At 47.8% G+C, this 61,760-nt stretch overlaps 3 protein-coding genes across 5 annotated transcripts; 2 read left to right on the plus strand and 1 right to left on the minus strand.

Moving 5' to 3' along the window:
* The first annotated feature begins 10,697 nt into the window (after nt 1-10,697).
* On the plus strand, nt 10,698-16,909 carry SMIM34A (small integral membrane protein 34A). Its single transcript, XM_041734765.1, has 2 exons — nt 10,698-11,664; nt 13,105-16,909. The coding sequence occupies exons 1-2, from the start codon at nt 11,658-11,660 to the stop codon at nt 13,515-13,517; spliced, it is 420 nt and encodes a 139-aa protein (XP_041590699.1). The 5' UTR covers nt 10,698-11,657; the 3' UTR covers nt 13,518-16,909.
* Nucleotides 16,910-32,348: 15,439 nt separating this feature from the next.
* On the plus strand, nt 32,349-33,107 carry FAM243A (family with sequence similarity 243 member A). The gene has a single exon (XM_041734843.1). The coding sequence runs from the start codon at nt 32,349-32,351 to the stop codon at nt 33,105-33,107; it is 759 nt and encodes a 252-aa protein (XP_041590777.1).
* Nucleotides 33,108-44,785: 11,678 nt separating this feature from the next.
* SMIM11A (small integral membrane protein 11A) lies at nt 44,786-59,864 on the minus strand. Of its 3 annotated transcripts, XM_041735272.1 has the most exons (5): nt 59,793-59,864; nt 56,586-56,669; nt 55,844-55,946; nt 50,189-50,366; nt 44,786-44,968 (listed from the first exon to the last, which is right to left on the minus strand). In XM_041735272.1, the coding sequence occupies exons 3-4, from the start codon at nt 55,853-55,855 to the stop codon at nt 50,202-50,204; spliced, it is 177 nt and encodes a 58-aa protein (XP_041591206.1). In that variant the 5' UTR covers nt 55,856-55,946; nt 56,586-56,669; nt 59,793-59,864; the 3' UTR covers nt 44,786-44,968; nt 50,189-50,201. The 3 variants fall into 3 exon arrangements, with proteins under 3 accessions (XP_041591206.1, XP_041591207.1, XP_041591208.1); XM_041735273.1 differs by lacking the exon at nt 56,586-56,669 and having other exon boundaries at nt 59,793-59,863; XM_041735274.1 differs by lacking the exon at nt 56,586-56,669 and having other exon boundaries at nt 55,844-55,941; nt 59,793-59,815.
* Nucleotides 59,865-61,760: the final 1,896 nt, after the last annotated feature.

Genomic DNA, 61,760 nt, shown 5'->3' on the forward strand with positions numbered 1-61,760 from the left:
TGACTTCTGTGTCATGCTTGGAAAGTCTGCCACAATCTGAGATTATAAAAATAAATCCCCCATGTTTGTGCTAGCACTTTTATGGCTGTATTTTTTTTTAAATGATAACTTAGCTCCATCTGGAATTTATTCTGGTGTAAGTATTAAAGCAGAGATCCAATTTTACTCTTTCCCAGATGTCTACGCAATTGTCCCATGCCTTCATGAGATAACCCATCTTTTCTACACTAATTTGAAACATCCTTTTTATTTCATATTATTTTCCTCAATGTCTTTCAGTCTATTTTAGGACCCCATTCTGTTCCATTGATCCGTCTCCTTGTTTGTATGTTAATCTCTGTGGCTTCACAATACATTTTGACATCTTGCAGGGATATTTCATTACCTTCCTCCCCTCTGCCCCCCCACCCTCCCCACCCTGATTTTTCTTAGCTATTCCTGCATGTTCCAATTCCCATGTTACTTCTCAACTCAGCTCGTTCTATGTTAATTTGAATGAGGCCAGGCTCTCAAAGCCTTTGTTTAAATAAGAAATCTAACAGATTTGTTTACCTCCTGCCTCCTGTGAGGGAGGTGAGAAGCCAAAGAAAGTTCACAGATGCTAATACCTTTGAAAAAACAGAGGCATCTCTCTAAATATTTGTCAGAGCCAACTCCATTAAGTCAGTGACCAGTTGACATTTTAGCCTTTGGGAGAAGTTAGTTACCTTTCTCTGGGCAGAGCAGCAACCTTGATCAACCAGGTGACTTGCTTATTCCTTTGTTGAGATAATGTCTTTAAGGATGGATGTTTAGGATGCAGGAGGCTGTCTCCTCTCCTCTGCAGCTGTGGGGGGTGGGAAGGGGTAGGGTGGGGGGGTGGGTAGAGGGCATGCTTGCTCCCTTCAATTTTGCTGCAGCGTGGCTGTGATTTTTCAAGCCTAAAAGCTGGAATTCTGTTCATTGGTACTGAAAGGAAAAGGGACAGATCAGAAAAGCATAAAATACAATACTGGAAAGGGAAAGAGAAGAGTAAGACCATTAGCGAATGGATTGTGGGCTCGGATCCTTTGAGGTTCGCTGTAGTTCTGAAATACAAAGCAAAACCAGAATGACAATAAAAACCGAAGAAAAATCTCTGTCGAGGTTTTCTTTGGGATTATACTAAATCTACAGATTTATTTGGGAAGAATCTGTCATCTTTACACAAGTGAGTCTTTCTATCAAAGTGTAGGAAATCATTGCATTTAGTCAAATATTTTTTCTCTCTCTTTTAGAATTTTTCCTTTTTTCTTAAGATTTTATGTATTTATTTAACAGAGAGAAAGAGCAGGCAAGCACAAGCAGGGGGAGAGGCAGAGAGAGAGGGAAAAGCTGACACTCCGCTTGAGCAGGGAGCCCTACAGGGGGCTCAATTCCAGGACCCCAAGATCATGACCTGAGCCCAAGGCAGATGCCTACCTGGCTGAGCCACCCACGTGCCCCTCTTTTAGATTTTCTTTGTGTATGAATATTATAAATTCATTGTACTCTTGGGTGTTTTATCTTTTTGGTTCTTATGGTTTTGTTTTTAAAGATTTTACTTATTTATTAGAGAGAGAAAGCATGAGCAAGGGGAGGGACAGAGGGAGAGGGAGAGAGAGCATCTCAAGCAGCCTCCCTGCTGGGCACAGAGCCCAGTGTGGGGCTCGATCACACAACCCTGAGATCATGATCTGAGCCAAAACCAAGAGTTGGATGCTTAACTGCCTGAGCCCCCCGACACCCCATTTTTGGTTCTTACCAGAATCTTTAATTATATTTACAAAGTGCTGTTAATACAGATCCATGAATATTGGTTTTTTTTTTTTTTTACTCTTTATTTTGTACCCACTCAGCTTTACTGAATTGTTCTACAGTTGCTAATCGTTTTGCAATTGATTCTCTTCAGTTTTTCAACCATACAGGCAATAATAATTTTTGCTTCCTCCTTTCTGGTTTTTGTGCCTCCTGTCTGAGTTGGACAATCCTCCAGTAAAATGTGCAGTGGTGGTAACAGGTGATTGTGTCTTGTTTCCCAGCACGCTGGAATGCTTCTCGTGTCTCCCTGTTAAGCATAATGTCGTTTCTGACTTGAGATACATTTAATTTGGCATTTTTAGAGCATTAGCTATTTTCTTGTTCATCAAGATTTAAAAAATCAGGATGAGATTGGAATTTAACAAATACCTATCATCTGTGAAGATGAACACATTTTCTTTGGACTTATTCATGTGGTAAATCACATTCATAGATCTCCTAATATTGGACGACTCATCCATAACTGGCACAACTGCATTTGTTTGGGGCATTTATTCTTTTAATGCACTGTTGGATTGGTCGACTAATACTGTATTTAGAATACTTACATCTGTATCCATATGTGAAGTTGGTTTGTGGTTTCCTTTTATTATGGTGGTTTTGTTGGGTTAAGTTATCATCCGTCTGCTAGCTTCATCAGAAAAACTTGGAAGCTCTCTTCTTTCTCCAGGCTCTACAGCAGTTTAAAAACCACATTCTCTAATCCATAAAAGTTTAGTAGGATTCATTTGTAAAATGGTCTGAACTAGATGCTTCTCTGGGTGGATGACTCTTTTTTTTTTTTTTTTTAGAGGGAGAAAGAGCACATGCACAGGTGGGGGTGGGGTCAGGGAGTGGACAAAGGGAGATGGAGAGAGAGAGAATCTCAAGCAAACTCCAAGTCCAGCACAGAGCTCATCTCTGGGCTCCGTCTCATGACCCTAAGATCATGACGTGAGTCAAAATCAAGAGTCAGATGCTTAAATAAATGAGCCACCCAGGCATACCTGGGTGGATGACTCTTCAGCAAGTTTTTCAACATCTTTTCTATGGTAACTGATTTTAAAAATCTCTTTTGGGGTCAGTTTTGATCATTTATCTTTTCCTAGCAAGTCATTTGTTTGGTCAAGGCTTTCAGACTGAATTGCACAGAGTTGAACAGAAGGGCATCATTTCTTTGATATCCTATACCTATGGCTATTCCACTCATGATTCTAATTTGGTGTGTTTGTGCTTTCTCCTTTATTTCTTTTTTTAAAGATTTTTAAATTTATATTTTCATGATAGAGAGAGAGAGAGGCAGAGACACAGGCAGAGGGAGAAGCAGGCTCCGTGCCAGGAGCCCTACGCACGTCTTGATCCCAGGACTCCAAGATCATGCCCTGGGCCAAAGGCAGGCGCTAAACCGCTGAGCCACCCAGGGATCCCATCCTTTATTTCTTTATTAGGGTCAATAATGATGTCTCCGTTTTATTTATTTATCCGTTCCTCAAGGAACCAACTCTTAGATGCATTATGAGCATTATTGTGTCTCTGGTTTCTGAATTCTGCTCTTACCTTTTAAAATCTTTTTTTGCCATGCTTTCTTGAGGCTCATTTTGTGATTCTTACCCACACATCTGGAATTAGGTACTTAATTTAAAATTTAAAGCAGCTTTATTGAGAAGATATAATTTACATGCTGTAAAACCTGCCCACTCTAAAAGGGTAATAGCTTGATGATTTTTAATAAGTTTCCACAATGGTGAACCATGACCACAATGCAGTTTTAAAGCATTTCCATCAGCTTCCAAATTTCCCCTCTCCTGTTTATGTCAGTTCCTGCTCTCACCTCTGGCCTCAGGCATCCACTGATCTGCTTCTTGCTTTCTTTTTGTCTTACCCAGATATTTCACATAAATAAAATCATACAATATGTAGCTTTTTCTGTTTGGCTTCTTTCACTCAGCATAATGCTTCCTAAGTTCATGCACATTTACTGCTGTGTAATATTCCAATGCAAAAGTATAGCACTTTTTGGTTCTACTCACCAGTTGATGGACATTTGGACTACTTCCAATTTGGGGCTATTATGAATGGTATTTTTTTTATTTTTTTTATTTTTTAATTTTTTTTAAAGATTTTATTTATTTATTCATAGAGACAGAGAGAGAGAGAGAGAGGCAGAGACACAGGCAGAGGGAGAAGCAGGCATCATACAGAGAGCCTGACGTGGGACTCGATCCAGGGTCTCCAGGATCATGCCCTGGGCTGCAGGCGGTGCTAAACCACTGCGCCACCAGGGCTGCCCGAATGGTATTTTTTTTTTAAAGATTTATTTATTTATGATAGACATAGAGAGGCAGAGACACAGGAGGAGGGAGAAGCAGGCTCCATGCGAGGAGCCTGATGCGGGACTCGATCCAGGGACTCCAGGATTGCTCCCTGGGCCAAAGGCAGGTGCCAAACCGCTGAATCCTTATTATGAATGGTATTGATATGAATATTTATGTACAAGTTTTTCTGTGGGCATATATTTTTTTCAGTAGATACCCAGGAGTAAATTTGCTAGATTATATGGTTTGTATAAGTTTAGTTTTGAAAGAAATTACTAAACTTTTTTCAGAATGCTATCACCATTCCAACCAGCAGCGTATGAGGGTTTCTGTTTCTACACATCCCCGTCGAAAGTCAATATCCTTGCTGTTTTTTAAATTATAGCCATCTTAGTGGATGTGTGCTCATGTATTATTGTGGTTTTGATTTGTATTTCTTTGATAATTAATGATGTTGAGCATCTTTTCATGTCCCTACCAGCCATTTGTGTATTATCTTTGGTGAAATGTCTGTTCAAATCCTTCTTCTACTTCTAATTGAGTTGTTCATCCTCTTATTATTAAATTATGAGACTTTTTCATCTATTCTAGATGCAAGGCCTTTATCAGATATCTGATTTGCAAGTAAGTATTCACTCCTAGTCTGTGTGACTTGTCTTTTCATTTTCTTCATAGTGTCTTTTGAAGATCAAAGATCCTCGCATTTTGATAAAGATCACATTTTGATGAAGACCAATTTACTAGGTTTTTTTCTCTTATGAATTGTGGTTTTGATGTTTTATCTAAGAAATCTTTTCTTAATCCAATGTCATGATTTTCTTTTGTGTGTATCTAGAAGTTTTATAGTTTTAGCTTTTACATTGAGGTTGAGCCCAATGATCCATTTTGAGTTGATGTTTGTATATGGCATGAGGTAAGGGTCTCAGTTTGTCTCTTTGTTTAGTTTTTCAAGGAAACATCCAGTTGTCCAGTGCCATTTGTTGAAAGGATTGTCTTTGCCTTCTTAGTACATCCATTTTTATTATTTTTTTCTTGCCTGTTAAAATTAGCTTTGTCACTTCGGTTTAGATATGTGCTATTTGGGATCCCTGGGTGGCGCAGCTGTTTGGCGCCTGCCTTTGGCCCAGGGTGTGATCCTGGAGACCCGGGATCGAACCCCACGTCGGGCTCCTGGTGCATGGAGCCTGCTTCTGCCTCTGCCTATGTCTCTGCCTCTCTCTCTCCCTCTGTGTGTGACTATCATAAATAAATAAAAATTTTTAAAAAAAGGATATGTGCTATTTATAATTTATTTTCTAAATAACATTTTACTTTCAATTCTGATTTTCTTTTTGACCCAAGAATTTTTTTAGGCTTTGATTTCCAGATAACAAGCTTTATGTTTTTCAATTTTAGAACTTAATGTATCTTTTAATAATTGGTAACAGAGAATATTTCTTCTTTTAAAATGTTCTAAATTGCCTTTTACAGCCATATATATGATATTTTATGCATGTGAAAATTCCATGCATCTTGAAAAAAAGTTGTATTCTGTGTTTTCAGGATATGGAGGAAGCCCCTCTACTGCGGGAGGAAATGAGGCCAAGGGGCAGAGAGGTAGAAGTAGAAGACAGCAATGGACCTCCTCTTGGATCTAGCCCTTTAGACCAGCTCTATCCTGCTTCCTTCTTTCTTACTTGAACCTATAACGTCTCTCTCTCACGAACTCTTACTTAGCTTTGGCTCTGCACCCCATAGCATCCTGATGGTAGTGCATCATCAAAGTAGAGTTAAGACTCATTTGATGCAATAATTGCACTTTATTTGTGCTCCCACCATTTCTTTAATTTTGTTCTCTGCGCTCTACACAATATGGGGTTTGATCTTTCCCTAATCCCATTGTCATGTTAAGTTGAGGGAAATGGTCTTCATTCAGTAATTAAGAGGTGCAGTCTCATGTCATAATCGAATTTCAAGGGGCACCACCAGGCTGGCTTACTCGGTAGAGCATGCAACTCTTGATCGTGGGGTTGTAAGTTTGAGCCCCACGATGGGTGTAGAGGTTACTTAAGAATAAAATCCTTTTTAGAAGATTTTATTTAGGGACGCCTGGGTGGCTCATCAGTTGGGCGCCTGCCTTCAGCTCAGGTCACAAGGCCCACATCGGGCTCCCTGTGAGGAGCCTGCTTCTCCCTCTGCCTATGTCTCTGCCTCTCTCTCTCTCTCAGTCTGTGTGTCTCGTGAATAAATAAATAAATCTTTAAATCTTTTTTTTTTAAAGATTTATTTATTTATTTGAGAGAGAATGAACGGAGTGGAGGTGGGGGGTAGAGGGAGATAGAGAGAGGCAGAGAAGCAGATTCCTTGCTGAGCAGGGAGACCAATGCAGGGCTCCATCCCAGGACCCTGGAATCATGACCTGAACTGAAGACAGGCATTTAACCAATTAAGCCACCCAAGCACCCCAAAAATAAAATCTTAAAAAAATTCCGAGCTCAATCTTTAAGGCTAAGGATCCTCTGCTCTTCCTGGTCAGGTCTGCAAGAGGGCAGAACTGCAGTGGGCAATGGCAGCTGGGCTGGCTTTCTCTGTTCAGCCCTGCTCCTCTACTTCCACTTTAGAAACCTGTTCACTGTGCTGTTTCACTTTGCCAGGGGAAGGAACAAGAGAGAGCTAAGGGAGCAGATGGTCCTATTGGTCTGTTGTGCGGTGTGAATGAGCAACAGGCAAGTGTCTAGAGCTAAGACTTTGTCTCCTGGGCACACACTTGACGCCTTTGAAGACTTTGCACCAAGCCAGTGTTCAACAGTGGCCCCGCGTAGCACCTGGAGGCAACAGCAGTGAAGGATTACTCTTCGCTGGTCCTGGACGCTGGGCAACCCTCCCTACCCACTCTAGACCAAGTCCCAGTGAGTCCTGGTCAACCTTGAGGCCTTAAGAAGAAGATAAATATAGGATTTCCTGCTAACCAGGCTCCCAATTTAGACATCTTCTAAGCTGACTGGTTCTTTAGTAGAGAAAAGAAGGAAAGAAAAGAAAAGAAGAGAAAAGAAAAAAGAAAAGAAAAGAAAAGAAAGAAAAGAAAGAAAAAGGGAGGGAGGGAGGAGGGAAGGAAGGAAGGAAGGAAGGAAGGAAGGAAGGAAGGAAGGAAGGAAGGAAGGAAGGAAGGAAGGAAAAAACAAGCCATGGCCCTCTGGGAGAGTTTGGTCTCTAATGACAAAGGAGACAGAGGGTATTAGGGTCCCTTTCCCCCAGAACTGTAGCTCAGACAAATATTTACCAGGTGAATAGCTTTGCTTGATTGCACTTTGTCTAGACTGAACCAGAACGTCTAAAGAGACATACACAAATAGGAAGAAAATTCTTGGCCCTTGTTGTGGTACAAACTGTTCCCTTCCACTGTTATGTAAGCATTTGGGAATGACAAATAGCATCATCCACACCGCAAAATAAGGCAGGCAGCTGCCCAGTCCCTGTGACCATGATCTCGACCACCCGCCCCCCAAATCCAGGCAGGGCACTTTCCATCAGATGGTACCATGTGGCCACAGCCATAACATAGAATTCTTTTTTAAAATAGCATTTGTAGGGGCACCTGGGTGGCTCAGTGGTTGAGAGTCTGCCTTTGGCTCAGGTCGTGATCCCGGGGTCCTGGGATCGAGTCCCACATGGGCTCCCTGCATGGAGCCTGCTTCTCCCTCTGCCTGTGTCTCTGCCTCTCTCTCTGTGTCTCTCATGAATAAATAAATAAAACCTTAAAAAAATAGCACCTGTATTTTCTACATAAGCCTTACATTTTATTTTCCCATTGTCTGTCAGGTCTTTCCATGTTAAAGAAACCGGGTGAGGCTTACCTTGAAGTGAAACATGCATCCAGAAGAGTGAATGAGCAGATACATGAACAATTTTATGAAGAGCCCCAAACTGATCAAACCCATGAGACAGAGTATGGCCAGCACCCTAGAGTCCTCCTCCTGCCACCTTTAGTGACTTACCTTCAGCTGAAGGGCATCCATGATCCTGACTTTTAACATCATATGTTCATTTTGGCCAACAGGAAGGGTTTCAGGGTCACAGATAAGCCTCAACAAGGAGGGGATCCCTGGGTGGCTCAGCGGTTGGGCACCTGCCCTTGGCCCGGGGCGTGATCCTGGAGACCCAGGATCGAGTCCCATGTCGGGCTCCCTGCATGGGGCCTGCTTCTCCCTCTGCCTGTGTCTCTGCCTCTCTCTGTGTCTCTCATGAATAAATAAATAAAATCTTTAAAAAAAAAAAAAAAACCTCAGCAAGGAGAGTCTGCAATTCAACCTGAGGGCAAGCGATTATTGGGAGGATTTCTGAGACCCTGGGTCCAGCTTGCAGGTGACATTCAGGGTGAAGAAGAATGGGCTACCTTCAGTTTCAGACATCCCACCTCTGGTACCTGTGAGCTGTATGACACTGGGCAAAGTCACTTTTCTGAGCCTGAAAGGGTGTCCCCTCTCTCTAAGGGGGAATAACACCTCTGCCTCTCAGGATTAGGGAGGCAGAAGCCAGGCAGAGAGCACCTGGCATAGAACTATGCCCTCACCTGCGTGCCCTTGTACAGCGTAGGTGAGACCAGAGACCAAAGGCCGCCTTTCTTGGTCTCCCCCATTTTTCTGGAGCTTATTGCTCCCTACATCCCATGCCTTCGTCCTGCTGAGCTAAATGCTGAAAACTTCTGACCTCACAGATGACACACTTCATGAAGCCTCCACTTCCTGGCGCCAGCTGCCTCCCTGCCCTGAGGCCGCCGGGCATTGGCAGTCCTCCCCTTCAGACACCTCCACGGGGGCGGCTCCTCCCCAGGCCTCCCCAGGCTTCCTTCCCACCTTCCTGGGACCAGCTGCTATCAGATCCTGCAGCTCCTCCACCATACAGGAGAGGAAACTGGCTCATGGTAGAGAGGGACTTGCCCCAGGGTTCCAGGGCAAAGGCACAGCTGCGACCAGAGTCCTGACCACTGACCCTGTTCTTCCCTTTGCCCTTTTTCATCCGGGGTCCTCCTTTCTGCCCCTTCTTACCTTAGCTGGTCCCTGTGACAAATCCTTGTCTGTGTCCATTCCCCTACAGAGAGACAGAAGGAGCCTAAATAAGATTTACATGCAATTAGTGGATGTTTTCATTATTGACTAGGGAACACACAGACATGGTTAAACTTCTTTCGATTCATAAAGGATATACAGTGAAAATTCTCCCCCGACTCCTGCCCACGTCCATCCAGTGAATTTTCTTCTTCTCCAGGTAACTCCTGTTCTACTTTCTTGGGCATCCTTAAATGTCTATACAAACAAATCAGATCTATATTATTTCCACCCTACTTTTTTTTTTTTTTTAAGATTTTATTTATTTTAGAGAGAAAGAGAGAGAGCAAGGGGAAAGAGCAGAGGGAGAGGCAAAGAGAGAATCTCAAGTTGACTCCACACGGAGCACAGAGCCCGATGTGGGCCTCAGTCCCAGGACCCTGAGATCAGGACCTGAGCCAAAATAAAGAGTTGGATGCTTAATCAACTGAGTTGCCCAGGAGCCCCTCCCCTCCTACTCTTTTGCATGGAGGATAACACGTTCTCTTTGCTATTTTCATTGAACACACACAGGAGAGCTCTACGCATCAGTACACAAAGAGCTTCTGCATTTCTTAGTCACAGCTCCATAAGATTCCTTTGTACACCTAGGTTATATTATTGAAACAGAATTCATATCCCATAAAGTTCATTCTTTTGGTTTATTCGCAGAAGACTTGTGGAACCAGCACCATAATGAGTTGTTGAACCTTCTATCATCCCTAGAAGAAACCCTGTACCCCTTAGTTATCACCTCGCAAGCTCCACCCCAGCCCTAGGCAACTGCTAATCTACTGTCTTTTTTTTTTTTTTTTGAGATTTTATTTACTTATTCATGAGAGACACAGAGAGGCAGAGACACAGGCAGAGGGAGAAGCAGGCTCCATGCAGGGAGCCCGATGTAGGACTCGATCCCGGGACCTCAGGATCATCACACCCTGGGCCAAAGGCAGGCGCTAAACCACTGAGCTACCTAGGGATCCCTACTGTCTGTCTTTAGAGTTTTTTCTATTCTGGACTTTTCATATACATGGACCCCTACAATATACTGTCCTCTGTGACTGCCTTCTTTCACTTGGCTTAATGTTTTCAAGGTCCATCCATGTTGTAGTGCGTGTCAGAACACCATTTCTTTTTACTGTCAAATAATAGTCCATTATAGGGATCAACTGCATCTTATTTCCCCCTTCACCAGTCAGTGGACGTGTGGTCTATTTCCACTTTTTAGCTATTACAAATAATGCTACTGTGAATGAATATCCATATGCAAGCTTTTGTCCAGGCGTCTGTGGCCATTTCTCCTAGATATATGCCTAGGAGTGGAATGGCTGGATCATATGGCAAATTTGATAATTTACTTATCTAGTCCCCTATTGGTGGAAATTTGATCAAATGACTTCTCAAAAGATTTTATTTATTTGAGAGAGAGTGTTGAGTGCAAGCAAAGGGAGGAAGGGGGGGGCGGGAGGTGGGGCAGACAAGCAGACTCCACACTGAGCTCAGGCTCACGGGGCTTGATCTCACAGCCCCAAGATCATGACTTGAGCCGAAATCAAGAGTTGGACACTCAACCGATTGCGCCACCCAGGCACCCCTTAAATCACTTCTTAAAAGCCAAAAAACCTTATAAGTTTGGCAGGTGCTGGTCTTCTTGGTGAGGATTCAGGAGCGGGGCTGGGAACAATGGGTGCACAGAACCTGCCAAAGCTCCCTGCTTTTCTTTTCTCCCAGACTCTTATTCTTCTAGCACTTTCTGGTTAAATATGCTTAGATTGCAGTGTGGGCTGTGACTCAGGAGTGTGGGAAAAGGAAGCATCACTCTGCACAGCCTGGCCTACCGGCCCACTGCCTACTGATCCCTGAGGGGGAGCCCAGGCCCCTCAGCTATGTCCGTGCCTGTGCCTTCCTGTCTGGGTTTCCTCATCCAGGAGACAGTCCAAGAGGAAGCCAGTGACTCCTGACCATGGAGTTTCCTGACCCTGTAACAACAGGCCTCTGCCACACCTGACCATCTCCCACTCCTACGACAGGTGCCCAACAGGGGAATTCAGGAACCATCCAGGCTATAAGCTCGTGAGCAGCCTCACAGGGAGCCTCTCACCACTGCAGGCCTGGATGGGACCAGGGGCAGTTGGAGACTCCTTGGTACCAGCATGTTTTTTAACCTTCTTTTGCTTTAGGCCTCCTCAACAAGCTTCAGCCAGGAGGTGCTTTGTATTCTGAGCCAACAGTAGACAGGTCGATTTCGATCCCCTGATTAAGGAGAGAAAAATCGTCCAAACTCTTCTCTGCTGTTTCTTTTTGGTACAGCCCTAAAATTCTCTGGGTATCGTGTTACTCCCTGCTCTGCTCACAAACCTCAGGGCAGCCCCACGTCAGTAGGACTGTGATCACTTGCGGGGAAGACTTCTCATTCCATCTTCTCTGGCCACGGCAGCTGCTTAAACTTGCCTCCCTCAAGAGTCGAGGAAGAGACCGCCTCATGGAACGTGAGTACTCTTCTTCAATACAAGGACGAGTTGTTCTAGAATGACTGCTGTATTTCACATCAGTAAATTATAAGTGCAAAATGGCACAGATGAAAAGGTGTCTCTTTCTGCAAGATGTGTTTGTCCATTAAGATACGACCAACCTATTTTTTTAGAAAAAGAAAAGTGAAGAACAATGTGCTGCAATAATTAATATAGTGAATTTCTTTCCTGTGGATATGGACTATTTTAAAACTTATTTAATGTCTTGTAGTTCTTGGTTGGGCATATTTTATATGTATTTGAGCATATCACATCATTCTATAACAACTCACAGAAAAGTTCAGAGTTCTCAGTGTGTTCTCTTGCTGTAATTGAGACTTCTGACTTTCTTATTGGGTTGACTTTTAAAAAGAAAGCAATGATGACAATTTTCCCTTTTCTATACTTTAAGTTCTCAAACCCTTCCACCAACAGTGGTTTAAAATTCCTCGTTGTTGTATCATTTGTTATGAGTGACCAATTTTGTATAATTAAATCTGTTCATTTGGGCTTTGTCACATGTGGTTTGTAGATTTATTTTTAAACCCTTCATCTAAAAGTAATAAGATCATTCACTTATTCTGACAATTAACTATAACAAAAGATACCAGCCTCTCTGAATCTTGCCATTAGCAAAATGAATTAGCAACAAACAAATATCAAATAGATGGCATTTGGGGAGCAGCTTTGGTCTACCCGGCAGGCTGTGGGATATATTCTATGACACATCTGAAAACATCTGTGCTCACACAGGGCAAGAATTGGGGATTTGAGCCAGTAAAGTTCAATTGGAAAAATGTCTCACAGTTTTATGTACTACTTCTGTGCCTTTCATTTCATGGCCACTGGCTCTCCTAGGAGAGAAAACAGTTTTGAATTAAACAGCAATTAAGATTTTAATCTTCTGGTCTTGGAAGGGCACACAGTGTCATTCCCCAGGGGCACTTCACCAAGGAGGCCAGAAAAGTGCCCACTTGTACCCTTTCCTTTTTTAGATTAACTCCTTTTTGAAGGTAACTATACATGGTACAAAATGTACAAAAGGGGACTGGTGAAAAGTACATCTCATCCCTCAATTCTCTTCCCCAAGGGCAATTTCTTGTGTATTCTCTCAGAGATACTTTATACATATATGAGCTTCAAGCAAATGCCATATCCTCCCTCCTTTTAGGCATCTGATTGCATATTATATCATGGTTAGTCTTAGTTTTTCATGTACTAATATTTAGTATGCCCCCCAAACCCCTTTTTATGTATATGTTGTTAGACTCCTGACCATTCAACAGAGAGAGCCCCCTTTAAGCAGTCCCACATTTCCCCCACATTTCCCACTGATATGAGGACCACACTGTCATTGGCTTGGCCAGGCAGCCCTCAGCCCAGGATGCTGGGTCTCATCTGGATCTCTCTGTTTCTCAGTGATCAAGTGGACTCCTCAGGGAGCCCCCAACCAGACCCAGGCCAGCACTGGCCTAGGCTACCTGCTGAGGGACCACATGGAAGGGAGGAGCGGCACCAACTCCACCAGGGCCCTGAAACTTCCAGATGGGACCAGCGCTGCCTGGTACATCCTCACCATCATTGGCATCTACGGAGTGATTTTCCTCTTCCGGTTAGCCAGCAACATCCTCAGAAAGAATGATAAATCCCTGGAAGATATTTACTATTCAAATTTGACCTCTGAACTCAAAAAGAAAGGTCTCCAAAGCAAAGTGTCCAAATGCTCTGCGCTGACGTTTAGCAACAGACCTGTCCTGCAGCCCAACCAGGCCAGCCTGGGGCCAACATTTAAAAACAGTGAATGCCAAACTGAAATCCAAGGGATCCCTTGAAAGTTCAAGGCAAGCCGACCTCTACAGAAGAGGCCCAACCTTCATACAAGGCGAAGCAGCTTTGAGTTTACCTGGAACCTTGAGAGAAGAGTCAGATCCTTGAGTGGGCTGGAAGAGCATCACTGGGCACTTAGGCCAATGGGAGTGTGACTGAAGGCCAGCATCCCATCCTGTTTCCTTCTCAGGCTTTGTGGCACTTTGAGACAGGACAGCAGGGGCAGCAGCTTCCAGTCATATCCTTCACTGGAAAAGGTTATGTTCCAGGGAAGGACATGGAGCATTGAGTGTTCTCAGAGAATCTAGGAGATTCTGGAGGGGTATACACGAAAGTAGCCTCTTGTCATGGAAAGAAGACTGAATTTGGAGTCAAGCGCCCCGGATTAAAGTTCAACTTCCAGAGGATGACATCAACTTTGAGTGACTTGTGGCTCTCACCTGGAATGCATGGCAGGGGGATATATGGCTTCAAAGAGCTATTCATTCTAGAGGTTCTCACTTAGAGCCAAGGTTGTTAACAGCAGAAGTCAGTCAGAAGTTCTTCATTTTTATTGAAGGTATGGGGTCCATTGAAAAAAAGTATTAATTTAGGAGTCAGAGGAATTCAACTCTAGTCAAGGACACTTAGGTATCCTTGAACTCAACACCTCACCTCTCTGGACCTTAGTTTCCACACAGATAAAATGAGAATGATGATGTCTGGTCTGCCAAACTACAAAGTAGATAATAGCTAATAAGATCATACATATGAAGATATTTTTCAAAGTAGAGTAAAAATGTAAAATATAAACCCTGTGCTCATAGTGGTGTGGTGGTTGATGCTATGGGGGTATTGGTGTTAGTGATGATGGTAGTGATGTCATTGGTAATAGCTGATGTTGATGATGGTGTTGGTGGTAGTATTGATGGTGGGGTTGATGGTTGATGTTGATGATGGTCATGTTGGTGGTGGTTGATATTAAGGGTGATGGTGGTGGTAGTGGTGGTTGATATTGATGATAGTGGTGGTGGTTGATGGCTGATGTTTACTCAAATGTTTTATAAATATCTGTTACTTATATATTTGTCTCTGCCTAAAAAGAACTAAGACCTTGCCTAGATGAATAATTAATTTAGAGACATGGTGATTAGCTGAACTTCTGCAGGCTTTCAGCAGGCAAAGTGATAAATTATTTGTTGTACCAACTTCTATGAAGTTTATTCAGGTCCGTTTTTGGAGACATTCCTTGGATCACAAATGAAAAAAAGTGTTTTTTTTTTCCCCTGTCTCCAGATAGTGGTCTGCAACCAGCCCCACATTTCATAAAAGTCAGAATTAAACCTCAAGCTTTTGTTTTTAGAGGGTGAGGTCAACTTCCAAGTATTCTTCTTTTTTTTTCTTTTTTAAAAAAATATTTTCCACAGATGTTAGAAATGTTGGCTTGTTTCTATAGTTAGGGCTAGGCATCATCCATATGTTTGAGATGCTTATAAGGCAGGATAAAAGAGAAGGAAATATAGACAAATGTAATCCACAGCAAATAGGAACATGGAGTGTATTACAATGGGAGTGAAAGGTCAGAACTTAAGTGAATTTGAAGATTCAGTCGTCTCCTGTTAGCTGCTTCCCCAGCATGCATTTCCCTCTTCCTTAACCCAACCACCCCTAATTTGCATTTGGAGATCCATATGGCACTAAGGAAGCTGAAACTACTCCCAGTTCAAGGGCTGAAATAAGAGAGCCACATCAATCTAATCAGCACAATCCATTTCCTGGCTTCACTGATTGGGTCCAAGAAGGACTCATGACCTAAGTGAGCTGATCTTCAGAATGATTGGAAAGATTTTAAAGGGAGATTCTGGGGCATAAAAGTTCTGTCTTGTGCAGGATTGTGTTAAATGCAGATCTGAGCCTATAATTGCTGGAGCCCTTTTGCCAACGTTAGAAAAGCCAGTTTGAGGGCAAAATCCAGCCTGGAGAGGAGAAATGAGAATATCACAGAGACTAGAGTCCCAATCAAACTGTGCTTGAAGGGAAACCTGGGTGGCTCAGTGGTTGAGCTTCTGCCTTGAGCTCAGGTCATGATCCTAGGGTCCTGGGATCAAATCCCACATCAGGCTCCCCATAGGGAACCTGCTTCTCCCTCTGCCTCTGTCTCTGGGTCTCTCATGATTAAATAAAATCTTAAAAAAAAAAAAAAAAACTGTGCCTGAAGCCTTAATTTGCTACAGGACTGTTTAGTTTGTGAGCCAATAAATCTCCTTTATTAAACTTTCTGACCCCCCTCAACCAAAAATATCCTGTATGATACTGCTGGATAAATAATTTCCTGAAGGAAGTGAGCCTTGAAGTAGAATTTGAAAAGAGGAGCAATGTGATGTGGTAAATTAGGATCCTTTCCTTCATCAAGGTTTTTTCTATTTCTAGGATTTTGGGGTTTCAGGGAAAAGATAGATTTGGTATGTTTCTAATGCCAGTTCAATGATCACTTGTATAATTTCACATTGCTTGGCCTCTCAAGGAGCATTCAATGAGATCCTGTTCCATTTAATCCCCAACCCTTGACTCTGTTAGTAAACCACCATGGAAATCCCAAGAAGGGCTTGCCATGTTAGACACGTGGTCAGGGACAGGCTTTTACAGTATTTCCTAAGGAACAAAGCCACCATCTTCCCATTGACACTCAGATGCAGTTAGTTACATGAGATCCAAGGATATTTTTCCCAGGCCACCTGTTTCTTGATACAAATTCACCTGTTTTCTGGGGAGCTGGTCTAAGAGTTTGCATGGAAGATGTGTTCCTGGATGGAGACTACATTCTCCATTTTAAGCAAGACTGGTGAGACACAAGTACTATGAATATTTTATGCAAAATCCTTTAAATCTAAAATGCTCAGGCTCAGAATAATCCACTACTATCTTGGCAAACCCCACATAGCTGGACCAGTGGGAAAGGTACCAGCACCACAGTGTGGGTGTTTAGTTCAGCACTGTGGGTGTTCAGTTCAGCAAGTGAGCTTTGCGCATTCCACCAACCCTGGTGGAAGCAGGAACAGAGAAAGCTGATTCTCAACATTTCAGACACTTTTTCTTTTTTTGTCCCTATAGTAAGTTACCCCCAAGATTAGAGGATCAGGTCAATTAAAGGCCTACCTCTGCCATTGAGATTCTTTAAAATCAATGCAGAATGGATCTGGTTAACAGTTTCCAGGAATGGCTTCTCTGGGGATTTGTGGCTGAAGGTACCATGATTTCTACCAAATCAAATCCAAGTTACCAGAGTTTTCCTGGGTGTTTGGAACACTTCTATTCTAAATAAAATTCTAATCAGCTCAGCTGCATTTTCATTTGTCTGGTGTGATGTATTATCAGAACATTTTATTTTATTTTGTTTATTTTCTTAAGGATTTTTATTTATTTATTCATGAGAGACACACAGAAAGAGGCAGAGACATAGGCAGAGGGAGAAGCAGGCCCCCTGTGGGATGTGGGACTCGATCCCAAGACCCCAGGATCACTACCTGAGCCAAAGATAGACGTTCAACCACTGAGCCACCCAGTGCCCCTATTTTGTTTATTTTTTAAAGATTGATTGATTGATTTGAGAGAGAGAGTAGGGGGTGGGGCAGAGGAAGAGGGGAAAAAGAATCCCAAGCAGATTCCACCCTGAGTGCAGAGCCCGACTCCAAGCTCAATCCCAAGACACAGAGATCATGACCTGAGGTGAAACCAAGAGTAAGATGCTTAACTGATACACCACCCAGGTGCCCCATCACAACATTCTAAAAAATGATTTAAAAAAATTAAAGACTAAACATTTGTTAGTATTTACCCAGCTCTTCCTAGAGTGGCCGGTGGCTCTGACTCTCACAACTGATTCTGATTGTCAAGATTTCCACTGGAGCAGAAGAATGTCAACTCAGTCTTCAATTAAAGTTCAAGTTCTTCTCTTGGCAATGATGGAAACCGACTCTAGGTAACTCATGACCCCCTACCCCCCAAAAAGAAGATTTCTGGGAAGGCAACTGTGGTAGCTCCCAGAATCAAAAGAACAGCAGCTTATCCAGGGCTTGGGAAGGAGAGACGCTAGTTGGCCCAAAGCCTTCACACAGAGGCCCCAACTGGAGAACCATATGTCTAGGGTCCTCCCGGATGATGGCTCACCTTCCATGCTGCCTCTCTGTGCCTCTGCTCAAATATCAAATGTCAGAAGACAGTATTGCTTTGGATCAGGTACAACAGGTGCCTACCCCTTGGACTAGTCGCTGAGGGTGGGCCCAAGGAATAGAGAACTCTGATTGGCTGAGGCTGAGTCATGTGCTCCCTTCTGTGGCGCAGAAGTCTATAGAGAAAATGTCAATAAGAAGACTGTTGCCAGGTATTACCTTCTGTGAAGCCTTCTTGACCCCTAAGGCAGAATTAGTGGTCCTCCAGGGTGGCTGTAACACTTTGTAAATGCTTGGATGAATTGAAGAGGAAATTTTTATTTAACAAAATCTCTCCAAGGATGGGAACTGGACTTATTGGCCAAGTGTTTGGTACAGGAAGTGAGACCCCATGAGATCATAAGCATGGGTAGAACCATTCTGTAGGAGACCAAGAGAAGAATTTGCCTCTCAGGGGAAAGGAAAAAGAAAAAGAGGGAAGAGTAGGTTAGGGACCTAGCAGGACAGCAGAACACATTAAGAAATGTCTTTGCAATGACTTGCCCACCACCCAAGAAGGGCAATGATAATAATATGGACAGGAATAATTTTGACATTACCAATTCCTTGCAAAACACACAATAAATATTTGCTGAATGAACGAAGGATGCCTACACTAGTGTGTCAGTTGAGTTACTTACAATGAGAGCTATTTCATGGGGAACAATGGGTCCTAACAGTTTTCACTGGGCACTTCTGGGGGAAATGTCCAGTCTCCAGACAAAATATAATGAGCACGGAATTTGAACAAGGAGATTCATTGTTCTTAAGGAAGTAATTCCAACAAGCAAAGGTAATTGGGTTATTATTGTTTACAATCTCTCTGTGTGTTTACAAAGTACATTTATCTTTCTATCTTACCTGGGTCCTTATGGCAGCCGTGGGAGCTGGGCAGGCTTCCAGCCTTGGCCTAGATGGCTGCCTTTCTGCCCATCCGCCCCGTTCATTTGTCTGTCTTCAAACTAGCTCAGATAGCATTTCTTCCAGAAAGCCTTCTCCCCTTGCCAACCCTCTTACAGATGTGCTTTAAAAAATAATGATGCTCATGTAAAAATAATAAAAGTTAAAATAAAAGGACTCAGTATGGACCAGGCACTAAGTGTTGTTGTACATGGGTTATTTCTTTTGTCCATTGCCCATCTTCTGTATCCCCACATGCTGTGCTGCCTCCATGGTAACACCCACAAACAATAAACCTGGAGACAAACCATATGGTCATGTGAACAGAGGAAGTTTCTTCTTTTTTTTTTTTTCAAAGATTTTATTTATTTATTCATGAGAGACAGAGAGAGAGAGAGAGAGACAGACACAGGCAGAGGGAGAAGCAGGCTCCATGCAGGGAGCCCGACGTGGGACTTGATCCCGGGTCTCCAGGATCACGCCCTGGGCTGAGGGCAGGTGCTAAACCACTGAGCCACCGGGCTGCCCCAGAGGAAGTTTCATATAGAGAACTATCCAATTATGATAAGAAACTATACAAATATAAAAATAACTCTAAATCACACCCTATGGCTGACGGAGAGTGCTCTGAAAAAGACAAACTTGGAAGGGAGTCCCATCCCCAAGGCAGGGGTTCAGACCCCATTGGTGAAGTTCTGGTTGCAGCCACTGGAGGTGGAAAAGTTTGTGGGGTTGCCTGGACCTGGGCTGGGCCACAGTCTCTGGGCAGCAGGGAACAATTTCCCAGGGCACAAGGGAGCCAACGCTGACGGGCAGATGCACAGGGAGAATTGGGGTGTAGGGAGCCCACTCACTGGCAGGAGGGCATCTAGTCACCCATGATGGTATGCAGCTGCCCAAGATGCCCAAGATGGTAGCAGCTGCCCAAGACAGAGGCCAGCAGAAGATAGTGGACAGCACATAAGGAAGTCAAGGGATTGATAGTGTTCTATAGACTGAATATGTCCCCCCAAATGTGTACATTGAAGCCCTACTCCCCATTGTAATAGTATTTAAAGATTTATTTATTTATTTATTTTAGAGAGAGTGAGAGTCGTGCACATGCAGGGTTAGGTCCAGAGGAAGAGGGAGAGAGAGGATCCTGAAGCCGACTCCACACTGAGTGCAGAGCCTACTGTGGGTTTCTATCTCATGACCCTGAGATCATGACTTGAGCTGAAACTAAGAGGTGGGCCCTTCACCGACTGCACCACCCAGATGCCCCCTCCCTATTGTAATGGTATTTAGAGGTGAGATCTTGGGGGGGGGGTGTTAGGTTTAGATGAGGTTATAAGGGTGGAGCCCCATGATGGGATTAGTGTCCTTCTCTGAAGAAAGACGGCAGAGCTCTCTCTCCTCCGTGTGAGGCAATAAGGTGGCAAACCAGGAAGAGTCCTCACCAGACACGGAACCTGCCAGCACCTTGGTGTGGGACTCCTAGCCTCCAGAACTGGGAGAGATAAATGTCTATTGTCTAAGCTCCCAGGCTATGATATTTTGTTATGAAGTCCGAGCTGACAAGGCATAGGGTCAAAGACAAAACAGCACTGGGCATCGTGCTTAGTAAAGGCAGCAAGACAGACTGTATTCAGATGACTGCGGAAGAGGAAGGAGATGCCAGTGTAGACTGAGCTTCACTCCAGCTGAGACAAAGGTGAGAACAGATAAGGAACAAAAAGGGATTGGAGCTCTGTGGACATGGAAGATTCCGGAAGGAGGTAGGTGGAGGGCTACTGAAAATGTTTTCGCAAGGTGGGTTGTACGCAAGATGCACGTTGTGGGACGACGTGCATTTTGTGGTTTGGCAGCATTGTGTTTTCTTGAGCGAAGACTCTGCATGGGGCTGGGCTCATCTTGATGCACATGGCCCAGTGCGGGTGGAAGCCAAGTTTGGTCAAGTCTCTTAGCACAATATGTGGGTGAGTCCATTGGGCAGGATAGAGTTTAGAGTTCACGGGAGCCCACTCACTGGCAAGTGGAGCCTGGCCTGGACTGTGGGGAGCATGGTATCCATATCGCAAGGGCCTTGGGAAACAACCCTTCAGGCCTCACCTGGATGGCGGCGCCCGGCTCCCCTGCACCTACCTGCCCACCAGCCTCCGCTCTCCTGCACCAGGGGAATCGTTTCCTGCTGCTCGGGGACATGGCCCAGCTCCAGTCCAGGCAACCTGGCAAGCTCCTCCTCTACCCAGTGGCCACAATCCTCCAAGGTCTGAACCTCAGCTTTGGGAAGGGGACCCCTCTTCCAAGCTTGTCCTTCCCTCGGCACTCTTCTTCAGCCTTGGAGCACCGTTAGAGTCCTCCTTACATCTTTTTTTTTTTTTTTTAAGATTTCATTTATTTATTCATGAGAGACACAGAGAGAGATAGGCAGAGACACAGGCAGAGGGAGAAGCAGGCTCCCTGCAAGGAGCCTGATGTGGGATTTGATCCCAGAACTCCGGGATCATGCCCCGAGCCGAAGGCAGACGCTCAACCGCTGAGCCACCCAGGTGTCCCTCCTCTTTACATCTTTAGGACTTCTTCCCTGTTTCAGTTTAGTAATTCTGTGCATTAAACGTCCACAGCTGATCGTGTGGCTTCTGTCTCCCGATTGCACCCAGAATGAGACAAGGTCTGAGTTAAAGAATGCAAGTTCACAGCCAAGCAGGCCTGGGTGGTGGTAGACAGAATGAAGGCCAGCGGGTTTCCAGAACCTGAGGTTGCAGGAAGCTGTTAATATAATCTGCAGTGTTACCTGACAACAGGCCACTTTTTTCATTGAGCACGGAGAGGGACTAAGGCTCAGTTTGGGATGTGATCCACTATAACGAAACACTAGTCGTAGAGAACAAGAGACAGAGCCCACATGATCGTGAGCCTTTCACTTGTGCTGTGTGTACTCTAACTCCAGTTAAATCAACCAATAAGCCAGTATAGACTCAACACCTGCATCGTGCACAAACAGCACTTTGCTGCGTAAGGCCTAAGACGGCTTCGGTTTAGGTAGCTTACGGCCTGGAGGATGTGACACAAGGTTTACTTGACTCCAATACAAATGTGAAGCAAAAGGTGCCATTCGGGGGGCCCTGGGTGGCTTAGTCAGTTGATCGTCTGCCTTTGGCTCAGGTCCCCATCCCAGAGCCCCTGGTTGAGATCCCTGCTCAGCAGGGACTCTGCTTCTCCTTCTATCCCTCCCCCTCTCCCTCCCCCTGCTGCTGCTCTCTCTGTCTCTTGCTCACTCTCTCTCTCAAATAAGTAAATGAAATCTTTTTTTTTTTTTTAAAAAAAGGTGCCATATGACAGGACATAATGAACAAACTATAAGATGGGTGATGGCAAGTGCTCAGAGGTCAGGAGAGGACAAACCGCATATTTATTTACATTGAGGATGCTCCCAGATAAGGATTTATACCCCAGGTTTTCATTCCCTCCCTCTTTTCTGCTCTCAACCTCATCTTTCTGAGGCAGCCCTACCGAAGTAGTGCTTGACACCAGTGCAGTGCAGTGCACGTAATTTTGGTCTGAGGTCATGTGATTCCCTAGATGCATGGCAAGGGCCCTGAGCTATTTTTTGCTCATTTGTAACGCTAAGTGTGTGGGATTTCTGTACACCAGCAACCAGTTCTCCAGACCCCAGATGAGTGTCCTATATAATTCAACTCTGTTCTGACGCTAACTGCCCAGGGCTAGTACTGATCCCACAGGCTGAAAGCCCAGTCCCACAGGACAGCACCCGCTCCAGATGCCAGTCTCAAGTTCCCGATTGCCAGCAGCGTGTCCAACTGGCTCTACAATCAGGGGTTCCCACAACCCCTTCCTCAGGCTCAGTAATTTGCTTGAACAGCCCTCGGCTTGAACAGAACTCAAGGAAACACGTATTAGATTGTCAGTTTACAATCAAGGACACAACTCAGGGACAGCCAGATGGAAGAGCTTATGGGGTGAGGTATGGGGGAAGAGGTACAGAGTTTCCAGGCTCTCTGAGGGACACCATTCTCCCAGCACCTCTCTGAGCTCACCAACTCAAAAGCTTTCTGCATCCCATTTTTAGGGGGTTTTATGCATTTTTTATTCATTATGTGGGCACAGTTAATTAAATCAGTGGCCACTGGTGATTTAACTCAATCTCCAGCCCCCTCTCCCCTCCCTGGAGGTTCCAACCCTCTAATCACACAAGTGGTTCCTATGGCAACCAGCATCCAATCTGCAACCTCAGGGCCCACCGGGGTCACCTTATTAGCATAAATTCAGGTAGAGTGGAAAGGGGCTTGTTACAAATAATAAAAGATATTCTTCTCGTTCGGGATATTCTGAGGGTTTTAGAAGCTCTGTGCTAGAGGAGCACCCAGGTGGCTCCGTCAGTTGGGTGTCAGACTCTTGGTTTGGGCACAGGTCAGGATCTCAGGGTCATGGGACGAGCCTCTGTACTCAGCGTGGAGTCTGCTTGAGATTCTTACCCTCTCCTTCCCCCCGTACCTCCCTGCTCTCCCCCCTCTCCTTGCCCCTGCTCTCTCTCTCATAAATAAATAAATAAATAAATAAATAAATAAATAAATAAAACTTTAAAATGAAGAAAAGAAGCTCTGTACCAGGAACCGAGGCAAAGAGCAAATACACATTTCTTATATGGACAGGGATGCAAGGCCCAGGCACCGTGCAAGGACCAGCGAGACAGACAAACACTGTCTGTCGGAGAAAGCGGAGTGTCAAGGGACCACACAGGACAACATAATAAAAGAAAGCTGGAGGTGAGCCAGGATCTTTGGGAGCAGGGAAGGGGCAGGTAGCCCGGGTCAGAAATAGTGTGTTTTGGGGGGTGGGGATGATGTAAGCGAGGTGGGGGGGGTTGCTTCACGAGAAGTGTTGCCCATCAGGATCCTGGGACAGCTTCCGTGCAGGTCACTTTCAGAAGGCGTCATGGTCTCTCTTAGGCTCTGCGTGGCTTAGGGACCTCCCCCAAGCTAGGGTCCTCCCCCCAGACCTGGCCAGATGACCAGGTCAGTGTGTGACAGAAGGCAAATCTTCCACAGGCTGGGAACCCTTTGTAAGAAAAACCCTTCGGTGATTCGGGACCCTCGGGTACAGCACAACTGAGAAATCGATCAATAAACCCGCAGTCAGGGCAGAAAAAAGAGAGATTTCGGTCATCCACCATCGGCACTAGCCGTATAATTTGACACACTGGAAAATTTAATGAAGTGAAGCCAACAAGCAGGATCATGTTGATTAGTCTTCAATGAAAGTAGTAACTGTTAAATGAAGCCACATCATTTCCGTGACGTGGGTTGCTTTCCCCTGCGCACAAATGCGAGAAAGTTCTTTGGAGAGTATTATTATTATTGTAATTAGTATTTGCCAGGGACAAGCTGAACTGTCTGCCCTCAAGTCATGGTCTTCCTGGTTGTTTGAAACCCTGATTAGCTTCAGCCTTAGGTCCCAAGCTGTCACCAAGGCCCAGACAAGCACTTTCACGCGCATCTCTATTAGCCCGAGGTGTGGGGGACGCTGCCTCCTTGCGAGGCCAGGAGGGGCTCCTTTTCCCGCACCCCCTGCCTTGCAAACCTGCTTGGTTCTGTTAGATTAGGAAGTTTAATTAGCAGAAGACAAGTGAGAGTCCCAGCTGGAGCCCAGGCTGCGTCCCCCGCTGGGGTCAGATGTGTCTGAACAAGTGTCGGCGAGGCTTTCTGCACAGAGGACAGATCTGGTCTTCGGGAAAAAGAGATGATGCAGGGAAGCAAGGTTAGCCCCCTCTTGGAGCATGAGGGCCCAAGTCCAAGCAAGAATCTTGAGATTTATTGGGTGGGGGGGCTGCTTCAGTCACTGCACACCCCGAAACCATGTGAAGGGTGGGGAGCGGAGTATGCGGATTGGCTCAAGTCTGGAGCGGGATTTGGCCTGTCTTCCTCCAGAAGAATCTGAGCTTCATGAGAGATGCATGAATACCTGAACCAAACTCATGGTACCGTCAGGAAGGGTGGTGGGGAAGATGCAAGCAGAGATTTTAACCCTGTACCCGCTAAAGTTTCAATAGAAGAGAAGAAAACTAACACCGATCCCCCGATCAACTCCATAGGTGAGTACTGTTAGGGAACTGAGGCTCAGAGAGGTTCAGAAACCTGTCTATCGTCACCCAGCAGGCAGGAGGTTCCAAGCTGGGTCTATCAGATTCAGAAGTCCGTGTGATGTTTCTACGAAGTCTTTGTCCAAAATGCACTTTTGTTTTCATTCATGGTAAGGAGCGGGGAAGGCCAGTAGTTTGGTTGAGGCGTATTTCTCTCATGCCACGGGTGCCCTGCAGGTCAGCTGGGACTCTGCTCCATGCTATTATTGCCCCTCCTCTGAGGCCCAGGTTTCTGGAACAGCCCCTCTCTGCAACACTGCTGGTCTCAGCGCTGAAGGGTCTGGAGGGTCTCACCTGGACCATTAAATGCCCCAGGCTGAAGGGCCACCCACCACTTCCACCCACCACCCGCTGCTGGAATTAACCCATGGCTGTTCTCAACCACAAGGGGAGGGAGAGGTGGGGAAGTGCCTGCCTGCCTACCACGTGTCTGGAGGGCCACAAGCCAAAGTCCAGGGAAGGGCACTAATGATACCACGGAACTGAACCAGATACGGAGTTCTTAGGACTCAACGTTCGTGCCCTCCAAAGATTCGTGTTGAAATCCTAACCCCCCTGAGGTGGTGTTAGGTATTAGAAGGCGGAGGCTTGGGTAATTGGGTCATGAGGATGGAGGCTGCATGATGGGATTAGTGCCCTTCATAAGAAGAGATGGAAGAGCTTGCTTCTCTCTCCTCTCCCCCACGTGGGGAAACAATGAGGTCAAGGTGGTCAGCAAACCAGGGGATGGGCCTTCACCAGACACGGGATCTACTGGGGCTCTGATCTCAGGCTTTCAGCCTCCAGAGCTGTGAGAGATAAATGTTTGCTGTTGAGTCACAACCCCTCTCGGGCTGTGGTAACTTGTCACAGCAGCTGGTACAGACTCAGACACCACGTTCCATGGAGTTCCTTAGGCCACCATAGGGAGCAAGGAGTAGCCCAAACCTATCCTCTACTTTCTCTCTTCTGCATTTATAAAAAAAATATTCTATATTAACAAATCATTAAAAATGGTTCTGTTGCATTCAAAATTAACCCTGCCAGCTCTAACATTCTGCACCCCACAGGCCCCCCACTAGGCCCAATTAAAACTTGTCCTAAGACAGGGGTTCTCACCTTGGCTTCACTTTAGAATCATGTAGACATTTGTTAAAAAAAATTTTTTTTTAGATTTTTATTTATTTGAGAGAGAGAGTGTGAGTGTGAGCAGGGGGGAGGGGCAGAGGGAGAGAGAGAATCTCAAGCAGACTCCTCACTGAGCGTGGAAACCAACACAGGGCTCGATCTCACGACCCGTGAGATCTTGACCTGAACTGAAATCAAGAGTCACAAGCTTAACCCATGAGCCACCGAGGCGCCCCACTTGTAAAAATCCTGATGATGCCCAGGCCTCCTCCTAGACCGAATATGTGGGAAGAGGGCAGTGGGAGGAGTGCAGAGAGGGAAGGGCTGTCACTCGGGGCCAGGCCTGAGGAAGCCGACCTCTGTGAGTGGGTCCCTCAGCTGCAGAGAGAACAGGAAGCACTTCCGGAGGTGGGCGTCTGCCAACAGGTCCCAGGTGGTTAAAATCCACATTCGGGGGTATACACACACACACAACACAGGCCATACACACAGACACACATGCACACACACATGCACACACCCCTTACAAACACACACACTCACACAATACCCCCCCACACACATAGCCATTCATGAATCTGCGTGCACACACACACTACCCCCCCCACACACAGAGCCATTCATGAATCTGCGTGCACACACACATGCTCACACATGTAAACACACGCCCCAGACACACACACATCCTTCCACACACATATACACACTAGACACACACACACACACACACACTTTCATCTACACTCACACACCTCTTGCTCATTCCACAAGTAAAAGACCAAATTTTAGGCCAAATGAAACTCAGCCTTTGCCTGGTCCAGGTGTCTCATTTTACTGATGAGGAAAAGAAGGTCCAGAGAGGGTCAAGGACTATGAGAAGCCCCTGTGGTCCCTCCCTGTCAACTCTCCTAACTAACTAACTAGCTAACTAGCTAACTCCCAAAAGTACATCAGGGTTCTTTGTTTTGTTTTTTTTTTGTTTTTTATTTTTTATTTTCCCCCCTCCTCTCCCCTTTGTTTTTTTTTTTGTTTTTTTTTTTTTTGTTTTTTCTTTGTGGTTTTTTTGTTTTGTTTTGTTTTGTTTTTTGTAGAGGGGCCCCTGGTGGCTCAGTTGGTAAAGCATCTGCTTCAACTCAAGTCATGATCTCAGGGTCCCGGGATTGAGCCTGACATCAGGCAACCTGCTCGGTGGGGAGCCTGCTTCTCCCTCTCCCTCTGCCCGCCTCTCCACCTGCTTGTGCTCTCTCTCTCAAATAAATGAATAAAATCTATAAAAAACATTTTGTAGAAAAAGAGGCAACTGAGGATTCTTCTCTTGGTTGGCAAGGCAAGGAGAAGGGGGGCCCCTTTACCCTCTCTTCCTAAACAACTTGTCCTGAAAATGGAGCAATAATCCTTCCAACTCCGTGGGCTGCAGAGAGGGTAAAGGTGCTTTGTGTAGGGGGCCCAGGCTATTCCCAACAGTGGGTGATCCCAAACATGACCATTACCCCCAGTCACTGACCCAGCAGGGGCCTTGCCACCTCACGTGACAGACACATTTCACTGGGAGTTTTTTCCTGATAGCAAGTTTGGGGAGGACGTTAAAAGTCTGACTCACACAGACAGAGGGGCAGGCTCATTTGTGAGTTGTAAAGGTGGCTTCATCCTCAGGACTTTTTCCTTCCTGCTCTGCCTACAGGAGGGGGGCCAGGCTCTGGGCCTCAGGAGGTGCATGGTGCCAGGCCAAAAACCCAAGGGCAGACTCACTCCCTGTGTGTGGTGACACTGAGATACTGGTCCTGTGGAGGGAGGGAAAGGGAGAGGACAGGGCCATGGACCGTGAAGCTGGTGAGAGATGGGGCAAAGCTATCCTCAAGCCCAGCTTTGGACAGAGGCTCTTAGGTTGGGGTTCTAGGGGTCTTCAACTTCCTCATTCTTGGTCCCCCTAAATGTGACTGGGCCTCCCAGGCAGTAGCTTTGGGGCACACCTAGAGGTTGCCTAGAGGTTCTCAGCCCTAGCAAGACACCCGTACCCAGTTGATGGAACCACAAGAATTGAATCTGAGCCCCTCCTGGGGTGCCTCTAGTGAGCAGGCAGCGTGGAAGGGTGACCTCAGTGCCCTGCTGGTCCTCTGGCCTTGGGAGTAGGGTCAGGAGCCCCAACAATGCCTCAGTCCAGTGTCATTGATTAAGTAAATAAACATAACGTTTCCTGTGCTTATGGGATAAGAGTCAAACTAGCACACACATACATATCTCTTCTTATGCAGGGCAACTGTTTTAGTTTTTGATTTGGGGTTTTTTTTGATACAACCGGTTTCCAAACGTTTCCTTCCATCACTTTTTTGTCTTTGAATCAAACAAACTTGATTTTCCAATTATATGAAATTAATTTAAACAAATTAAATACACTACAGTGTTCTACCTTAGAATATCAGTTACCCAGGCACTAGAGAAGAAAGAAGAACAGAAGAATTTTCTAGAAAAGCAGAGGGTAGGTACTCGTAGGACTGAGGGAGGAGGCTGTGATTGGGAAGGGGCATGAGGATGCTTCGGGGTGCTTCTAGGGCTGGCAAGTTTCTACCTCCATTCCTGGGAGGGGATTATGGTGCTGCTTAGAAGTCATCATGGACACAGGTCCAGACTGCCCCCTGGTGGTGCTTCCATCACCCTCCAAGATCTCCAAAGTGGGAGCTGACTCTTGAGTTGCCAAGTTCTCTCTCCCGGGCCCTTGGGTGCTCCCAGTGGAACCTACAGCCAAGAAGGAGAAGCAGAGGAGATGCAGAATCAAGGGAAGGAGGAAAAATGAAAGGTTCTCTGAGTTTCTCTGACTGTGTGTGGTAGTTCCTCTTGGCTGCCAGGCAAGAGGCTGGTGAGGTCTCCTTCTAGGCTAGTGATGGTGGCATCCAGAAGGAGTCTCTGCAACGGCTGCTGTGGCATGGCATTGCATCCCTCTGTTGACCACTATGACTCTAGAATCCCCCCCAGTCACCTCCAAGGCCTGGTGGGCAGCCCATGGGGAGCCCACCTGAGCCCAGTCTCTCAGGGTTCCATGACTCCTCCTCTGGCTGGTTTCCTCCAAACCCATGGCCCCTATGCTCTCTCTAAAAATAACCCCCAAGGGCATCTAAATCTGTGCCTTTTATACCTAATTCCTCTTGACATTATTTTCAAATCCTACTGCCAGATTTACTTATAATTAATGACGTTAAAACAGTGAAGTACCATTTTTGCCTATCAGATTGGCAAAGATTAAAGATCACAAACATCAAGTGGTGGTAACAATCCAAGAAGTACAAGTTGGTATAAACTTTTCAGTGGACGATTTGGCAATATCTTCCAACATTTAAATTACGCACGGCTTTTGAACCCTCCTTTCCCCTGCCATATATGGATGTGTCTATCTACATTATACCTTTATTAGGAGGAGATACTCAGCATAGCATTATTTGAAACAGCAAAAACCCTGAAACCATCTAAATAACTACAAAAATAGGACATCTGTTAAATAGTGTGGGTCACATCCAAACAATGGAGTACATTGTTAAAAAGAATGAGGCTTTCCAGTGTTAATGACATGGAAAGGTGTCCGTGATTTATTGTGAAATTTACAAAAGCAAGTCACAGAATAGTGTAATGAATTTTTTAAAAAATCAAACATATAAAAAATAGTGAAAGGGAGTAAAGGGGAAAGGAGAAAAAATGAGTGGGAACTATCAGAAAGGGAGACAGAACATGAGAGACTCCTAACTCTGGGAAACGAACTAGGGGTGGTAGAAAGGGAGGTGGGCAGGGGGTTGGAGTAACTGGGTGACGGGCACTGAGAGAGGTACTTGATGGGATGAGCACTGGGTGTTATTCTATTTGTTGGCAAATTGAACACCAATAAAAAATAAATTAAAATAAATAAATAAATAATCAAGCATCATGGATATGTATCTATCCTCCTAAATCCAAGTAGAATAGCATCTGGATGACGCCAGATGATTCCAACAGCATTCCCTCTGGTGAGCGGAACAGGTAGGGATGCAGTAAGAACAAATGACTTCCGTAAGACTGGAAATTATCTACAACACCTATGCATTGTGTTTATAACTTAAAAGGTAATGAAGACATTTATTTTTTTTAAGTAGGCTCCACGCCCAATATAGAGCCCAAAGTGGGGCTCGACCTCACAACCCTGAGATCAAGATCTGAGCTGAGATCAAGAGCCAGACCTTCAACCGAGCTACCCAGGTGCTCCAACAATTTTTAAATTTCAATTCTGACAGTTAACAGATCCTCCCCTTCCCCATTGCCCACCCCCTTCCCAGCCCTCCAGAGCTTCCCACTTCCTGAAATATAAGGAAGTTCTCTCACCTCCCAGGTAGGGGTAAAGATTTAATTAACAGACTACTCAGCAAGCAGGAAGTGCACTGACAAGATGTAAACAAAGGGTGTGCCTCCGAAATAGCCATTGGTCCCTCTTCCCCTCCCCTGCTTTGCATTCACAACTTTGTGTCTCTCTTCAGCCCAACCATTCCCCTCAATGGAGAAATCTTTGAATTTGGTGGCTACAGTTCCCTCTACACCCACCATCGGCTGCACATTCTCTGGGCTCTGTGTAGCTCACCCCTTCCTCAGCAATTCTGTGACACTTCCCATGTGTCAGGAGCCTCTTGAAGATTAATTTCACCTGAAATACAAGCTCTTCACCACAGCCACCCCATCCCTGGGTTTCCACACTTGGCCTGCTCCATCGCCTCCTTGGAAGACGTCCCTCTCGTGGGGCCCCATTTCTAGAGCTTCCCTTCCCTGTCAAGGTCCATCTCCTTTTCCTGAGACTCATTGTTGACTCTTCTCTCCCACAAGATGGTGCTTTCCTTGGGGAGACTTCAAGGAACTCTAGTGTTTCCAAGATTTACACAGCCTGGAACCTGGAAGCATTCAAGATTTATTGATGAAGTTGAGAGAGAAAAAGAGAGAAAGGAAGGAAGGAAGAAGGAAGGAAGGAAGGAAGGAAGGAAGGAAGGAAGGAAGGAAGGAAGGAAGGAAATGAATGAGTTAGGGAAGGAAATAGGAAAGGAACACTTTCCATTTTTGCCATGGCGTGGACAACTTATTTCATTTCAAGGTGGTCCTCAGTCTTGATTTTTCTTTTTTGACTTTTCCTTTCTTTTCTCATCCTTTGCCCCTCCCTCCAAGACTTTTTGTTTTCTCATCGGTCCCTGCCAAGCTCTCTTAGGGTCTATCTTTCCAGCCAGTCTGTCTCAATGATAACAGCAGCCACTTATTAAGTTCTGTGCCAGTGAATACTGTTTACTACCTCATAGGTCCTTGCCTGAATACCTTGCCATAGGTATTCTCCCCATTTTACAGAGAGAGAAGTTGAGGCTACTGAGGTGGTGCTGGGATTTGACCCTTAGGTTTATCTGGTACCAGAGCTCTGCCCACAACTCCAGTGCTCAGATGTACTGTACGTCCCTACACAGCCCAGTGGGGCCACATTCATACCCATCACTGTGGCCTGACACCTGCTTGGACTTGTCCCAAGTCCTGGCATTTCCCAGGAATTTGAGAATTTGGTGGCTGCAGTCCCTCCCACAACCACCACCTCAAGCATGCAGGCTGACTTTCTTATACTATTTGCCATACCTTCCTCTGACACCTGTGAACTCCATGCATATGCAGACGTAAACCACACACCTGTGCAGGTCTCATTGCACATGTCATGGCTGTACCACTGGCGCCTGGCACAATGCCTAGTGCTTAGTAGGTGCTCAGTAAATATATTTGGAATGGATGAATGGATGTAAATATTCCTCTTGATCTTCCTGAACCAAAAGGAGAGAGGTCATAAATTTGGCTCTTCACCGTTAAAAGATTGTTGTTGTAGGTAGGATTGTGACTCCCTCACCCAAATTATATGTTGAAGCCCTAACCCCCACCCCAGTACCTCAGAATGTGGCTCTATTTGGAAAGATGTCCTTTAAAGAGGTGATTAAAGTAAAATGAAATCATATGGTGGGCTCTAATCCAACAGGGCTAGTGAATAAGAAGAGATTAGGCCAGAGACATGCATGCACATAGAAGAAAGGCCATATGAGGCCACAGTAAGAAAGTGGCCATCAACAAGCCCAGGAGAGAGACCTCAGAAGAAGAAGCCACACCTGCCAAAACTTTGATCTTGGACTTCCGCATCCAAAAGCATGAGAAAAGAAATTTGTTGTTTAAGCCACCCAGTCTGCAGTGTTTTGTTTTGGCAGCCCTAGCAAACTAATACAACTGCCAATCTCTGTCCCAAACCATGGCAGAAGCGATGTCAAAGAAACATTTTTTTTTATGGTTAGCATTTCCCATTCATATAAGCCAGAAAAAAAATTGTACTGAGTATGCATTTCATGGTGCTTCAAAATTCAAAGTGTATCTATGTGACAGGCCTAGCTGTAAGAAAGCCCTTTGTGAGGTCATCATGCCACTCTTGCCAGATCTGCACAGATGGAGACATGCAGGCTTTTAAAATCACTTGAGGAGACACCATGCCTCACTTTACAAGTCCTCTTTTAAGAAACATCATTAGCAGAAATCCATTTGATAGCATCAGGAGGAAGCAATGTCTCCAATATTTGAAAAGCCTGAGATCACTGCAATATGATGGATTTAAGACCATATATTTTGGAGAAACTGATATTTCTGAAAGTCTTGTAACTGGAGAAGAAGATCTTAGTGATGGGTACTTCATGCACACTCCAACTTGGTGTATTGTGCATGCTAGTAGTAGTCAAGGATGGGTGCCTTGGAAGTATCGGATGTTCCTAAGAGATGAGTTATGCATCAAACGGGAAGAGAGCCTCTTCTTTGAGTTTTGCAATGTGGTGAAGAAGGCCTACGGCAAGTGTGCCATTGTGGTCAAAGAGAGAAGGCAGCAGGACAAGATGAAGCCAAAAGAAGACACAGAGCTGGAGGCCCAGGTCCGTGTCCCATCAGTCATTAACTTAATGAGCATTGTGTGTTGCCCTGAGGTAGCCAAGTCCTGTGGCCATGAACTACTCTCTTTGCCTTCCCCTTACAATTACCTAAACCCTCTAGACTCAGCCTGGTCTTCTCTGAAATGGTTTATCATCAATAACAGAAAGGAGTTTTGTTTGCAGTACATTGACCATGTCTATTCTTACCAGTATATACTTCTCAGCGATTTAATTAGCAAGGGGATTGGAAGGATAAACCCAAGCAAATGGAAAATATTAACCAACAAAGTACGTAGATGGGAAAACTACTATCTTGGCAAATTTTCTTAAGGGTGACTCCTCTAACAAGCAGTTGGGACCATGCTATGGGCATAGTCTTTACCAACTCTGCTGGGCTCGACTCTGGACCATGGCGGCCAAAGATACTCCAACAGCGGCCTCACGGGGATGCTGTGAGGACCAAGGTTTCTAAGGCTGTTGGCAAAGTTCTGGAAAAATGCTCTATGTTTACTGAGGGTTCCATTAAAGCTTGTTGGTAAATTAGGGATCTCGACTCCCATCTTGTTGAGGCCACCTTGAGAGCTCTGCTAATGGGAGGATGACTAGTCCAGCCCAAAGGAGCTCGATGATGAGCAGGGGTGAGCAGAGCTAAAGGTTGTGTCATCAAAATTTAGGTCAGAAAGAAAAAGAGCCAAGTGTGTAGTCACCAAAGAGTTGGAAATGGCGTGCCAACTAGTTTTAGCCAACCAAAATAATCCACAGGGAGCCAGTTTGCCATGAGCAAGATAAGTGGTCCAGACAGCAGCTGAGCAGGCTCTTTGCTTCCCATTGCTTGGAGAAAACAGTGTCAAAGTTTGAATGAGAGACATCGGAGGTGAAATCCCATCCAGATGCTCCAAGACAAGTTGGTGGTCCCACTAAGGCACCTGGAGAGCTGTAGTAGTTGATTGATTCACCTGGGACTTGGTGGGTGAACAGGCGAAGTGAGCGGGGTCCGTGGAGCCCACTTATCCAATCTTTCAGCCCCACACACGAGTCCTACCAGGAGTTCGTTAGACTTTGCCACGGAGTTGCCTCTTGGGGCCCCGAGAGCCAAGACACCTGTGGCTGGCGCAGCACACCTAACTCAGGTTTAAAGCTGCTACCAATGTGGGCTGTAAGGATTTGCGGGTGGTATTTTTTTTTTAACTTTTATAGAAAAAGTTATATCATATCAGAAATATCAGAAATTAAACATATCAGAAATTTCACTCCCACTTACATATGTTGAGGCAGTAATTTTACAACAGACATAACTAATCCAGAGGGTGTCAAAAACAACGCATGAAAATTTCTGCCTAACCCCTAACAGAATTGCCCATAGATAAGATTGTGAGGCCAGGTTCCTGATAGCCAGTTGCAGAAAGCCTCAGATGATTTGCTTGTCTTCCTGTCCTGTTTTCCTCCAGAGCCTCCCTGGATTCTTTTTAGAAATATGTGGTCCGATGAATAGAGATGTTCAGTGATTTTCCGCAGTCAAGTGGTGGACGTATCTGCATCGTTTTGTTGTCGTGAGTTTTATTCGGGGAATGAACCAGTTGCAACTGCAGCCACCAACCCCCCAGAACCCGGCAACCTCAGTTGTTACACGCCTCACGTCACAGCCAGCCAGCTCTCTTGGTCTCCCGTGGCTGCTGTAACAGATTACCACAAACGTGGTGGCCCTAAACGACAGACACTGTCTCCCAGTTCTGGAAGCCAGAAGTCTGAAATCCGCTCCCCTCAGCTGAAATCGGGGTGTGGGCAGGGCCGCACTCCCTCCAGAGGCTCTGAGAATCAATCATCCCTCGCTCTTCTGGCTTCTGGTGGCTGCTGGCATTCCTTGGCTTGTGGCCACACTGGTCCAATCCCTGCTTCTGTAGCCTCATTACTTTCTCCTAATTCCCCTCTGCCTCCCTCTTGTAAAGACACTCGTGGTGGCACTCAGGTCCCATCTGGGTAATCCAGGATCCTCTCAAAATCATTAACTTAATCCCATCTGCAGGGATTCTTTCTCTACCTAAGGTAACGTTTCACAGGTTCCAGGGATTAGGAGCTGGATATCTTTGGGGACCATTATTCAGCTGCCTGTAGATGCTAGAAAGTCTTCTGTCAACTGAAATACAGCGTTGTCCACCAGGATCAACCTGGTGAAACAGCTCTTACTGTGTGGTACGCTTCTGTGAGTCTTTTTTGCTACCTGTTTCACCTATGTTTTAGGATTTAGGTTCCTTGAGAGCAGGGAATAGGACTTAAACCTCCTTGGTGACTTCAGGACACTGGCACCGTGCAGGCCCCAGGGTAACTAGCCTCGGATTGGGGGTATGAGTGTGCTTGGCCCCTATATCACGCTTATGATACATCTACCCAAGATCTACGTAGTAATAAGCACTCACAGCTGTACCTCCTTAACTCATTTAGTCCTCCCAACAGACCGTGATGGAGGAGCCACTGTTCTGTGTTTTAGATGGGGTAAACTGAGGCATGGAGAGATCATGTAACTCACTCCAATGTGGAGGAGCTAAGTTTCAAACCCAGCGTTCACACATACAGGCATTATTCATGCTGCCTCTCTACTATAGGGCAGTTCATTTAATCCCATAACCTCCCCCCCCCCCATGGAGGCTCAGCCATTACAGGTGAGGAAGCCGAGATGTTTTGAGGTCACTCAAGCCAGTCAGACTAACACCCACGTACCTAAGCACCATGCTTGGCTTTGTTACTGGAGCCCAGCGTTTTGTTTTTCTCTCCCACACTTCACGTGGCAAAAGGCTCACCTCTGACAGCTGACAAGGCGCCCGCCTCCAAGTGGACAGCACAACAAAAAGATATTTCAACACAAAATTGAGCAAGAAGCAGGATACCTTGCAAGGACATTATTTTGCAACGAGGGGGAAAGAAATGGAAGGGTTTTAAGGTTCTCAGACAAATAAGATAAACCAAGAAGAGCTTTTTTTTTTTTGAAAACCAAAATGCTCCAAAAAGTCAAGTTGAGGGTCCTGTTCCCTTGGGACCTGTTTACTCATTAGGAAGGCAAAGAGGGGAAAGACATCAATACAAGAGAGATCAAAAGGACCTCCTTTAACGTGTGATTTAGTTACATAATACTGTATGCATAATTAAGAAACGCTGCTTAATACTAAGCATGGAAACTTCCAGCAGGAAGTAATGGAAAGTACACTGGGCTTTGGGAAGTGTGTAGACCTCACTGGAATCTGACGTTTCTAGCTTATTAACTATGAGGCTTTGGACAAGTTACTTCACTTCCCTGAGGCTCGGTTAACTCATTGGTAAACTAGGGCTGAGGACTTTAAAACACCCAGCACAAGCCATGCCCCTACACCGTGACTGGCACCTCCTGAGTGCCCCGCATGTTGAAGCTCCTATTATTCTTTTTTTTCCCCTGGGATCTAATCTTACCTTTACTTTTTAATTTTTTTTTTTGGAGTTCAATTTGCCGACATAAAGCATAGCACCCAGTGCTCATCATGCCAAGTGCCCCCCTCAGTGCCCATCACCCAGTCACCCCATCCCCCCGCCCACCTCCCCTTCCACCACCCCTAGTTCGTTTCCCAGAGTTAGGTGTCTCTCGTGTTTTGTCTCCCTCACTGATATTTTCACTCATTTTCTCTCCTTTCCCTTTATTCCCCTTCATTAATTTTTATATTCCCCAAATGAATGAGACCATATAATGTTTGTCCTTCTCTGATTGACTTACTTCACTCAGCGTAATACCCTCCAGTTCCATCCACATCGAAGCAAATGGTGGGTATTTGTCATTTCTAATGGCTGAGGAATATTCCATTGTGTACATAGACCACATCTTCTCTATCCAGTCATCTTTTGATGGACACCGAGGCTCCTTCCACAGTTTGGCTATTGTGGACATTGCTGCTAGAAACATCGGGGTGCAGGTGTCCCGGCGTTTCATTGCATCTGAATCTTTGGGGTAAATCCCCAGCAGTGCAATTGCTGGGTCGTAGGGCAGGTCTATTTTTAACTCTTTGAGGAACCTCCACACAGTTTTCCAGAGTGGCTGCACCAGTTCACATTCCCACCAACAGTGCAGGAGGGTTCCCCTTCCTCCACATCCTCTCCAACATTTGTGGTTTCCTGTCTTGTTCATTTTCCCCATTCTCATTGGTGTGAGGTGGGATCTCATTGTGGTTTTGATTTGTATTTCCCTGATGGTCAGAGATGCAGAGCATTTTCTCATTTGCTTGTTGGCCATGTGTGGTCTTCCTCTGTGAAATTTCTCTTCATGTCTTTTGCCCATTTCATGATTGGATTGTTGGTTTCTTTACTGTTGAGTTTAAGAAGTTCTTTATAGATCTTGGATACTAGCCCTTTATCTGATAGGTCATTTGCAAATCTCTTCTCCCATTCTGTAGGGTGCCTTTTAGTTTTGTTGACTGTTTGTTTTGCTGTGCAGAAGCTTTTTATCTTGATGAAGTCCCAATAATTCATTTTTGCTTTTGTCTCCCTTGCCTTCATGGATGTATCTTGCAAGAAGTTGCTGTGGCCAAGTTCAAAAAGGGTGTTGCCTGTGTTCTCCAAGAAGCTCCTAGTATTCTAATCCAGGCTGGAGGGCCAGCAAGTGTGCCCACAAGCAGACCTGATGTCACTGACCTCATCTCCTTTTCTCTCTCTGAGGGAAATTCTTGCTGCTTTTTATCACCACAACATGATGAGAGTAGACACATCTTAAGACACTTTGATCAAAGGAACTTTGTTCTCTGGCATTTCTTTTAAGACCATCTGTGACAGGTCAGGCAGCTAATGATAATAAGAAGTTTCATCTGGTAGGGTGGACAGGGAGGGTGGTGAGCATAGCCAGGACTCTTCAAGAGCAACCATGTGCGGTGCTTACATGAACCCTAACAGTAGGTAACAAGGCACAGCAATCCTGCGTGTGTGGACAAGTCCTCTGGAAGAGGTTTCATGATGTTGGTGGCACCGCTGTTCTTCTGAGGTTAGTTGATGAGTCATCCCATCCTCTCTGGACCTCACCTTCACCAACAACATCCCCACCCCCTCTCCATGGCACGGTGACTCCCAAAGAGGTGGTGTGTTGGAATGGGCTGTCCTAAAATGAGCCCAAACATAAAACAGGCAAATGCAGCTGGATGTCCAGTGGATCCTGTTTTGTTTACCCAAGCTCAGCTGGGCTGATGGAGCCGCACCTGCCCAATCAGGGCTCAGTTGCCTACCCAGGCGGTACAGGCTCCTTCCATTTGTGATTGTTTTCTACATACAAACCGTTTTTACACACTTGACCTCATTCAGTTTAGATGATCATCCTGTACATAGGCAGACCAGTGATCATTAAGGTCATTTATAAATGAAGACAAATCCAGGCAGTAACTGAGTCACCCAGGGGCATGCACCCCTGTAGTGATGGGAGGGTCAGAACAAGAATCCACGTCTTCTTATCAAGGATCACCTGTCTCTAGCAGGCTTCATGGGTTGGTTAGGATTAGGTCAGGTTGTGAGTAGTGGACACCTAACCACAGAGATAAGAAGGTACCCCACCTCCACCGCCAAAAATTAAGAAGTGCCAAGGTGCTAGTTGAAGGCTGATATGTTGGATCCATGAGGAATCCAGGAATCCAGATCCCTATCTTGTTTACTCCACTGTCCTAACCTGGTTCCATCCTCACAGTCCCAAATGGCTGCTGAACAGGCCATTGCATTAGCACTCTGGGCAGCAAAGAAGGAGAAAGGGAGGAAGAAGAGTTCATCAGTTCCCTTTTTTAAGGGGCCTTCCTGGAAGTCCCGCATAACACTTCCACTTAAAGCTCATTGGCATTCCAGCACCTTCTGTGTGTGGTGGGAAAAGGGGTCCCAGTGAAAACAAGCTCTGGCCCTCGAGGCAGTCAGAGTCTGGTGGTGGGGGTATCTCTCAGTCAATGAGATGTTAGAGGTTTGGGTGGTGGAGGCTCCGAGGCCAGGGAGTGAGGTGCTGGGAATGTGGGACAGAGCTATAGAGACACGGCGGGGACCTGAGACAGCGTGGGGATCTCATCACAGGGAGAAAAGGCCAAGGCACGCGGGAGCTTGAACAAGTGTGTAGGATCTAACCCCCTCACACTCAGGGTGGGGGGGCGGTGAGAGTGAGTGTGTGAGCGTATGTGTGAGAAATGAGTGTGACCATGTGCGAGTTGTGCATACACACATGAGATGGTGTCTGAGAGAGGCGTGTGCGTGAGATGCGTGTGTGACCATGAGTATAGGTCGTGCGACAGTTGTGTGTGTGACTGTGGGCGGGCTGGGAGTATGTGGGTGAGGTGTGAGGGTGGGACCATAGGACAATTTTGTGGGCGTGAGAGTCTGTGTGAGAGTCGTGTGTGAGAGAGATGCGTGGGGGGGTGTGAGACCCCTTGTGAGTGTGTAAGGCTGAGAGAGTGGCGTGTGTGACACCACGTGAGAGCTGTGAGTTTCTGTGTGCAATGTGAGTGCGTGAGCTGCGTGGCAGAGGCGTGCGTGTCGTGTGGGGTGTGTGGGAGCGTGCGTGCGACACGTGGCCATGTGACGGAGGTGCGTGTGCTGGGAGGAAGGGGAGCAGAACGGCGGGGCCAGGATGGGGGAGGACAGCCAGGCCGGGCTTCCTGCGGGGCGGGAAGACGCCCTTCCCCGTCTAAGCTGTGGGGTATCACTTGTCCCACTGAGGGCGTGTGGCCTTCCAGGGCCCACAGGGGAAGCCGCCCCCCCACACTGGACGTGGTGACAGCCGGGCCCCGGGGCCTCTGACAGGTCACCCATCTGCACCCCCAGCCTGGCACCTTCATTCCTGGGCTCCGGGGCCAGGCCTTCAGGCTGCTCTACTGAGATGTCCTCATGGGGAAGGCTTGGGGACACTGCCCCGCTCTGACCCAGTCCCCAGTCCTTCTCCGCTCCTGAACCTTCCTCCCCGCCTCTCTCCCTGTGGCCTAGGGTCCCTAAAACTGCTAGCACCTTCCCTTCAGGGAGCCCAGTGGCTGCTGGTCGGTGTGGACCCCACTGACCCCTGATGGGGGATCCTGAGGGCACACGGGGCAGGCCACCTGGCCCTTCCTCGGGCTGAGACTCTTGCTTGTGCTCCCTCGGAACCTCCGAGAAAGCACTTAAAGGCTGAACCCTTCCATCTTGGGCTTGTTCCCTGGATCAGCTACTCTGGCACCGGACAGCTGGGCTCCCTCCCAGCTCGGCCGAGCTGCTGACACCGCAGGCACCCCGAAGCGGGGAGACGCCACCAAGGTTCAGGGGCACAGGGAGGAAGGTGCGTCCACCTGGGCAGAGAAGGCGAGGGAGAGGGGATTGCGGAGCTTGGCCCCTGGGGACTCTGGTCACCACACTGGGTCCCCGCTGCACCCGCAGCACCCCCACATTGGGAACAGAAGGCCTTGTGCCAAACCAGAGGGGAAACCGAGGCCAGCAGCGGGGCTTCCAGGAGCCTCAGTGCCTGGCCCCCAGATGCCCCCATCCGTCCCCTGCAGCCTTGATCACGCTCCTGCTTCCTCCGGCCAGAGAAATCTCCCCTTCTGTCCTGCCCTCCCCTGGGCTCCCGGGGTCTCCCCCCACCCCAACCTCGGGAGGTTGCAGCCTGCTGGGGAGCTGGCCTCACAGGACACTTCTACAGTGTTCCAGTTATCAGCCGTGTTTTCCGGGAAAGTACCTCCAAATTTGAGCCAACGGAAAAAAACAAAACAAAACAAAAAAACAAAAAACAACAAATCTGAGCCAATGGGACAAAGTGAATTGGAAAAAAAGAATCCATACATCAGCGAGTGTCCCAAACATTGGGAAGCACAAGGAAAATACTCAACGCATGATTTGAAAACCAGCCGGTTATTCTTAACCAGCACTTGGTTCAGTGATGTTTCTGCCCTGGCTTTGTAGACACCACCCCACGCACACGCACACGCACACACACACACACACACACACACACACTTGAAATAATAATGCAAGCGGCACCATTTCTACCCCTCCCAGCCCCGCAGCTCACCGCAGCTCAGCTTCTGCCCCCATCATGCAGCTCACGCTGCCCCCTGAACCCCGGCCCCCAGCCACTCCGAACCAGGACTCGTGCCCACACCCCCTTTCCATCCACAGGAGCGAAGGGTATGGGCCCCAAGGGCTGATCTATGGAGCCTAACCTCTGTCTCTGCCTCCTGCCACCTGGGGGCCTTAGACGGGGCGATGCACCTGTGTGCCTCAGTTTCCTTATTTTGAGCAAGGGATAATGACAGCTGGTGGAGGTAACAGAAATAAGGCACGTGGGGGAGTAAGAGCCGAGAGAGGAGTCACGCCACCCCCTTGTCTCCTGATTGTCATCCTCCCACCCTGGATGTGCTTTCCCAGACTCAGCTTCCTGGGGCTCATCTCCCTCTGTCTGTTTAAAGCTCAAAAGAAGGGGTGCCTGGGTGGCTCAGTCGGTGAAGCGTCTGCCTTCGGCTCAGGTCATGATCTCAGGGTCCTGGGATCAAGCCCCATATCGAGCTCCCTGCTCAGTAGGGGGTCTGCTTCTCCCTCTTTCCCCCTCCCCACTGCTTGTTCTCTCTCTCTCTCAAGTCAATCAACCAATCTTCAAAATATATATATATATAAAGCTCAAAAGAAGGTCCAAGGACCACCTCATTGGGACCCTCTGAGGCTGTTCACAGCACAGATTCCCGGTCTCTCCCACATGTTCTGAAGCGGCGGGGGGTGGGGGGGGGTCTGGAGTCTGGCCCAGGAATGTGCATTTTAAACTGCCTCTCACAGGGGAGAACCCATCCTCAGTTCTCCTTTCGCTGCAGACTCTCTATCATCCCCCGACTTCACTCTGACACACAGGCGACCTGCACGGGACAGTGATGTCAAGCAGCGTCCGTGTAATCAAGTCAGGGGAGACACTCTGCTGTCGAGGCCCGGGCATCTGGAATTCATCGGGAGTGAGTCATTTAGACGGCTGCGTTTCCCTAGAGATGATGATTTGGACACTGTCTGGGGAGAGGTGACCTCTTTCTAAAGCACCCGGGATTTTTTTGTTGGAACTATTCGGTTCCTGAAATACATTACGTGTGTCTCGGCCTCGTGAAGCAGAGGACTTGAACACAGCAGAGCCTTTCCTTAGGCTCTACGACGACTAAGGTCATCGTTGTGAACATAACGTCCTCTTGTGTGGTGTTCCCGGTGTGGGGCGGGGGGGATCGAACGGTGAGTTCTCAGGATCCACCTGCTTGGGCAAGACCACTTCTCTTGCTCTAAGGTACTTCAATACCTGGTAAGCTTGAAACCAATGAAAAGGTGTTAGGACGTGTCTAATTAAAGATTAAAGAGGATCTGTGTAAGGGATCATGGGGCTTCCCTGTGGGTAGAGGACACAGATTTCGGTTTATGCTCTCTGAAACATCTCTCAGCTATGGGGTGGTGCTGGTGGTGGTGGTGGTGGAGGTGGTCTCCTTATGGATTTGCTCACAATTATGGTCCAGAGAGGTGCTAGCTCTCCATGGGGCGGGGGTGTCCCAGTTGTGGGCTTTCCCAATCTATCCACCGACATTTGCTCATGCACGCCTGCATCCAACCAACAGATTCTTTAAACTCAAACTATAAATCTACTGACGTCAAGTGTATGGAGTGGGAGCATCAGTAACTCCAAGTGGTGTTAATCGTCTCCTCCTAGTGGTAGAAGACAGTATATGAGAATGGGGACTGGAAAAACAACAACAAAAACTCATGTGTACAAAAAAAAAAAAAAAAAAAAAAAACAACCCATGGGTGCAGTCAGTGTTAGGGTCAATCCTTACATCATCTTCTACCAAATTTTCCAAGATGACCCCACGTTCCACGATTTCCAAAACCAAGTTTTAAGTCCCCCTAGAAAAGCACCTGTGTTTAAAATAAACATGACCACCTACTGCTTAGGCATATTTAGATTCTCCAGGAAAACAGCCACTCTCCTCGGATTTATGAGCACACAGCAGGGAGTGCACATGGGAGGGAAGGTGCCCAGAAGTACCAGGTGAGCTGCCTGGTATCCCGCCAGGCATGCTGGGAGCCAGTGATGCCTTAGACCTGCAGAGAGAGAAGGAAGCAGAGTTCCCAGACCAGGGTGGGTGGGCCGCCTGCAGGGCTGCAGAGGGCACTCCTGACAAAGGCAGGAGGGTTGGTCATGGAACCAGAGTCAGTTCTGGCTCCACCTGAGCAAGTCAGGGAAGTAGGGCAGGGGCAGGGTGCAGAAATGCTGGGGCGTTACCCTTCTGTTCTGGCATCTGTTCACGTTCCATGAGACCCGGGCCACATTGACTATTTGGGGATTTGTAGCTTGTTGGGTCAAGATCAATTCTGTACTTAGAATTTGGTCCTATGTAAACTCTGCTTTCTAAATTGTGATTAAGAGCATCTAACAATCACAGTAAAACTTAAGAAAAATAGAATTCCTTTTTTTAAATTTTTACTTATTTTAAGATTTTGCTTATTTATTTATGAGAGACACACACAGAGAGGCAGAGACATAAGCAGAGGGAGAAGCAGGCTCCCTGTGGGGAGCCTGATGCAAGATTTTATCCCAGGACCCCGGCATCATGACCTGAGCCAAAGCAGACGCTCAACCACTGTGCCACCCAGGGGCCCCTATTTATTTTTAGAGATTTTATTTATTTATTTATTTATTTATTTGAGAGAGGGAATGAACCAGAGAGAATATGAACAGGGGGAGGGACAGAGGGAGAGGGAGAAGCAGACTCCCCGCTGAGTAGGGAGCCCGATGTGGGGCTCGATCCCAGGACCCCAAGATCACCCCAGGATCATGACCAGAGCCCAAGGCACTCAACTGACTTAGGCACCCAGGCACCCCTAGAATTCCTTTTATGCCTCGTTTAAAATTCAAAGTTCCACCAATCTGGGCCACAGTGGGTTGAACATCTATTAATATACAGTTGGACCCTGAGCAACGCAGAGGTTAGGGATGCCAAACCCCTGTGTAATAAAAAATCCACCTGTTTTAACTTTTGACTCCTCAAAACAATAGCCTACTGTTAACCAGAAGTCTTACCAACTAATATAAATAGTTGATTAGCACATGGTTTGCATATGTATTGCATAATGTATTCCTGAAGTAAGCTAGAGGAAAAAATGTTAAGAAAATCATGGAAAATGCATTTACAGCGCTGTACTATATTTACTGAAAAAATAAAAGCTGCTTCTGAGCCCCCCTGTTCAAACCCATGTGGTTCAAGGGTCGGTTGTACACTCATGCAAATTTTCCACGGGGCCACCAGCAAAGGGACCAAATCACACATTGCACCGACCAGGTGTATGGCTAGGGTTCCGGCTTCCTCATCCCACATGCACGCTGATCTCGAGGGAAGTGAGACAACACACATCTTTTAATAGAGGTCTCAGCCCGTTAGGTGCTGATTCCAAAAATCTTAGTAGCACTCCTCTTGAATCTGGGGGTCTCCTTGGCTCAGCCCCCCTTCAGCTCTTATCAGCAAATCCCAAAGAGCAAACCAGGGGAGAGGATGGAGGACATTAGCTCTTACTCTTTCAGGACAGGACTTGGTGGCATGAGTTCCTCCCAGCCTCCCAGCCAGTGTGGCCAGAGGGCCTCACCCTGTAGCCTTCCTCACAAGGACCTTCAGGGGTCCCCTGAGGTGCCAATACTCTTTGGGCAAGCGAGCGCACAGCTTCCCTCCACCCCAACCATGAAAACACAGCAGAAGGCGGGCAAGAGAGGAGCAGTGTGTGGGGCGGTCAGCAGGGCAGAGGGGGGCAGGCTGGGGAGGTCAGTGGGGCAGAGGGGGGCAGGCTGGGGAGGACAGACAGCTGAGCTTCCATCCCTAGAGCAGATGCCTCTTCTGTGGCCCAGGGTCCAGGCCAGGGCCCCTGTGACCTGGCACCCAGAGCTCAGAGAGGCTAGGAGGGGTGTGGGCTTGCTGAACGGCCTCCCCTCAAAGCACAGGGGTGGGGGTGGGGGTCTGTGCAAGATAGAAAGCCTTTGGCTTATTCCAGAGATGGAGACGGCCTTTTTACAAAGGTATTTTATTTCAGTAAATAAAATAGTGGTTCTTTTAAGAGCATAAAAAAATCGATATAATTTTAAGATAACCGTACAGGCAGGGAGTTGATCCTGTGACACATCATCCAATAACCGTCTTCTCTGTCTTCTCAGCTGGAATCCACTCAGGCTGACATGTAAATTGCAAATTCTAGAAAGGAAGACAGAAAGGATGAGCAGGAAATGTCTGTCTTAGCTGCTTAGCATTAGCCCTCACGCTCAGCATCTCAATGCGGCAAAAAGAAACCACTGAAGTTTATTCACGAACATATTTTCAGCCATTCACGATGTTCTGAACATCTACAAGTCCCCCTTGTTTAAAACCGGGCTCGAGGGATCCCTGGGTGGCACAGTGGTTTAGCGCCTGCCTTTGACCCAGGGCGCGATCCTGGAGACCCGGGATTGAATCCCACATCGGGCTCCCGGTGCATGGAGCCTGCTTCTCCCTCTGCCTATGTCTCTGCCCCTCTCTCTCTCTCTCTGTGACTATCATAAATAAATAAAAATTAAAAAAAAAAAAAACTTAAAAAAAATAAAAAAATAAAACCGGGCTCGAGGCTGGAGAGAAAAGGAAGCGGCAACCCTGCTGCCACCCTGAGGGCCTAGGTGGATGCCTGAGGGAGGGGAGAGCATGTAGGGCGCCTGCTCGATCTTTCCTTCCTCTTCTCTAAGGCACCACAGGAGGACTCTGCCTGGGGCACAAATGCAACCTGCAACCTTTCAAAGAGAACTGCCCTCCCTGGCCTGGTTTACTCCTGCAGGGCTCCCTCTTTGCTCACCCTTGCTGAACCTGTGAGTTTCAGTCAGGAAAGCACCTCTCCCAAAAAAACCTAAGGTTCCCTGACAGGAGCTTCTTGAGCCTGCCCGAAGCAGACAGACTGCCAAGGACTGGCGTGGGCTGATGGGCAGTGTCCTGGTGGGCAGTGGAAGAGGAGGGGGTAAGCAGTGTCCTGGTGGGCAGTGGCCAGGTGGGTGGTGGAGCAGTGGGAAGTGGCCTGGTGCACAATGGTGCAGTGGGGAGTGGCTGGCGGGGCAGTGGCCAGGTGGGCAGTGGTTCCGTGTGCAGTGGTGTGGTCGGCAGTGCAGTGGAAAGTTGCGGGGTGGGCATTGGTTGGGTGAGCAGTACCCAGGTGGGCAATGGTGCAGTGGGAAGGTGGGCAGTGGCAAGGTGTGCAGTGGTGCAGTGGGCAGTGGTGTGGTGTGCTTGGGTGCCTTAGGTGGTGGTGCAGTGGCCTGGTGGGCAGTGGTGCAGTGGCATGGTGGGCAGTGGCTGGGTGGGTAGTGGTGCAGTGGCTAGTGGCCTGGCATGCAGTGATTCAGTGTACAGTGGTTCAGTGGGCAGTGGACTAGTGGGTAGTGGTGCAGTGTGAAGTGGTGCAATGGTGCAGTTGTGCAGTGGCCTGGTGGACAGTGATGCAGTGTGCAGTGGTGCACTGGCCAGTGGTGCAGTGGTGCTGTGGATAGAGGCCTCATGTGCAGTGGTGCAGTGGGCAGTGGTGCTGTGGTCAGTCATGCAGTGGTGCAGTGGCCTGCTGGGCAGTGGTGCAGTGGCCTGGTGGGCAGTATACAGGTGGATAGTGGTGCAGTGGGCAGTGCTCTGGTGGGCAGTGCTGCAGTGCCTAGTGACCTGGTGGCAGTTATTCAGTGTGCAGTGGGTGCACTGGGCTTGGGTATGTTAGGCAGTGGTGCAGAGGTGCAGTGGAATAGTGGGTAGTGTTGCAGTATGCAATGGTGGGTTGGGCAGTGTTCTGTTGGGCAGTGGTGCAGTGTGCTGTGGTGGAGTGGGCTTGGCGGCCATGAACAGTTGTACAGTGGCTGGTGGGCAATGGTGCAGTGCCTAGTGGCCTGGTGTGCAGTTATTCAGTCTGGAGTGGTATGGTTGGCTTGGGTGCCTTGGGCAGTGGTGCCGTGGCTGGTGGTTGAGTGGTGCAGTGAATCAGTGTGCAGTGGTGTGTTAGGCAGTGGTGCAGTGATAGTGGCCTTTGCGCAGTTATTGATGTGCAGTAGTGCACTGCTGCAGTGTACAGTGGATGTTGGGCAGTGTTGCAGTGACTCAGGTGCAGTGATGGGTTGGGCAGTGGTGTGGTGGCCTTGGGTGCCTTGGGCAGTGGTGCAGTGGACTTGTGTGCAGTTATTCAGTGTACAGTGGACTGGTCTTCTGTGCTGCAATGTGCAGTGATCCAGTGGTGCAGTGGTGCCGTGGCCTGGTGGACAGTGGTGCAGTGACTGTGCAGTTTCAGGGTGGGCAGTGGTGCAGTGCTAGTGGCCTTTGTGCAGTGATTTGGTGTGCAGTGGTGCACTGGTGCAGTGTACAGAGGGTATTGGGCAGTGGTGCAGTGATTCATTGTGCAGTCATGTGGTGGGCAGTGGCGCGGTGGGCTTGGGTGCCTGGGGCAGAGCTGCAGTGGGCAGTGCCTGGTGGGTAGTGGTGCTGTGAGCAGTGGCTGGTGGGCAGTGGTGCGGTAGGCTTGGGTGCCTTGGGCAGAGGTGCAGTGTACTTATGTGCAGTTCTGCAGTGTGCAGTGGACTGGTCTTCTGTGCTGCAGTGTGCAGTGAGGCAGTGGTAAGTGGCTGGGTGGGCGGTATACAGGTAGAGAGTGGTGCAGTGGGCAGCACCCTGGTTGGCAGTGGTGCAGTGCTAGCGGCCTTTGTGCAATGATTTGGTGTGCAGTGGCAGGGTGTACAGTGGTTCAGTTGTGCAGTGTGCAGTGGCTGGTGGGCAGTGATGCAGTGATTAAGTGTGCAGTGCACTGCTTGGCAGTGGTGCAGTGTGAAGTGGTGGGGTGGGCTTGGGGGCCGTGGCTGGTGGGCAGTGGTGCAGTGATTCAGTGTGCAGTTTCACGGTGGGTGTGGTGTGGTGCGAGTGGCCTTTGTGCAATTATTCAGTGTGCAGTGGCATGGTGTGCAGTGATTAGCTGTGCAGTTGTGCAGTGTGCAGTGGCTGGTGGGCAGTGGTGCAGTGACTCAGTGTGCAGTGGTGCGGTGGGCTTGGGGGCTGTGAAGACTGGTGCTGTGGCTGGTGGCCAGTGGCGTATTGATTCAGGGTGCAGTTTCGGGGTGGACAGTGGTGTAGTGCTAGTGGCCTTTGCGCAGTTATTTAGTGTGCAGTGGCAGGTGTGCAGTGGTGCAGTGACTGGTGGGCACTGGTGCAGTGATGTGGTGTTTAGTGGTGCAGCGGGCAGTAGTGAAGGTGGGCTGGGGTGCTTTGGGCAGTGGTGAAGTGGTGCATGGATGGGTGAGCAGCAGTGCAGTGGCCTGGTGGGCATTGCCCTAGTGGGTAGTGGTGCAGTGCCTAGTGGCCTGGCGTGCAGTGATTCAGTGTGCAGTGATGTGGTGGGCTTGGGTGTCTTGGGCAGTGGCACAGTGTGCAGTGGTGCAGTGGTAGGTGGCTGGGTGGGCAGTGGTGCAGTGATAGGTGGCCAGGTGGGCAGGATACAGGTGGAGAGTGAGGCAGTGTGCAGTGGTGCCATGGGCAGTTTTGCGGTGAGCAGTTCCCTCATGGGCACTGGTGCAGTGGGCCGTGGCCTTGTGTGCAGTTATTCCATGTGCAGTGCTGCAGTGTGCAGTGGATTGGTCATCTGTGCTGCAACGTACAGTGAGGCAGTGCTACAGTGGTCAGTGGTAGGTGGCCAGGTAGGCAGTATACAGGTGGAGAGTGGTGCAGTAGGCATTGCCCTGGTGGGCAGTGGTGCAGTGCTAGTAGTCTTCGTGCAGTTATTTGGTGTGCAGTGGCATGGTGTGCAGTGATTCGGTGTGCAGTGGTGCATTGGTGCCTTGGCTGGTGTGCAATGGTGCAGTGGGCAGTGGCCTTGAGTGCAGTTATTCAGTGTGCAGTGATGCAGTGGGCAGTGGCCTAGTCATCTGTCCTGCAATGTGCAGTGAAGCAGTCATGCAGTGTGCAGTGGTCGGTGGCCGGGTGGGCAGTTGTGCAGTGGAAAGTGGCCAGCTGGGCAGTATACAGGGGGATAGTGGTACAGTGGGCAGTGCCCAGTGGCCTTGTGTGCAGTTATTCATTCTGCAGTGGTGAAGTGATTCAGTGTGCAGTGGGGAGTGGTGCAGTGGTGCAGTGGCCTGGTCGGTAGTGGTGCAGTGCCTGGTGGCCTGGTGTACATTATTCAGTGTGCAGTGGTGCAGTGGGCTTGGGGATGTGGAGAGTGGTGCAGTGGCCTGGTGGGCAGTGGTGCAGTGACTCAGTGTGCAGTTTCGGGGTGGGCAGTGGTGCAGCGCTAGTGGCCTTTGTGCAGTGATTCGGTGTGCAGTGGCATGATATTTAGTGATTCGGGGTTGCAGTGGTGCAGTGGTGAATGTGCACTGGCTGGTGGATAGTGGTGCAGTGATACAGTGGGCTTGGGTGCCTTGGACCGTGGAGAGTGGTGCAGTGGCCTGGCGGGCAGTGGTGCAGTGACTAAGTGTGCAGTTTGGGGATGGCCAGTGGTGCAGTGCTAGTGGCCTTTGTGCAGTGATTTGGTATGCAGTGGTGCACTGGTGCAGTGTACAGTGGATGTTGGGCAGTGGTGCAGTGATTCATTGTGCAGTGGTGCGGTGGGCAGTGGTGTGGTGGGCTTGGTTGCCTTGGGCAGTGGTGCAGTGGCCTGGTGGGCAGTGGTGTAGTGCCTAGTGGTTTGGTGTGCAGTTATTCAGTGTGCAGTGGTACGGTGGGCTTGGGTGCCTTGGGAAGTGGTGGAGTGGCCTGGTGGGCAGTGGTGCGGTGGGCAGTAATGCAGTGGGCAGTGGTGGAGTGGGCAGTGGCAGAGGAGAGCATGGGCAGTGGCCTGGTGGGCAGTTTTGGGGTGGGCCGTGGTGCAGTGGGCAGTGGCCTGGTGTGCAGTGGTACACTGGACAGTGGTGCGGTGGGCAGTCCTGGTGGGCAGTGGCCAGGTGGCAGTAGTGCGGCAGGCAGGGCCAGAGGAGAGTGTGGGCTGTGGCCTGGCAGCACAGTGTGCAGTGGTGTGGCAGGTAGGGCCAGAGGAGGGGGTTCTGGGCCTGCCAGAGGCTCAGATGGCTGCAGTGATTGTCACAGTACACTTCCCTGCGTTCAGCGTTGAGGCCCAGGGGCGCATGCCTGCCCTGGGTTCAAATCGGACTCTGCTCTTCACCAGGTAGAGCGCTGGCCCTCCCAACCTCCTAAGAGAGTAGCACTGCCCCCCGCCTCACTCCCCCCATAAGGGAGCAGCAGGCTTGGAGCCGAGGCAGGGACAACCATCTGCGTGCCCTGGCTCCTCTGCACCCAGAGCGCAAGGGTCGGGGTCTGCGCACCTCACCTCCTACAGGTGTTCACATCGGACAGCAGGAGGGTCTCATGCAGCCTCAGACCCAAGGGACGAGCCCACCCGAGCCCACCGTAGCCTTCGACGGTGCGAAGTCCCCGTACCTTTGATTCCCCTTCAGTTATCCTTCTTCTCTGACTGCTTCTTTTTCTCGGCTTCCAGTTTTTGCTGTTTGGCTTCCAACCTTTTCCTTTGGTATATTTTGACTCCGGCAAATGCCAGGCAGAGAATTAAGGTTTTCGCTGCCAAGATATACAGCAGTAGGGGCACATGTTCAAGGACCTTAAGGAAGAAAGCAAGCGACATAGAACATTCTAAACGCTCTATTATTGATAAGAAATGTTTCTTTCATGTTCCTTCATCTAACAAACCTTGACGGTACACCTGTTAGGTAACAGGCACCAGGCTAGGTGCTGGGGCTTCGCCAGGGACCAGGACAGACAAGGTCCCCGGCCCCACGCCAGCGCGCCCTCCGTCACTCCCTCGAGGCTGGCTTCGCGGGAGAGCCACCCGTGGACCGCAGACATAACTCTGGTCTCTCACAACAGGACCCTGCATTTTGCCAGGCACCCAGGCCCTCTGCTGCTGAGGCAGCACCTTTGTCCAGCGAAAGGACCCAAGTCGGCAGGCCTGGGGGATGGCTCTGCTCTGCCACAGACAGACCACGCGACCTGGGTCAGTCGCTTCTTGACTTTCTGAGCTTCTGTCTCTTCAAGGGAGACTGGACCAGACCTTCCTTCTGCAGTCTCCAACTTCAGCAGGCTTACAATTTCCTCTTGGTTGTGGCTACTCATTAGCACTGGGATTTGAAGGTAAAATAAATATAAAAGGACAATAAAATTCAAAACATGAGGGGTCCCTGGGTGGCTCAGCTGCCTCTTGATCTCAGCTCAGGTCTTGATCTCAGGGCTGTGAGTTCAAGCCCCGGGTTGGGCTCCACACTGGGTGTTGAAGCTACTTAAAAAAAAAAAAAATTCAAAACATTGGAATTACTATTTATTAACCGTTCCTATAATTTCCTGTTAGAGGGAAGCTTTAACCCGTGGGCTAAAATGATGTCTGGGGAATAACTATGGATTTGAATTACTCTCTGTACCTGCAGGTGCACTATTATGACAGTCTGTACAGCACAACAGTATCTCAAGGCAAATACTATACTTGGTTTATTTTATTTTTATTTTTTAAAGATTTTATTTACTTATTCATGACAGACACACACACACACACAGAGAGGAGAGAGAGAGGCAGAGACACAGGCAGAGGGAGAAGCGGGCTCCATGCAGGGAGCCCCATGCGGGACTCGATCCCAGGACTCCAGGATCACGCCCTGGGCTGAAGGCAGGTGCTAAACCTCTGAGCCATCCAGGGATCCCCCAAATATATTAAACTATTGATTATACTTGGTTTATAAACATGATTAGTATGACCTGAATGATAATTTATGAGCTTTTTGTGATTAAAAGTTCGTTCTCAAAAAAAGATACATTTTTTTTTTTTTGAGTGATCACCATTCCAGAGAATAGGTAGGATTTATTCCAATGAAATCATTAAACTGCCAAACTTATTCTAGGCAATTCCTATTTAATGAGATTCTGTGGGAAGCACATTGGTCTCTCCTTGTAACAGGTGAACTCAACTAGTCAGAAAAAACTGTGGTTGGGTACCACATGCTCACGGTGCTGGAGGGCTGGGAGATGTCACAGATGACTTAGTCCACCTCCTTGCTTCATGGAGGAGAGTAGAGCTCATGGTGGGGAGACACCAGCCCCCATCACACAGCTCCCTCATGATGAGGCCACACTCAGAGTGAAATGTTCTAACCTCTCTGCCACTCTTCTTTTCACTGCCCCCTGACTTCTCAGGAAGTGGAATTAGTGAAATCATAAATTATGTACGTAGGTGGTTGTTCAATTTTATTAAAATGCTCAGACCTAGATGTAGAGCTCACATGCAGGAGATGTAGCATCAGTTAGGCCTCCCAGGGTCCCTTCTGCGCTTTCAGCACCTCCTGTACATTTTCCCCTGGAACTCACATCACATCCACATGAGGCAGGGAGTCTGTCCTAACTCTGTGGCTGAGAAAGTGCAAAGTCTGGAAAGGTTAAGGTCTGACCGAGCTAGGACTGGTTCAAAGCCTAAATTCTCTTCATCATTACACCGCACTGTAATGTATACCATGCTCTCCCCAACCCTTACCAGATTTACAAGTAAATTATGTAAGTAAGTGGTGTCTTGGCTACTGAATTTACCAAAGGCAACTGGATTCACCACCTCTGAAGTTATTTAGCTGGTTACTTATGGATGTTTGAGGCAGGCTGCAATGTGATGCAGTAGCAATATGCCGGATATGAAAAGGAGGAGCTCAAATATTTAAATGGCTTGAATTTAACTAAAACGGTAAGAACACAAGAACACTGAGTAACTGGATAATAATTTTCACAGCGAAGTCATTCTAATGGTAAACGATAAAAAGAACATATGTGCTTTAGAAAAGATCGCTCCAGCAAGAGCATAAAAGACTAAACAAATTGGCCCAGTGAAACTGTTTCTCCTAACAAATATAAGCAGCTTAGAACACAGACCCTCCTCACTCAGACTTACAGCTAACCTCCACTCCTTGCCCCAAATAATCCCCTAATGCATCTATTTTCTTGAAGAGGCTTCAAGAAAGGAAGCTTGACTCCACGTTTATCAACCAGCTATGAAAGAAAAAATGTTAAATGTTCTTTTATTTTACTTCGTTGGAGGCGACAATCAACAGTTTAGAGGTGGGGACCCCCTTTTATGATCACTAGGTTGATCGAGGCCAACTGAGCACTAATCCACATGAAAGAGTTACTCTTCCAGTTCTCTCCATCTCTACAGCTGGGCCTGTGGGTCCAATGATGGTTCCCTTTTAACAGCCCATGGTTCCCTGTGATCTGAACATGAGACAGCTTTAGCTGTTACAGGAATGGAGATCTCAACCGGAAGTCAGAACATGCACCGAATTGGCAATGCATCAACACTGGACAGAGGTATGTGGTTTCAGGATTTACCTTCTTCCTGAAGGTACCGGAGAGAAGGCAGCAAGAGGCAGAAGCTTGGGGCCTGGGAGAGGGCACAGAAGCGGCAGCAGAGGTCAAGGACACTACGTAGGCTTAAAGCACAGGGTTCAGGGCTCCAACCCTCACGGTACTAAGCTTCAGCTGTGCTCAATTGCTTTGATTTCTAACAAACCCTTATTTTAACTCTCAGAACAGACCAACGTTCAAGGGGGTACATGAATAAAATATTGTGGGGCTCGACGAGATCTATACCAATTTTTAAAATAAATCCCCAATACTTGTGTAATGGAACAGCTATTTATTTATTTATTTGAGATTTTATTTATTTGACAGAGAGAGAGAAGGGATAGAGAGCACAAGGTGGGTGGTGGCAGGCAGAGGGAGAGGGAGAAGCAGGTTCCATGCTGAGCAGGAAGCCCAATGCCAGGTCCCAGGACCCCAGGTCCCATGACCTAAGCCAAAGGCAGACATTTAACTGAGGCCACCCAGGCGCCAGAGAATGGCTAATTTTTTGAGTAATTTTTTGAGTCACACTCCATTGCTAATGCAGGATGTTGACTGTCACTGACGGCCCCAGGCCACTGAGCCCGAAAGGGAAGCCCGAAGGCTCTACTGTGAGCTACAGAATCCTCCCGCCTTCCAGAGCTCTGTGTAGTCAGGCCACTTGTTTCTGACAGCACAGGGAAGGGCCCCCTTCTAAACATGAGGTTGCTCCCCGGCAGCCCCAGGGCTGTGTGTCTGCTACAAGTTGGAAAAGTTTGGGCAGACTTTGTCCCTGACACAAGAAAGAACTCCTTTTCTCACAAGCAGGATGGGCCTGGGTGGTCAAATGGGTTGTCTGTCACTCTGATTAAAAACTTTCTCTGCAGGGTGCCTGGCTGGCTCATGCAACTCTTGATCTCAGGGTCTTGAGTTCAAGCCCCATTTTGGGAGCAGAGATTATTTAAAAATAAAATCTTTAAGGGTGACTGGGTGGCTCAGTCTGTTGAGCATCTGACTCTTGATTTTGGCTCAGGTTGTGGTCTCAGGGTTGTGAGATTGAGCCCGAGTTGGGCTCTGTGCTGGGTGTGGAGCCTGCTAGGGATTCTCTCTCTCCCTCTGCCTGCCCCTCGCCGCTCCATGGGCATGCTCTCTCTCTCTCTAAAAACAAAACAAAAAAACAAACAAAGAAAACCACAACAACCACGGCAAAAACTTAAAAAAATAAATCAATAAAAACTATCTCTGTGCCCTGCCTTAGACCAGTGTTAACCCCACACCTAAGCGATCAGAAACTCTGGGGGTAGCCCCACCATCTGTTTTAACAAGTCCTCAGGCGGTTCTGATGCACCCTTAGGTGTGAGCACTACTGCCTTGGTGCATGGCACATAATGCTGAACTTTGCTGACATGGCCTCTTGTCCCCACTGACTGTGGCCACCACAAAGAGGACGAGCCCTTCCCTAAATCCCACCCCATACTTTCTGCTTCTTCCCCTTATATCCCCCACTGTGCCTTGTCTTTTCTTCTCAGCCTTTCTGCTGTGAGCTCAATATATGCTAAACAAACACTCCCTCAAGAAACACCTTCAAGAAATGAAACAACACCTTCAAGAAACCCTCACTCTGCCCCTTGACTTCAGCCAGGCTCGTCCTAGACAAGAGTCCTCCTGCATTGCGCCCAAACCCCTACTCAAAGGAGCTGGGGAAGGAGAGGGGTTCTCCACCTTCTAGCTCCCTGGTCCTCCTTCCAGATCATTCGAGCCATCCTTGCAATGCAAAGCTGGTGGATGTTTTGAACAAGGAAATGCTCATAATTGAAAAAAAATACATATGATGAGATTGCAAGTTTGAAAATACATACACGCTACAGTTACATATACAGAAAAAAAATGGAAGAAAACACACCAGAATTGTTACTAGTAGCGATCTCCGGAGGGTGGGATGACACGGTTTTTACTGGATTTCACAATGTCAAAGAATCTACAATAAGACACATTTTAGTGGCTGCTGTTTTAACCAATCTTTGCCACACCCCACGTACTTCAGGGGAGATCTGCTGACCGCTGCCCACAGCCCATCCAATGCTCACAGCTTGCAGGCTCACGGCAGCTGAGTCTGTTCTATCCAGGACAGCTGTGTTTATTCCTCAACCAGTTTAAGTTGTACTTGATGGTATTATAATGGATCATTTAATTACACACAACACTGATGAGACATGGCTATATTATATAAAGAAAAAATTGTTTCCATGAAAACTGAACTGAATGCTTTCAGTGCATTTTCAAATTTAGGTTGGAAAAAAACAAAACAAAACCAAGAACGGTTAGCAACACAAATGTAAAAGATTATCAAAGAAAGACAGAAAAACCTGGAAAGGTTTTGTGTGTTGTTTCATAAAATATTAACCCACTTTAAAGAAACCAAAATGTGAAACTGTAAGTAAAACTTTAAAGCCATGATTTTTGCAAGAGAAGTGAGGCAGATCCAAAGTCAGCGTACGCCCACTCAAAGAAAGGGCCTAGCTCTCCTCCAAGGGTCTGGGGAATAAATGTACTTCTAAATGTTTTAATTTAAAGTAGAATATTAAGTATCATTAGGATTCCTGCTTTAGCCCAATTTTTTCTTTTTAATCAACCTACATCTCCAGAATGAATTATTCTGAATGCTTACAGTGAGGGGAAAGAAAAAAGAAAAAAAAAAACCCAAGTCATCATGTTTAAAACAATTCTCACCTTCCAGTTCATGTTGGACTGATTATGAATTCACTCTGGGTCGATGCAGGCCCACACAGACCAGAGCATGAGGAGAGGAGCTGGGAGGGCAGGTCTTGCTGTTCTGGCGGGGAAGAGAAGACACGGGTCACTTGAGGTTTTCCAGAGCAGATCGCCTTAGGAAGACCTCTTTGATGGAGAGAAAGGGTGCATGAGCAAAGACAGCAAGGGTTGCAGAGAGGAGGGGTCAGTCTCCCCAACAGGGTGACCCAGAGCCTGGTGGGAAGCAGCCTAGCTCAGGGCTGACACAGGCTTGGGTCCCAGTGAGCAGAAAGGTCTCCTCAGCTGCTCTGGGCTGAAGGTAGGAGCACAGCCCCGAGTAAAGGTGGCAGCGCTGCTCCTAAGAGGACATGTGCTTCCCCCCATTCCTTTCATCTGTGCGCATGAGAGCTCAAGGCCAAAATCGACTTCTCCACCCATCTCCTGTCCTGAGCAAGAGCTGGCTTGTGGATGAGCGTCTTTCTGTTTTTCAGGTCCTCAGAGTGTTAACTAAGCTAAACTTGTTTTTTAAAAAATACCAAGAAGGGGAGCAAATGCTAGGGAAAATTGTCCTTTGAAAGCAATTCCTATCCAGAATTTCATCTAAAATGTGAGGGAGACCTAGGGGAAGGTGAAGCAGGGCGGGACAGGTCAGGGACACAGCCAGAGCACAGCCTTTGCCTCACGGCCTCCTATGTCACTATTTTTAGAATACAGCACATACCCCAAGAGTCAGAAGACTTGAGCTGTGGATGAAGAACCTACTACACTCTGGTAAGTGACTTCCCTCTCGGGGCCTTGGTCCCATCTGGAAATGAAGAAAGGGGGTGTCAACTAGCTGGGCTCGAGGGCCCCAACTTTTTCTAAAATTTGGCAACTTACAGCATAATCATAGTTTCATTTCACATTGCCCACCTGCACGAGAGCGCACTAGCTGCATGAACTCATGCAGTCTTCCCATCAGCCCTAGGAGGTAGAGGTGACTGTTCCATTTCAGAGATGAGGAAACAAAGTCTATGTAACATGTCCAGGGGTCACATGGGGACCGGGATTTGAACCCATCTAATGTGGTGTCTTAAGCTGATGTATGCAGAAAGCTCTGCATTCCAGAATCACACAGACGCTTGTCTTTAAACGTACTTAGAATTAAGAAAAGCACAGGAAAATTTCACAGGCCTTTGGAATGGAGATAATAATGTTTTACTAAAACTTTTACCTACAAAAGCATAAATATAGAAAATTCGTACCTCATCTATTCAAGGTCATAGTATCTGGAAAACATGCTGGTAGGCTGGCACAAGATTACTAACTTTTCCCCATGACTTCTTTCAAAGCCAGATAAGTTAATGAAAGGAATGTACACCATAAATCTGTTTAAATCTGATGACAGTGGTTGAAGGTGCTCGTTCTCTTCATGGATAAATGACCCGTTTGTCTTTTAGTAGCAGCAGATTCTGACTTGGACCAGAGAAATATCTTCCTAGCATGTCATAACCTGTTGCTAGAATTTTCACTTTCAGGAATCTTGGATAATCGCAGGGATTAGCCATACTGTAACTTGCAACGTTTAAGGTCATGTAAATTTTATTCTTACAACTCTTGCTCTAATTGAGTTGTGTATAAATATAATAGGTGAGCTTGGTGGTTCCTAATTCTCTGAGGTCATATTAATGTATGAATGTAATTAACATACTAATAACATGAATTAATAAAGGAACTGATGGATTAATGTAAGATACCTCAATGGATTAATAGAAGATATTGATTCCCAAGGTCAAGGATAACAAGTAGATCCAAAAAGCTTATGCAAGGAAATGAAAAAGAACACCTAGTGGGGCACCCGGCTGGGTCAGTCAGTAGAGCATGCAACTCTTGATCTTAGGGTGGTGAGATTGAGCCCCACAGTGGGTGTGGAGATTATTTAAGGAAATTAAAAAAAAAAAAAAGGAGTATTGCCTTAAAACATCACCACCACCCAATGATCTGGCCCTCTGGCAACTCAGGACTACGGTTACTACTGGTGTGACCTTGGACAAGTTGCTTGGCCTCTCTGAGCATCAGGTCCCTCATTTGTAAATTCTTCAGGGGTTGGATTGTAAACAGGAAGCAGCATGTTCAGCAAATGGAAAACATTACATAAATGTCAACCGTAACTGTCATGGTAAATATCTCTCTTTCTGCTAATGGACATGCCACACTTAAGAACTATAAACAAGAGGCAATCAAGGCAAAATGCAGTCAATGCAAGACAGCAGGGACCAAGAGGACTGGAGAGCTGGACTCTAGTCGTGGCGGTGCCAACAACACACATGTGACCTGGGGCAGACCATTCACCTCTCTGAACCAAAATATTCTCATTTTCGGGGATCCCTGGGTGGCCCTGCAGTTTAGCATCTGCCTTCTGCCCAGGGCATGATCCTGGAGTCCCGGAATCCAGTCCCACATCAGGCTCCCTGCATGGAGCCTGCTTCTTCCTCTGCCTGTGTCTCTGCCTCTCTGTGTGTGTGTGTCTCTCATGAATAAATAAAATCTTTTAAAACTAATAAAAAATTTAATTTAAAAAAATAAAACATTAATTAATTCAAAATATTCTCATTTTAAAAATCAGAATTCAAAGAACTCTGCCACTCTGGAATTCCTAAGTCACCATTCTTTCTGATATCACAGCATCTGACTATGACACGTTACTGGCAGTGTCCTCAATTTCAAGTGGAGAGTGATGACTCGCAAGCTCTTTAGAAGGAGACATATTTAGTCAACCTGCAAACAAAGTAGTGGAAGAGGTGCAGTGAGAGGGCGGGAGACAAGCGGGTTGATGGATCCAGCTCATTCCCACCCCCTGCCTTCAACTGATACCTTCCCCCCTCCCCTGCAATTACAGCAGCCAACTCAGCCCTTTCTGTAGCACCCCAGCAGGACTTCAGCAAAGGAGAACAACTGAGAAAGCTAAAAACATCCGCAGGCTCTTAGCTCCAGCACGGTAGGTGCACACCTGCTGCAGTATTAGACACAGGCGCAGGTGGTACCTGAGGGCCGCACTGCAAAAGCCAACGAGACAGGGGCAATTCTGAGGTATAAAATCTATGAAGTGCAGGGAGTTTTAGACTTTCTCTGGACTCATCCACGATCTTAGCCTAACATCTGAAACATAGCAATAGCTTGGATAGAAATGGTTCTGTCTCCTTTACTGCAAAAAAAAAAAAAAAAAAAAAAGTCTCATTTTTTTCCTTTGCCAGTTTTCTCCCCCAAAACCAGAAGCCCCATCCACCGATGAAAGCAATCTAGGAAGGGGTGGGGGGATTCCCGGGTGGCTCAGTGATTTGGCACCTGCCTTTGGCCCAGGGCGTGACCCCGGGGACCTGGGATCGAGCCCTACATCGGGCTCCCTGCATGGGGCCTGCTTCTCCCTCTGCCTGTGTCCCTGCCTCTGTGTCTCTCATTGATAAAATCTTTAAGAAAAGAAAAAAAGAAAGCCATCTGGACAGAATATTGTCCACAATCTACGTTTCCTTCTTGGCACCCCCAACAACCTCCAGGGCCGTCTGTGTCCTGGTGCCTCCGCCACTAAGCGGGACCGTCAGTCCGGGCCTAGCAAGCGCGGTCGCATCCCCAGGCTCTCCCCGGGGCACCCCAACTCTTCCCCCGCTCACTGGCAGTTGAGAGGTTCGGGGGGCGGGGAGGCAGCTGCAGGTGCCCGGGCCGCGGACCCCGCGAGGCCTGGACGGCGGGGCCGGGCCGGGGCGACGACCCGCAGGTGGGGGCGGCGGCGGCTGTCACCCTCCCGCCCCCGCCCCCGCCCCGCCGACCCGGCGCCGGCCGGCGGGCATCCGCGACAGCAGGCGCAGACGCGGGGCGGCCACGCGACTCCCCAGCGCCCTAAAGAGCGGCCGGGCTTCGGGTCAGGCTCCGCTGACCGATGTCACCCACTTACAGCTGCAGGCCGCGGAGGAGCCGGCGCCAGGCCTGCACAGGAAGCGGGACTCCCAGCGTGCGGGGGGAAACTACACATCCCGAAATGCACCGCAGCGCGCGCCGGCGCAGTGGGCCCGGGCTGCTGGGGGGGGGGGGGGGGGGTGGCGCGCAGGCGCAGCGCGGGGCGGGTCAGGATTGGTGGTCCAGGCGCGGAGATGCGCGCGTCCTGCGCTCACCTGAGCTGCGGGCGGACGGAGCCGGGGTGTCCTGCGCCCCGAGGATCGAGTTTCCAAATTTAGCGTTCACCTCGTTGGACAAAATGCGTGCACCTTCCCCAGGGACGGCGCCGGCCCGCGGTGCTTGCTTCCCCGGCTCCCGCTTCAGCGCGCGGTCCCTGCCCCACGGGAGGGCGCGCCCGACCCCAGATCGAGGCCGGGGCGGCCCCCGGGCGTGTTCCCGGAGCTCGCTCTCCGGGCTCGGCTCCCCCTCGGGACTGAGGTCCCCTGCAAGCGCAGACTGAGCGGCTTGGCAACGACACGCTCTGCGGGATCCGAACCCGGGGGGTCGAACGCCAGATCGCACTGTGACGCGTGTGGTGATGAAGGACAGGATGTCGGGGTGCAGAGGAAGGGACAGCCCGAGCGGCGGAGGCCTTAGTTCTGCCCACAAGCCCAGTTTTCCGATAGAAAGTGACAAAGCTAGGGATGCTCTATGGCTCGGTGGTTGAGCGTCTGCCTTTGGCTCAGGTCTGACCTCCCCCGACCCCCCCCCCCCCCCCCCCCCCCGGTCCTAAGATCGAGTCCCACATCTGGCTCTTCGGGGATGAGCCTCTCTTCATCCCTCTTAGTCTCTGCCTCTCGCTGTCTCTGTGTCTCTCAAGAGTAAATAAATAAAATCTTTTAAAAGGGGGGGAGGGGACAAAAGTAGCTTTGTCCTGAGCACTGTGAGGTCCCACTGAAGTCTCCCAAGAAGACCATACAGGAGGTAAAATAACCAACTCGCAGGTGAGGAAGTGGAGGCACTAAGAGATTAAAGGGATTTGCTCAGGGTTGTTTTTACATTTTATTTATTTATTCATGAGACAAAGAGAGAGAGAGAGAGAGAGGCAGAGACACAGGCAGAGGGAGAAGCAGGCTCCATGCAGGGAGCCCGACGTGCGACTCAATTCTGGGTCTCCAGGATCAGGCCCTGGGCTGAAGGCAGCGCTAAACCGCTGAACCACTCGGGCTGCCCTCTGCCCAGGATTGATTGATTGATTGATTGATTGATTGATTATCTTTATTTTTTATTGGTGTTCAATTTGCCAACATATAGAATAACACCCAGTGCTCATCCCATCAAGTGCCCCTCACCCAGTCACCCCTAGTTCGTTTCCCAGAGTTAGGAGTCTCTCATGTTCTGTCTCCCTCTCTGATAGTTCCCACTCATTTTTTCTCCTTTCCCCTTTATTGCCTTTCACTATTTTTTATATTCCCCAAATGAATGAGACCATATATTAGAAACGACAAATACCTACCATTTGCTTCAATGTGGCTGGAACTGGAGGGTATTATGCTGAGTGAAATAAGTCAATTGGAGAAAGACAAACATTATATGCCCAGGATTTTAAAGCCAACCAGTGCCACAGCTGGAAGCTGATGCTCAGTAGTCTGGATGTAGACTCCTATATGTAGACTCCTATCAGGGAAGCAAGTACCATGAGCTCCTTTTCCAACCTCTTCTGAACTCTGCTGTAAGAAGGAGGTGGGATTCAGGTCATATGGAGCCAGTCATCCAAGCAGACCGAGCTCTAAAAGCAAAGGGGGTTGGGGCAAGGTGGGGAACCCAGCAAGTTGTTTGAATTGGCATCTTAGTTGCTGAGTTGAAAAGAGCCAGCCTGGGATTTGGGGAATTGATGCTGAAAGTGGCAGACGGGGGGCATGGGGTTTCAACTACTGTATACCCAACATGCATCTAAGGATTCACCATTTCTCCCATCCCCTAAAAG

Source organism: Vulpes lagopus, chromosome 20 (genome assembly GCF_018345385.1).
Source record: "Vulpes lagopus strain Blue_001 chromosome 20, ASM1834538v1, whole genome shotgun sequence".
In the NCBI taxonomy this organism is placed as follows: domain Eukaryota; kingdom Metazoa; phylum Chordata; class Mammalia; order Carnivora; family Canidae; genus Vulpes; species Vulpes lagopus.

Coding starts and splice junctions, on each gene's coding strand:
- FAM243A (XM_041734843.1), top strand. CDS start 32,349: ATGCCTCACTTTACAAGTCCTCTTTTAAGAAACATCATTAGCAGAAAT.